At 40.8% G+C, this 72089-nt stretch overlaps 1 protein-coding gene across 2 annotated transcripts; it reads right to left on the reverse strand.

The window, feature by feature from the left end:
- Positions 1-17241: 17241 nt before the first annotated feature.
- On the reverse strand, positions 17242-37427 carry LOC147608655 (transcription initiation factor IIA large subunit-like). 2 transcript variants are annotated; one of them, XM_086788764.1, is made up of 12 exons: positions 37153-37427; positions 36870-37028; positions 36498-36617; positions 36307-36376; positions 36067-36122; positions 35375-35521; positions 35092-35289; positions 23163-23202; positions 22867-23039; positions 22685-22768; positions 17621-17679; positions 17242-17472 (listed from the first exon to the last, which is right to left on the reverse strand). In XM_086788764.1, exons 1-11 carry the CDS (start codon positions 37267-37269, stop codon positions 17656-17658), a joined length of 1188 nt encoding a protein of 395 aa, XP_086644890.1. In that variant the 5' UTR covers positions 37270-37427; the 3' UTR covers positions 17242-17472; positions 17621-17655. The 2 variants fall into 2 exon arrangements, with proteins under 2 accessions (XP_086644890.1, XP_086644889.1); XM_086788763.1 differs by having other exon boundaries at positions 17242-17679.
- Positions 37428-72089: the final 34662 nt, after the last annotated feature.

The raw sequence follows: 72089 nt of genomic DNA on the forward strand, positions 1-72089 counted from the left end.
TTAATATTGCTCATAGTTTTTTACTAATAAACCTTGTACATTTTCAACTCTTCATCTTATGTGAAATATGCACCTCCTTTAAAGAACTCCCCTTCCTTACATATGTCATACTTTTAATATTGCTCATAATTTTTTTACTAATAAACCTTGTACATTTTCAACTCTTCATCTTATGTGAAATATGCACCTCCTTTAAAGAACTCCTCTTCCTTACATATGTCATACTTTTAATATTGCTCATAATTTTTTACTAATAAACCTTGTACATTTTCAACTCTTCATCTTATGTGAAATATGCACCTCCTTTAAAGAATTCCCCTTTCTTACATATGTCATATTTTTAATATTGCTCATAGTTTTTTACTAATAAACCTTGTACATTTTCAACTCTTCACCTCATGTGAGCATTTACTCATTTTTGGGTATTTTCTTTTTACAAGATGGATTTATCTCCTCCCTACACATGGATTGATGCTATTGGTCCATAAGAACCTTAATTGGACCATAGTCTAAAGATTTCTGAAAATCTAGACCCTTAGACTAAGGTTCTTTATAGCTATTTTCAATTAATTCCAATTGCACATTGGAAAATTCTTTTTGAATTTCTGTTTCAGGGAAACTCGTCTGAATTAGAAGAGATATTTTTCTATCCAAAAATATTCAAAATCTGAATATTCTCTCTCTAGAATATTTTTCTCTCTCTAGGCTAAAACAGATAGAAACAAGGTCTTTATATTTCTGAAGAGGGATTGATTACAGGGAAAGATACTAGACATCAAAAAGGGGGTGGGGGAGGAATCTTACAAACGCTATCGAGCTAATGTACGAACTGCAATAAACAAGGAAAGATCCACTGCAGAATGGCTTAGTTATGTAGGAGCCATTGATGCTCATCGGAAGATAGCGGATAATTGGGGACAATACCTCCAAAGTGTCATGTGGTGTATTCCGCAACCTCATGACGTCGCCCAATTAGAAATCGAAGAGAAGCCGAAACTAAGTCGTACTGCAAGAAGGCGGCAAAACCAAGAGTTGGCTCAACAACAAAAGGAAGCGGAATTGAAAGAAAAAAGTCTAGCACAACAAGAACCAGTAGACTTACACCCCGCACCCGAGCATTTCAAATCATTCACCACAGGGGAACGTAAAGTAGTCTACACAAAAGCCCAACGAACGCCTACCAATGGGAGTAGCGGTGTCTACGATGGCCCTGCGGTAGTTAAGGAGATAGACTTAGCAGATCCGGGTGAGGAGTCTAAACCAGTTTATATTGCTCAAGACCTCACCAAGGCGGAAGAAGCTGCACTTACGAAGCTTCTTAAAGAATTCAAGGACATATTTGCTTGGACATATCATGATATGAAGGGTGTTCCACCCTCGGTGGTGCAACACACGATTCCAATGATTAGCACTGCTAAACCAGTCCAGCAACGTCCCTACCCAATGAATCCTAAGTACGCAAAGATTGTACAAGAGGAAATTGAAAAGCTGGTAAAATGTGGATTCATATACCCAATTGAGCACTCAGAATGGGTTTCTCCGATAGTCATCGTGCCAAAGAAGAATGGGAAACTCAGAGTGTGCGTTGATCTCAAAAAGGTTAATGCAGCCACCAGAAGGGATCATTACCCCTTGCCATATTCTGAACATGTGCTTGAAAGAGTGGCAGGCAAGGAGGCATATAGCTTTTTAGATGGGTACTCGGGTTACAATCAGATCACAATTGCAGACGAGGACCAAGCTAAAACAGCATTTATCACGGAGTTTGGAGTGTTTGCCTTTCGCGTCATGGCTTTTGGCCTGACCAATGCACCTGCAACATTCCAACGATTGATAAACACGGCCTTTAAGGAATATCTAAGGGACTTCTGTGAAGCTTTCTTAGATGATCTTTGTGTTCATTCCTCTTGGGACGAGCACTTGATGTGTTTACGAAAAATATTTGAAAGGTGTAGATTATATCGCATCTCCTTGAATCCTTTCAAATGCCAATTCTGGGTTAAACACGGAGTTATCTTAGGGCATATAGTGTCCAAAAATGGGATTTCCACTGATGAGAGTAAAATCAAGGTCATTCTGGAATTACCCCCACCCACCAACTACAAGGGAGTCCAACGCTTTATGGGCCACGTTGGTTATTATCGAAGGTTTATTCTCTTCTTCGCCGAGATAGCTCGACCATTGTATAAGCTTCTCATCGAGTTTATTTGGACCGAAGAATGTGACCGTGCCTATGAGCTATTAAAGAAGGCCTTGGCGAGTGCTCCAATCTTGAGAATGCCTAACTGGGATTTACTCTTCCATGTGCATATTGATGCATCAAACTTTGCTATTGGGTGTGTGTTAACTCAACCTGGAGAACACAAGCTAGACTACCCCATTAGCTTTGCCAGTCGCCAGTTGAACGATGCTGAGATGAACTACACCACTACGGAGCGAGAAGGGTTGGCAATGATATATGCAGTAAGGAAATTTCGTTATTACCTCCTTGCCACCAAGTTTGTTTTCTATGTGGATCATCAAGCATTGTTGTATCTGGTAAACAAACCATGCTCCACAGGAAGAATCACACGATGGCTATTGATTCTTCTTGAGTTTGATTTCACGGTTGTTGTGAGACCTGGCAAGAAACATGTTATGGCTGATCATTTGTCTCGCATACCCAATGGTGAGGCTCCTACAGGGGTTGATGATGACTTACCTGACACTTCCCTGTTCATGGTGGAGACAATGCCTGAATGGAGTGAGAAGATTGTTAACTTTTTGGTTAATGGCTTTCCACCCAAGGAGCTTCGTAAAGATCTAGCTCGAAAGCTGATCAAAGAATGCGAACCCTATTGCCTGATAGCTGGGACTCTTTATAAAAGAGGAAAGGATGACGTTCTTAGGCGTTGTGCCCGAGAGGATGAGTATCTATACATTTTACAAGAGGCACATATGGGCGTAGCCGGTGGTCACTTCTCAGGAGACTTAACTGCGCGAAAGATCTTACAATCAGGGTATTGGTGGCCCACTATGTTCCAAGATGCATCACTCTTTGTGAAGGGTTGCGATGAATGCCAACGATACAAGAAACCCCAGAGGAAAGATCAGATGCCCCTACATCCAATCAAAGTAAACCAACCATTTGAAAAGTGGGGTTTAGACTTTGTAGGTCCGATTAGCCCAGCGGCCCGAAACACACAATCTCGCTATATTATTGTGGCCACTGACTATATGACCAAATGGGCTGAAGCGAAAGCGACACGTAAGGCAGATGCAAGGACAACAGCCAAGTTCCTCTTTGAAAATATAATCACACGATTCGGTTGTCCTTTTGAACTTGTGAGCGACAATGGTACGCATTTTATAAATGAAGTGATTAAGGAGCTCACAACAAATTTCATGATATCCCATCATAAATCTACTCCTTACTATCCGCAAGTGAATGGCCAAGCCGAGATTACCAACAAGACCTTAATCTCTATTTTGACAAAGACAGTTGAAGCTCATCGCACGGATTGGGATCTAAAGCTTACGACAGCTTTATGGGCCTATCGTACTGCGTACAAAGTGGCTATTAATTGCACACCATTCAAAATGGTATATGGCCAAGAAGCAGTCATGCCGTGGGAATTTGTCATTCCAAGTCTTCGTGTTGCTACTCAAGAGGGTTGGGATGGTAATCCCTTAGCAGAACGTCTGTATATCCTTGAGCGGCTAAATGAAGAAAGACAATTGGCTGTATACAATGCCCTTGTGGAGAAGGATAGGAGGAAAAAATGGTTTGATCGCCATCTAAAGGACAAGGACATCAAGGTTGGGGATAAAGTTCTGATGTATGGAGTGCGAAACGAAAAGAAGAAGCTCAAATATGCTGGTAAGGGACCATATAGAGTATGTGAAATTACCCCGCAAGGTACCATCAGAGTGGAGACTCTCGACGGAGTTGAAACCATTGGATTCCTTAATGGGAGTAAATTCAAAAGATACTATGACCCCCTAAGCCAGGAGGAGTTACATGCAATCCATCAAAAGAAGGCAGCTAAAGAACAAGCTGAGCTTAAAAAGATACAAGCGAGAGTCGAAGCCAAAGAACGTCAACAGCGTGCTAGGCGACAACGAGAAGCCAACTTGGGAATTACGCAAGTATTTTTCGAGAAAGCAGAGGAGGATGCACTAGAATCTGACCCACCTCTAAGATACCCAATTGAGTTACAGAGTCCTTACGGGGAGGTGCTGTATAATGCATTATTGGATACAGGAGCTCAACATAATTTGCTATCATATGGCGTGTGGTGTCAACTGGGAAAACCACCTTTAACCAAGAGTTCTATCCAAGTTCAAGGAATCAACAAGAAGAAAACCCCTGTATCAGGAATTCTGCACACTCCGGTTGCCTATGACAAGGGAACCATAATTCAAAGCTTTTTGGTTATGCCTACTGGTACCATGGGAGGGACTGTAATCTTAGGGCGCAAATGGATGATGGCCACCAAGTGCAATATCGATTGGGCAACCAGACAAGTCACAACGCAAGAACCAACACTAGGTCTGACCGCTCAAAATCCCACACCTAAGTCATCCGCTCAAATATTAGATAACGAAAAATCACAAAGTCCAGTGGCAAAACCATCTTCGATTGTTGGCCACCCCTCTAACGCTTCAATGCCAAGAGTGGAAATAGGCAAGGTGGTCCCTAAAGCTTCACTTACTATGCCAAAGAGTATATACAAATGGGTTCCCAAAGCTTCGTTAACAGCTACTTTCCCTGCTCAATCTCGTTCAGCCACCAAGAAGCCTCGTAAAAGGAAAGCAGCTACCCACCCGAGAAAGGACAATGTAACATCGTGATGGATCCCTAAAAAATTATTAGTAGCCCAAGGGTACTACGAGGGGAATGACCAGATTTGGGTCCCTAAACATAAGGTGAATCCCTCTACATCACCTGTAAAACCTTGCAAACCAATTGTTGCCACCCCAATGACAATTCAAGACCGTGGTAAGGGAAAGGTAACAGAGTGCTCCGCACCACTTCCAGAGTTAGTTTGGATTCCCAAACGATATCGATCATTACCACCTAGCTCAGGAAGGGGAGAGCCACATGAAGCTTCTAGCTCCTCATGCCAGGCACACACTCGTATAGAAGTTTCTACATGCTCTACACCTACTCTTGTCAACACCCAACAAAAAACCGATGAGCCTACATCTCCCCTTGTAATAGTATCGATGGAAACCATTTCCTCCATTCGTCAATGGGAGCGTACACTACCATCTTTGCAATTGGATGTGGCCACAAGGGTCATAAAAAGCTATCTGCCCACATCACAACCTATGACCCGCTGGACAAATTGGTTCCAAGAGGCTGCAACATCATTGCAAATAATATGATCTACCCAAGGAAAGGGGGAGCATGTACTCACGCTCGACATTCTAATGCTTCCTCCTTAACCTTCTCCCCTGACCATGTAATTGCCAAATTCAAGGGGATGTATATATATAGCTTCATACATTATAAAAAACAAAAAAAAACAAAACAAAGAAAAGAAAAACAAAAAATAGTAAAAAGAGCAAGAGCACAAAAAGAGGATAAATATCCGTATACAATCAAGAACTAGATTGACCTGTCTCACAAACCTACTGATGCTATATCTGTGTTTGCAGATATGGCAAATGCACGATCATCATACACTTCATCCACTCCCGCCTTTGATGAGAGGTATCATCTGTACCTTTCTCAGATATTTCACATGTGCTATCCTGTAATTGAAACTGAATGGGATCATATAGATGTATTAGCCAGAGAGGAAAATGTTGAGGAATTAGAATGGCTAATTCGCCTATTAACCATGACTGACCCCTACTCCGTAGAGGACATATCCCCGATAGCCCAATGCTTTCCTTTTCCACAAGATGACTATCCTCGCATCGTTACATTCTTAATGAGTCTATGTGGATGGGAAAATGAAAAGGAAATATCTGACAATGATGAATGGACGGATGAAACTCATGGCACTACTGAGGTTGATTTTATTTATTTGGATGAGGCGGATAGAGGCTTAGCCTTAGGGCTAGAGCCAGGACTCTACAACATCCTCTTACCGTATCCTCAGTAGTAGTGTGGTGACTGGTAGGTAGGTTAGTGTTTTCAAGTTTTTTCTAGTTTAGATTCTTTAAACGAGTCTTGAATTTTCACACTCATGTGCCTCTCGAGGTATAGTGCTTGTTAGTTGATTGTACAGGTTAAAAAGTTTGAGATGGGTTCGCTTCCAAGTCCAGAGACTGCCGCAACGTTCATCAAAATATATCTACATCAAATTGCAAGCTGTCTCGTCAAATCAAGGAGATCTCCAATTACAGGTGTAATTCTTCCATACCCACTCTCTTTCGTTTTTACTGTTCAATCAATTGCATAAACTATAATGCATGACCACATGGAAATTATCAATGTACTACTTATTTTTTGAAGTTGCTTGCATGCTAGTGTAAATCATTAATGAGCTTAACTTTATTGGAAATATTCCTAGGCAGCATGACGTCTTTAGTAAACCTTGGAATACGATTGTCTTAGGTCTAGGGTCAAACCATCTTAATGTTTGAACACCTGGCTGTGTGTGTGTTGACCTCTAGGACATAGATTTTACCCCTTGTCGAAAAGATGTAAGAACACATTTTAGTTCAGGAGCGAAGATCAAAACAAACTTTTTTTTTAAAAAAAGAAAGCCTACAATAAATGGCAATACAAGTCTATGATGCGCTTTAATGTTGGCCTATCGCCTTATTGATACTTGGTAGGCGAGGAGTATTCTACTCCAGACCGATGCCTTGGTTGGTAGGGGGTAGCCTTGCCTAAAGTGAGCTAATAGATTCCTGGATAATGCCTTGTGTTAAACATGGTACCAGGATCGATGTTAGTTTTGCCTTAGGAAGGTCGCCATTGTGTATAAAAATTGTCATGTGCAAAAAAAAAAAAAAAGGCAAAAGACTCCTGTAACTCTGATGTTTCTTGTGTCCCTAGGCTCGTGGTAACTACTTGTTCTTAGAGTAGACACAGTATGGTCATCTGTTTATTTATTAAGCTTGGTTATTTTCCTTGACTTAGGCCAGTTATAAACCTTGGTTAACCTTTGACACCTTGCTAACTCTTGAATTCCTTTCAATAATTTTAAACTCCTATTAATTTGCTACACTAGCTCACTCATGTACCCTTAAACTAAGTTCTAATAGCAACATCCATTGTGGTCTCACACGCTTGAATTTATACACTTTATATCTTTTGAATTCCAGCATACCTTCACTCTACTTCCCTGTTTTGCAGACGGTCTACCACAACAACCCTCTCGAGCTTACCATACCATAGCTTCCGAGGATGGAATCTACATCAGGAAGGGGGGCATGTTAACCCATGGCGGACATTGCGACATACTATATTTTACGTCATTAATTTAAATATTCTGAGTCATGGGCCGGGCTTGTCGGCACCATATGTTAAGGATGAAGGGATTGGGTGATCGCCGATGAGAGGCGCACCTTGGATATCAGTAGGATAAGGGTTAGGGTCGGCCGGCCATGTATGGGCGCCCAAGTGTGAACCGCCAAGTCACCTATATGAGTCAAATGTAACCCTAAAATCCTCATTCTCATGTGTTGTGAATAGAAGAGTGCTCTTGCCTTATCTCCTTGTTTTCCTTCTCCTGCGTGTGAGAGAGAGAGAGAGAGAGAGAGAGTGAGAGAGCGATCGAGCGCACTGTGTAGCGGCACGGCGAGGCGGCGGAGAGGTGGTAGAGCGGCGACGGCGGCTCCTCCTTCACGGCTGCGACGCGGGAATCCTTCAAGGCGGCAGTTAAGCGGTGAGTGACACACCTTTTGCATTCTGTTTTGAGCTTGCCTTCCTGGTTGTATGCTTGCAGCCATTCGTGGCTCGCATACGGTGTTCGGTAAGTCCCCAGCTACGACCTGTGCGGCAAAAGCGCACACTAGCTCATAGTACCCGAAAATATAATCACATAAGAAAACCCAGATGGACTCTCCATTGAAGATCAGCAAGATCAACCAACAGATCCATATAAAAGAGTCATGGACTCATCCGTTTTGAGGACCAGCAAGGCCAACCAACCGGATCCATGCCGCCAAGTTCAGAAAACAACTCTCACTCCTTATTTCATTTTCTTCCCCGACGCACACGTGGGTATCTTCAGCGACCCAAAGCCCGAGCACCGTATGGTCAGCACCCTCTAGGCTCCTTCGCAGGTCACCTAGCGCTTCACTCATAGGCCGCTTCCTTGGTCCCTCATCCACCGTACCGGAAGCTCAGGCTGGTCAAGACCTTGGCCGACCTTGCTATGCGAGACGTCATCCATTCCCAGTTGTTGTAACTTTATCACTTAGGTCTCCACGACATCATTCACAAGATGGTCAAAATGCTTCCCCAACATTCTTGACATAAAACAGTCATTTAAAAAGGTTTTATAAATACAGTTTCTAACAAACTCTCAGATTTCCACATTGTTCCACATCATTTCCCGTTATTCCACATTCTTCTACATCAATTCACATTGCTTATTCCACATCCAGTCATATGTATTCCCATCGTCTTCATCCATTCTCATCCAATCACATCATATTACATCTCATCACATCTATCCTCATCACATCACGTCATAACATATCCACATCACATCTCATCCATTCATATCACAATCACATCCATCTACATTCATTCACATCCACATCACATCTCATCCATTCATATCACATCACATCCATGTACATTCATTCACATCCACATATCATCACATCGCGTTCACATCTATTTACATCACTTCACATCCATTCACATCTACCCAAGTCCACATCACCTCACATCTCATCTATCCACATCATATCTCATCCATTCATCTGATCCACATCACATCACATCCATTCACATCTCATTACATCACATTCACATCTCACCACATCTCACCACATCCACTCACATCTCATCACATCCATCACACCCATTCACATCCCACATTCATTCACATCTCGTCACATCCATCCTCGTCTTATCACATCTCGTTCACATCCATCCACATCACATCACATTCATTCCATCCACATTACATCACATCCACATCTATCCATATCACATCTCATTCATTCCATCCACATATATCCATATCACACCACATCCATTCACAGCTCATCACATTCATCCACATCCATTCATTCATTCACCTTCACATCTATCCACATCCATCCATTCATTCATTCACCTTCACATCTATCCACATCCATCCATTCACACACATGCACATCTATCACATCACATCTCATTCTCATCCATTTACATCACATCTCATTCTCATCCATTTACATCACATCACATCCTTTCACATATCATCACATTCACATCACATCACATCCTTTCACATATCATCACATTCACATCCACATCCATTACATCACATCACATCACATCACATCCTTTCACATATCATCACATTCACATCCACATCCATTTACATCACATCACATCACATCTCATCCACATCTCGTCACATTCACATCCACATCCATTTACATCACATCACATATCACATCCACTCACATCTCATCACATCACATTCACATCACATTCACATCACATCACATTTACATCTCTCCTTATCACATTCACATCTCATCTAATCACATCGCATCCATTTACATCCCATCACATTCATTTACATTCATTCAGATCCACATCACATCTTATCACATCCACTTTTAGTACCCTTTTCTACTTTCGATATTGATAGGACTTTTCTAAGTTTCTGCCAATTGCTTGGCCTAGTTAAAGGTATTTTTTTTCGATTCCATTGAATCTACGTATCAGAGTATTGTTAAAGGCTTAAAAAGGAAAATAAACATTATCAAAATTGAATAGTAAAAACTCAGAAAAAGAGCATTACATATTGTATTTTCATTCCTTAAGCTTCATTAATGAGAATTAATTCTAAACTTCCGTTTACTCATTGGATCCTCGATCCTCCCCGGGATTCCAGATTTTCTTTTCGGAATAAGAATTATCCAAGTTTTCTCGATGGATATTTTCATATTCTTTCTCAAATTTCTAAAGTAAGATATATTCAATATTCTTATTTTTGAGTAAAAGATTCATGGGATTTACAAAAATCAATTCTACCCATATTTCCCAATAAATTAAATAATACTCAAATTTTCACTTTTGATAAATACTCATAATTTGAATTATGCCAAAAAATCATCTTTTACCATTTGATTACTTGGATCTCAAATATCATGGGAATTCCTTTTTTTGCATAAAAATAAATTTACCAATGATCGATGATGAGGACGAGAAGAAAATGACAAACAGAGAGAGAGAGAGAGAGAGAGAGAGAGAGAGAGAGAGAGCGAGAAGAGTGATAGAGCTCCAAGAGAGATGCAACAGGAGGGCTCTGAGAGAGATGCAACAGGAGGGCTCTGAGAGAGATGATGGAAGCTTCGAGAGACGACATGTAGGACAGCGGGAATCCAAAATCAAAAATGTGTGTGTGTGTGTGTGTGTGTGTGTGTGTGTGTGTGTGTGTGTGTGTGTGTGTGTGTGTATCATACACAGTGTGCATGATGCATGGATTTCATACTAAATCCATACGAAATCTTAAAAATGCACTAAATGTCTATTTTTCTTATGAAAAAGGCACTATATTACATATGCATAGTACTAAAGCATTTTGTCAATAGTATATACAGCGTACCATATTTTCACCCCCCAGGCTGATATGATGGGGTCTCGCGGAGGCCCTTTCTCTCTGATAGGATATCTCGGGCCCTTGGAGAGCTGGTTCTGGCCGCCCTAGGTTTAGTATTGGTCTATGGGCTCAGTATGAATCAGCCACCCCTGAGGCAGGCATGGCCCTCCAGACTAGTGGATGCGTGGGTTTGATTACTCTCACTTTACTCTATTTTTGCTCTAGGGTCTAGAGGCGGCGTGGGCTCCCTTTCCTGTTGGTTTTCCATACCTCTCTCTCCGGGATGTGGCTCGTCTGATTGTGCGTTTCCAGGATATAATTACGGATCCTCGAAGCAAGGCTTTTTTGAATGGGTAGGAGAGGTAGGGTCTTGCTCCAGGCCAGGTGGTCAGTCCATGCACTGAGCCTCTAGTCCTCCTGTCTCAAGGGCGGGAGTAACTCGTCTTGTGCTGGGATGATCTTCACTTTCGCTGGTGCTGTCAAATACTAGCACCATTTTGGCTCCAAGCTGTGTTGATCGATGGATCTAACCTTATTAGAGCGAGGGAGCATTGGGAGAGTTTATATCGTTAAATAGAGGGTTGTTTCGCACCAATTCTCCCGAGCGTAGGTGCATGAATATGTGGAATAGCAGTGCTAGACACCCTGTGAACAGTCTGTTTTTTTATGTTTTTTTCCCTTTTTTGGGAATGGTACAGTCGTACACTTTCAAAATGGTACGGGCGTACTCTTTGCAAAAGTGAGGACACAGGCGTATGCTTCCTTGAAGACACGGACGTGGCTACAAGAAGGAACGGGCATACGCTTCCCGAGAGACACGGACGTGGCTACAAGAAGGAACAGGCGTGCGCTTGTGAAAGATGAAGGAACGGGCATATGCTCTAGAAGGTACAAGCGTACACTTTAGAAGGAACGGGCGTGGCAGAGATGACATGGGTGTACGCTTCTCGGAAGACATGGACGTGGCTACAGAAAGGAACGAACATGCACTTGTGAAAGATGAAGGAACGGGTGTATGCTCTAGAAGGTATGGGCGTGGTGAAGTTGGCACATGTATGCCTGAGAGCAGATGGTAAGGGTATACACTTTCTGTGTGGCAAAAAAGAAGGAATGAGTGTGGCAAAGTTACCACAGGCGTGGCTTCGGAGAAGGAACGGATGTACACTCCTGATGGTACTAGCATATGATTTAAATGGTAAAGCCGTATGCTTCCAGTTTGCTGAGATTTTTAATGGTGCATGTTCTACAGCCACCTACAAAGATTCCCTGATAGTGCAGTTGTACCCACTTTGTGCTCAATTAATACAAATTATTTGTTTTTAAATGCCCTGTGCCAAATTTGAATGCTGGAGATATCAAAAGATTGCACTAGAGAAAGGTATGGGCATGGCAAAATTGCCACGGTCGTGGCACTGAGAAGGATACGGCCGTACGCTTCTTAGAAACCCTTCCACAGTGAAAATTTCGCCTACTCTCCTCCTCATATTTCTGTTGATTCAAATGCTTTCCAAAAAAAAAAGAGTTTTGTTGTTATGGGAGACTAGAGCTAGTTCCTAGCTACCTAGTGATACCTAGAATGCCTAATGAAACCTAATTAATTGAGATTAAGTATATGATTAAGCTATTTGTGCAAACTTAACAAATGTTGAACAAAAATCAGAAATTGCATGAATCTCAAGAGCAAAATCAAGCACCTACTTGTGTCTCCCGTATCCGGATGAAGATTTTGATGCTCCAATGCTCCATTGATCTCCATAGCTCCGTAAACAAAATCAACAAATAAGTAACAAGCTCATATAACATGCAACAACCGGTGGATGTGCACTCCAAACGGATAATGTGAAGGCTCTAGCAAATAAAATGTATGGAGGACCCTAAGCTAAATGCTTATCCCCGGCAAACGACGCCAAAGATGTTAACCTAAACATACTACCTTGCACAAGAGAAGGAGAGAAGAAGAGAATGAAACCATGCAAGGGTCGATTCAGAGAATAGCATTTAGCCAACCTCAATAAGCAGTACACAATCATTCCCTTGCAAACAATGATATACTGATGAGCTCCCCTTCTTCTCTACTCTTGCTTGCTTGTGCTCTATTGAAACTCGTATACTTACTGGAGGCTTGCTAAATAGGATTGTTTGTAGTTTTTCTGCTTGCATTAGCTTCCTTTCCCTGTCTTTTGTGAGCGAGAACCATCGCAAACGACCATCTTTACTGGTCTCTTCCCAACCATGCACCTATGCCCAAGCCTACTCACATGCACCTCATGAATGAACCTAGGCCACGACTTGCTTGAGCCAAAGAAAAGAAATATGTTTTTATACATTTTTTAAATTTTGCTTTAGACTTATTATGAATCTTTTTTTTTTGGTGTTCTAGTGGATAATAAGCCTAGAGCGTAGTTCTAATTTTTTGTTTGATTTCTATTGTTTGTCTTGCAATAGAGTGGTTGCGCGAAACTCTTTTTTTGGGTGTTCTAAGTGCATGACAATGGAAGAATGTAGGACACCTAGTATGGCATGTACATTGGTAAACTAGAGCTATGGGTCCCATGTCCCCTCTTTTGGAGCCTCTTTTTGAAGTTCTGGTGGACCTTGGTCTTGTGTGCTTGAAGCATGGAAATGTTGGCAAAAAGAAGTGAAGCATTACAAAGCGGTTTGGGGGTGAAATTTTGGAATGCCAGATAATGTTGACCTTGGCGTGTGACTTTGCATTGACACTTGGTCATCTCTACCTCGTTTGATTCACATGGTTTTGTGCCTTCGAGAGAGTGAAACAGATCTTTACTCCAAGTCAATTTCCATATAATTTAATTCAACAAATACCTTTCAATTACCAATTGCCATATCATATGAAAGATAATTAAAACACATGCAAATAAGAGAGATAGGAAAATCCAAAAGAATACGACACAAGATTGGGTTCAATCCCTCCCCAACCCCCCCTCCCCCCCTCGTGTGTGAAGCTCTCTCCACGACATGGGTATTTTGATCATATTCCAAAATTTAGCCCTTGATCCAATAATAAAGTGCACGTACATAATTGGGCTTTGTTTTTACTAAAATTGGCAAGACACTTATCCTATTTACATCTTTGTGCCTTCCACCATAAACTTTGTTCACATGCACTTACAATTTAAATGTCTATGCCCATACACACAAGGGGTGGATAAAATATATACATCAAAATCACGGTGTATAGCAATAAAATAACCATTGTTAATAACCACTCCGGTTAACATCATTTTTTAAGCGTGGTCAGGAGGCTATAATACAACAAGGACATTCTTTATATGGTCATGTTATATGTTTGTTCAAAAATTGGAAGATCTTAATTGCACTCAACACAGGTACTAATTAAGCTCTTAATGTTTAAGCTCTTAATGTTTCTCCAATTTTAAGAACAGTGTTCACAACTCATTTTCAACTCATTCTTTTTTTTTTAGGTGAAGGATTCACAACATAGTGCACTTAAAAAGAGTAGGAATTAAGCAGTTGCTGCTCTCACAGCCTTTCTCTGATTATAGGATGGGCTAGGTGAAGATATTGAAAAAACCACCTATTCTAACATGGCAATAAGAGATATGGTGGTAGTAATTGTGGGGTAGAAATCAAAAGGGAAACAAGTCAAAATCCAATGGAAAACATGGTAGTATCAACTTAAAAGGTTTTGATAATAAGGCATATTCTTTTGGGAACTTCCAACTAAAGCATTGAATTGGTGTACAAAGCCACCACACTTTCACTTACAACTTGTCACCTTACAAGAGAGCTAGGATACGTTAGCTTGGCAAAAAGTTTGTATCACAAAACAACAAGACCTTATCAATGTTGACCACAAAGTATCTGAATTCAAGGCATGTTATTATTCTTTGGTTGGATGATTATATGCTAAAGTGCAATAGAAAACAGAGTCACCATGTTGTGTTCAAATAATGGTCCTATAAATAATTAAGTGTTGTACTTAGTCTTGCACATGTGCGTATAATCTAAGCTTTTTGAGTGAGTTATCGTAGTCTTGCACGTGTAAGATTAGCTTCATCCTGAGCCATGCCAAGACTTATCTATTCACTAAATCCAATTGCATAAAAAAAAAGCCCACTGCATTACAAACCAGTGGGCTAAGAAACTCGTGGTTGAAGTCCCTCTTGTTCTAGGCTATAGTGTTGATAGTTGGTGGGGCGGGGCTCTAGTTCAACCATTTTATGTACATTGCCTCATTTTGTTACTATTGGTGTACGACCACTCCTTGCAACTAAGTACGACATGACCAACCATCCCACACTAAGGTTCTTTCCTCTAGCTCAGTTCTATTATTCTTTGGTGAGCTCCATAATACTTCCCTCTCGTTGACCTCCTCCCATCCTCTTCCTCTGAGGCATCCAATTGTTCTCATCAATTTCACCCTCCAAAAAAGTTTGTCTTTCTTCTGCTTCTTGTCTTTTCTTCTCCTAGCTCACTCTCTCCTTGATGTGGAGTTGACTACCTACCACATTATTCCTTGATGTAATCATGAACTCCATCATTTGATATAGTCTTCATTTCTTCCCCAAGCTCAGAAACTTTGGACTAAATTACACTTCACTAGCTTACTACCATGGAAAGATAATCAACCCCCTCTTCTTTATTCATCTTCTTCAGACTTGGCCTTTTTTTTTTATGTGAATTTCTAGATTTACCTTCTGCTGCCAAGAATAGTAAGGGATATGTAGCTTCACCTTGACTATGAGGCTTGGGCTTTTTGCCAGCTAGTTCCTTGCTCCAAGCACCAGCTCCTTGGTGACCCTGGATTTTTATCTTGATTCCTTGGCCTTCTCAGCTGCAGCTAGCTTGCGCCTTATTTAACTACTTTCTTGATATTGGGCTCTTACATCAAGCAGGAGAGTACACTTGGGACCAAGATTGCTAGATAGCTTGCGTCTGTCACTTAAAAAAATCTAAATATATACCATAGTAATTTTGGTATCAAACAAGGCTGATGGTTCTCACACACACTACCCAAGATTCATGAACATGCGCATCTCATAGATACCTTGGAATTAAAAGTATCTATGCATGTAACATTGTAAAGGAATTAAAGGGAAGAGCTTGCAAAGAAACTCAGATGTGTTACCCTTTTATCCTTAGCTGTACCTGAGCTTGAAAACTTCTTTTTTTTTCATATAATTACCTTAGGGTGGACTTTTTAGATACAAATTCGTGACAGCTACAGCGCGCCTACTAGCTTGAGGATATAATTTAAGCACATTCCTATCAAGTCAGTACCAAGACTCCTCTCTTAACTCTCTAGGTTAACAGCCATGCCTAGTTTGAGACTTCAAATTATGATGTCCTTTCTCATGCACAAGCCCTCCAATATACATCACGATATACTAGTTAATTTACACCTTGTCCTCTCCATACAAGTGATAATACATCAAGAGGGAGCACACCATGGGAAAGAAAATGTCTGGCACATGCTTACAATAGCTGGCCTTATTCTCCTACATGCAGGAATGAGTGAGTTAACAACGCATGTGCTCTACTAAAACACTCTTGCCACTTGCCCAATATACAAGCACCTACTTTGACTAGGCACCAAAGCATTTACCACGTTCTTCTTGGACTATTTATTGCTCTTCCCAAGTTTTGCTTCATTAGTCCAAAAAGTCTTTTGTAAAGGATTCTACGTGAAACTAGAGAGCTATCCCTAGTGCAAATCCTCATAGCCTACGTTCTCTATTCTGACTTTCATTTGTGAGCCCAATTTTTACTCATCGCATCCACCAGTGCAGCCAGCAGGAATTGCACCCACGATACAGCACTCGGGATTTCAACCCTTAAACCATCCGAGCGACATTTTGCTATTTTCAACTTTCGATGTCAACCAGGTAGATTAGACAACACATCTTCCTAGAAACCCTCCTCTTAAAAATGACATATAGGATGCTTTATTACACATCGTTTACAAGTAGCAAGAAGCAATACTACTACCTTTTGAGTGCTTTAAATTGGGTATTTATGACTAGCAGCAAGATGTATGAGATGTATGTTATTCCACCGACATTGGTTTGATCAGAGGACTACCTCAAAGCATGAATCTTTGCACTCCCTTCAAATCACAAGCCCTTTGCCTACTCATCAGACCATTCAAAAGCTTTCCCAACCGCTTCTTTTGTGCAGACTGCAACATATCTTAGACATCCACAAAAAGGCCAACAGCAATGAGGCTCTGACTGCTTACACCAAAGCAAACAGCAATAAACGGATTCTCTTTCTATACTGGAAACCACCATCATTACAAACTTCTTAGACTTGGATTGCAAGAGCTAAGAAGGCCATTCACAATTGTGCTCTTATTACTTACGTTTCAATCATACAGAGATCAATTACAGAGCCTTAAGAAAAGGGAGATGCAAGTCCACAGTAGAAGACCAACATGCTTGCAACAGATCCTACACAAGCTATTCAAGACCGCAGTGTATTAAAACTCGCCAATCTGAGCCTACCACCATCATCACTTGCCCATCACAAAGCTTCGGCCTGATTTCCCAAATAGGTTGTTATTAGCTCTTCAAAAAACAAGAATGTGAACAAAGAGCTTTCATGCAAGCTTTACAACATCTGGCTAGCAATTGCATTAGGCAAATCATAGCTGAAAGTGCGTTGCATTTTTCAAGAATTATTTACATTGTTCAACAGAACAACATCTGCATAAAATTTGAAAACTAGGGTCTTTGCTTTTCTGGGCAACGTTGCGTTCCTGCGTGCACAATCTCTGCAAAGAACAGCCCGAGTTAAGGCTTGATACCCTGAATGATGATCTTACTGGCAGCTGATACAGCTGTTCTTTGAACCACCAAGTACAGCCTTACATCGAGTAGTTGGTGTTAATAAAAGGGGCACAGGCTGCCTTAGACCCTGACCTCTTGATGACATATTGATATAGTTGGTGAGCATCTTAAAATTCAAACTCTCCATTCGCCTGTCAAATTGAAAATTCTGGCTTAGACTTCCACCTGCATTTTCAAGTCTACACAAAACACTTTTGAACAATTTGTTATGCAGAAAAGAAAACCCCCCAACAACCCCCCCCCCCCCCCCCCCCCCCCCCCGGCGCAAAAAAAAACAAAAAACAAAAAACAAAAAAGCTTTAAGAAAGTGAACAACTTTTCCGTTGTTTCCCTCTTCTCTCTCCTTCGAACTTTACCCCTTCTCTTTTGCCCCTCCCTTCTCTTCCCCTTTGGTCTCCTCTGTGTGTTTTCTCTCCACATCCTTACCTTTCTCCTGTTATATTCCACCGGTATCACACCTTCAAAATAGTGGTCTGTGTTTATTTCCAGGAATTTTGGGTAGTCCATAATAAGTTTCAGCTTTTAAATACGACCTGGAATTTTATCGAGTCTCAACAGGCTCTTTGTGACATGCACTTGTAAGTTGCCATCCACCCAGTCCGTAAGGTCTCTCCATAATGTCTCAAAAATCTATCACTAGCCGGACACTTGAAAAGCAAACATCAGCAGTATAAGACACTAATGCTTAAGTGATGTGTATAGATTAATCAAATGGCCAAGTTTTTTGACCTCTTAGGTGAGGTGGGTTCCCACGTTGGACTTGAAAATCGATCTGCATCTTGCTTCATTGACATATTACGTCAACCACTTTGTTTGATATTGCCAACTAGTCCAGTTGGTAATTGCCAGAGATTTTTGGCGGGCGTTGAATACCTGGTTATGAGAGTGTTCACGGATACATGGATTTGAACATTCAGGTCAACATTAGCTTATCAAATCATAGTTTGAATCCCAAAGAGCAAGCCTAAAACTGCACACCTAAATTGGTAAACCTTTGTGGTATGTAACACAAAGGTATTGACTGGGGCATAGCTTAGTTGAAGAGAAACTTCCTGATTTATGTTTGGACTTCAACCATGAGGATCTAAGACCAACAGTAGGCAAGCTTTGAGATGTCGTTGACTTTTCTTATGCAATTGGATGTTGTGAAAAGATAAAGACTTGGCATGACTCACAACTAAGCTAAGCTTGATCAATTGGTTTAGTTTTGAATCCCCAATGTTTCTCCTTGGATACACGGATTATTGGAGATAATTTTGTTGTTGTTGAGCTGGGGATCTTGCAAGATGGATTTTGGAATTTCGTGAGCACTTAGGAGAGTTGCTAGCCGTGTAAATAATTCATATTGATAATGATCACTCTTAGTAGATTGTAGAATCTCTTGGAGGTAGCTCCTTGACATTTTTGCTAGTTACTACTCCAACCAATTAGTGGGGGCCTACTTTAAAGGAGGGCAGGGGGGCCATGTGTGAAAGGTCACTAACAATGGTTACTTTTGGAGCCATGGTGCTGTGGACAACCCATGGGCACCCGGATCAAAAAGAAGAATGTGGACAGTGGCCCAACAGTGGGCACCCATCTAAATGGGGAATGGGAACTGGAACTTAGAAAAGTGTGCCATTCTCAGCCAAACCTAGCCCACCAAAGACTCCTATTTATGGGACTGCCTTGGGGAATCTTCCAGCCATAGCCAAGAGCTCTTGAGCAAGTTCTACCTCAGCTCATCAAGCAAGAGTTGTACCCTCGGCCAAGGGGCAGCCTTGGGAGAAAAATGCACATAAGCAAGGTGGCCAGAAGGCATCCAGTTTCAGCCAGCAGCATCAAGCATTAACGCATATCCATAGGCAACCTGTGGGCAGCAAAACACAGCTCGTACAAGGCAGCCACGTGCAGGGCAGCAGGGGTGGCTCCAGGACAGCAAACACACCTCAAAGGGGCGGCCTAAATCAGGTCATATTTTGGTCCTGCATTTCAGTGGACAACAGTTTTCAGCATTGTACTTCGTCATTCTCTTGCAATTATCAAGCAAATACACTGGCCAGCCGTGGGGGCCCTTGAGAGGGTAGTTGGGACCCAACATTGTGTCCTTGCATACCTTCTAAACCCTAATCTCTGTGCTTTCAGTTTTCAGTAAGTGTTAAGCACCAATATCTTATCATAAATGTGCTTCTGCAAGCAAATGCATGTTACAATGCTGGCCATTGAAATCGCCTCTGCTGGACAGCTTCTATGTGCTATGTTTTTGCTCCTAAGTACCCCTTCAGAAAATTGAAAAGTACTGTGATCTTGTGTTTTGGTATCCACCGGAGTGCGACTTTCAACCAATCATGTAGGTGACAAAAGTGTTCGTGGCCCATGGAGAGGGCAGAATGTCCCCAAAGCTCAACCATTGGTCTTCTTTCTTCTTTTACCTCTGTGATACTTACGTGGTACAGCCCGTGCATGATCCTGAGAAAACTCATTCACGTGGTTAGTCCTAGCTACCTAATAGATTGCAAAGCTCTGCCAGGTTCTCCTTGGATGGTGACCGACTTTGGTAATATCTTTGTGAACCACAAAAATTTATCTCCCATTCGACAGAGGGTTTATATTGTCTACACCATTTTACACCCAAGAATACATATGCACCAATCAATTGTGTGACTAAGTAAACACATGTAAACTCCACCAATGGGAATAGTAAACGCATGTAAAGTCCACCAATGGGAATACCAGTGTTGCACTCTGTGCAATGCACGTAAACCTGTAGACTCATTCCATCCTTGAATCCAATGATAATGTCCTCACTGCTGCTGCAATCAAATAAGACTGACACGATGTCTTACTAAAGTGTCGCGGCACTTGAGGAGCTGTTCTTCTTTATATTGGAGTCCCCTCATGCGGAGCTTCAAGCTCGGGGGTAGTTCCCGACGACTTAACCAATGATTGGCTCGGACTAGGGAGCCTCTTCAAGGTCAGCCTTGACAAGTAGTGCCTGGGTTGATGCCAGGATGGAAGGAGTGGGCTTCTTGGGGATTACCTGACAGGATGCCACAATATGTGGCACGAGAAACAATGGATTTCACCTTGATATTCTACCCTTCCTGTTTGGTTCAAGTGACCACCAATGATGCTCTCTTTGGCCTTCTCATCTAGAGTAGACTTGGGTGCAGGTGTGGCAATGGTGGAGGTGGAAGCTTCGACTGATTGCCCTATGGGCGCCCCCGAGGTTGAGTCGTCTTGGACTTTTAATTGGTGTCCTTCATTTCTACATTCTATGCAAGCGAGATCACGTGGTCATATGAAGTGGGCTCAAACATCTGTACATTCCAAGCGGATCTTAGCATCAATCCCATACAAGAATACCTTTTTGTCATCATCAATGAGGCGTGACCTTATTGATAAACTCGACGACGCACTATGAATTTTGTCCGCAAGCCTCGAGACTCATCATTGAGTGTATGACGATAGTATGGCAGTAGGAGCCACCTTTTCAAGTTGGCTTTTACCATCATACTTATTGAAGGTAAGAAAGGGTTCAGTGGACGCAAAGCTATCCTATGGTTGAGAACCATGAGGAAGGCCTCATGCTCTTCACGTCTTCATCATTCATCGTCTTTTTTGGTCTCTTCACCACTTCTCTTCCGCCACCTCAAGATATTTCGCCGTGTCTCCTCTTCAAGTTCAATTCGCTCAAGATTAGCCTTGAGAGTGCTCTGTAGTTGAAGCTCAAGGTCGCGCTGCAGAACTTGCTCATGAGATGAAACAGAAGGTTGGAGTTGTGAAGGGGTGGGTTAAGGTTGTGCAAGGTAGTGACTGTGAAGAAGTAGGTTGGGGTTGTGAAGAAGATTGTGGTTGTGAGAATAAAAAGTGGAGCTGATGGAGCTGGTGGTCGTTAAACCACTTATTTGGTTGCCAAGGGCCTCCAGTATGTGAAGATCAAACTTTGCTTCTTGTTAATCATCACAAGGTGTGGCGGTGTAGTAGTAGCCACCGTCGGAGTTGTAGTAGTGTAACTTGATGTAGAGGGCACTTCAGGTTCGCTAATCTCAATCTCTCTCATCTCCTCTTGCTTGTCTAAAGTGGATGTGTTGAGGATTTTTCCAAAACGCAAAGATCTCTCATCTCCTCTTGCTTGTCTAAAGTGGATGTGTTAAGGATTTTTCCAAAACACAAAGAAATCATCTAGTATGTGTGCGGGATTGCTGTACTTACAGGTTGCCTTTGAGCAAAAATAAACCATCCACACACAAAAATTCTTCCTCTCAAAGCTCTAATACCAATGTTACATGCAGAAGCTTAAGGAACCTTTTACTCGATAAGAGGAGATCTTCAAAAGTGAATTATGCAAGAGGGGAAGAGAGACAGAGAGAGAGCATGATCCCTCCTAAAAGCCAGATGCTCCGGCATCCGAGGATTCAAACCTTCCACCTATCAGCTGTAGATCAAGGACATACTTTGATACCATGAAGAGGCCACTCCATGTGTAACGGATGTTATTGCAGCTCTAGCTCATTATGAAGGATGCTGGTACTTTCATTAGATGAGGAGATCCAGGACAAATTACCCAAGTATCTTTGGCCATCTTGCTCCGGGAGTCCAGGTTTTCCAGTACCACAAGTACGTGAGAGGCCACCCAGTACATGGATCTTCTTTTCATTTAATTTCATTTTCATGGTTTATTATACCAGGCCGACAAACAATAAGGTGGCCAGAAAATTTGGTGATTATTTATACGCAGTAGCAAATTCGTCACAATCATTTGCTCTTTCTCAGCACGAGAGCATTCTCAACAAGTGGGCTAGCCAGGAGATCTTCAGCACTGCTTTGGGCTATGAATTGACATCTTCAGTTGTATTATAATACAGAACAGTAGTTTAGGACTCCTATGTGTGTTGTATGTGTTTGATTCCATAGCTCTTCTTTCTATCTTTGAAAACCCTAGCACGTAGGCACAAGAGTTCTATGAGTTGTTTCCATGTTCACAGTCTACACATGGAACTTTTGTAACGCATGTTTGTCTCATAGACCCATTGGGTCTTTTGTAGACGTTAAAAAAATATTCATTTCTTTCTTCTCACACAGCCAAGCGGCAGTCTAGAGGAAATCTTCTCTTAGGTATCCAATGGACACACTAGCTGTGAAAAGTATAATTACCCTTGAAAAGAGAAAATCACGATTATTCAGATGCATTATTCCATCTTTCAGAATGCACTTCCATTTGTTTTTCGATCTTGTCACCTGCACAGGTCAAGCTAGGTCAACAATCTCTCTAGGGAGAAATGCATCTCCCACTCGCTTCAGCATCCAAACAGCAAATTTAAGAACAATAAACAAACCTTCTCAAACTGTGCGAGCACTAAATGCTCAGTTTTTGATTCTTCATCCCCTTTGTCAATGTCATCAGGGTCATCAAGATCATCGTCTTCATTCAAAGGGGGCTCTGACCCATCTGACTCGACTCCCTCTGATTTCGAGGATTTTAGGTTCCCATCATCAGCAGCCAGTTGTTCTATCAAAACATTGACAACAAAAGCTTGGAAAATGCATAAGCATAATCACCTACAGCTTAAACAAAACTATAGCTTGCTGCACATTCAACCATGCCAATTATGCCATGGTGCATTGTTCATACCTTCCTCCCCAGGCTCGTTGTAATCTTCTTCCGCTACACCCTTCATGCAATAACAATAGTTTGGTCACCGAAAAGGTAGCAATCAGTCAAACATTGCTGCCTTACTCATGCAAAAAAAGGGTAGCTGTCCTTTGAAGGTCAAAAAACATCATGCTCTTTCAAAAACATCACATCTTCTTGAACCAGACTTACAGCTACAAAGTGCATTTAAGTTACAGGTACTACGTCCATGATGAGGATGACAAGATTTTTTACCTTGAAATCTCAAAATACAACAAATACATATGTATTTGCATGTCATTGATAAGACCATATCCAAGAACTAAAGATTTGCTTCACATTAAATACTTCGATGCTTCACAGACATATCATGAAGATGATCATATTTGGTCTAAATCTTTGGCTAATCCCAGAGCACAATAAGGACTGTTACGGAGGCTGCCGAAACTTGAACAGCCAACAGATGCTTACATGGGAATGAACACTTTAACAAATATGATGCTGGATCACAGACTGGAAGTGAAGCAAGATAGCAAGCTGAAAGGATTGACATGTGAGAGTTTGAGAGTCTGAAACTCAAGTCATCCAATTAAGTGCCGGGAGACACATGTCTCACTCAAGTCATCCAAAATCCCTCAAAAAAAAGGGCTGCAGGCAGAAAATAAGAGCATAAAAGACACTGTTTTGCAGTGGTGTAATGAAGACACATCAAAGTGCAGATCTCAAGCATAAGTGAAAGGCATTGACATGAGGCTCTTTAATCCATCGTCTCAAGACCTCTCAAGCATAAGTGAAAGGCATTGACATGAGGCTCTTTAATCCATCCTCTCAAGACCTTAGAATGAATAGGCATTGACATGAGGCTCATTAATCCATCCTCTCAAGACCTTAGAATGAATAGGCTACCACCATTTTAACATGAACTCTAGACAATCTGAAGACATGATTAACGTTCATGCTTAATTAGACCACCTTATTATAAGATTACCCTTTCAATTGTGCTACCTTGGCCAATCAAGGTAGCACATTGCTACATGCGGAAGCTACTAGGAACCTTTTTACTTGACTAACAAAGAACAATCACAAACTGAAATTATGCAAGAAAGATGGAATGAAGGCAGAATGAAAGAAATAAATAAAGTTATATTGACGTCTTCAAAAGACCCAACGGGTCTATGAGACCAAAATGATGTATACAGTGTCCATGAAATCTCATCATGCATGAAAAAAGAAAAAGCAACAGTAAACTAAAACTGAAAACTGAAAGCTAAGATATCCGTACAAGATGAAAAATCTAAATCCTACCATGCCAAGTATAGGGTACAATAAGTGATGGGATATCAGAGAGCTGAATAAAAATAGTCAATCAACCCTATATGTCGGGCAAGGGCCCATCCAAGATGTCCATCATGGGTGATACAAGAAGGCTAGAGATGTTGATAGACTGCTGTGAGGATGAGGCCGCTCAATGGTGGGCCAAGATCTCCTGAATCTGGGGCTGATGAGCGGGGGGTGGCAAGGGTCCAACGGGAGGAGGGAGTCTAGCTCTTTGGAGTGTGCGTGCCCAATCTAAGGTGACTCCCAAAACGGGCCTACTACAAGGGGGCACTGTGGTATAGGTTCCCATATCCACTATAGTGGGCTTTGGTGCCTCCCTATCCACCCCTCTAGGCTGGAAAAATCTAGTGATGGTAAGCTGAGAGGAGTTAGAAAGGGGTGGGAGATTTTTTAGTGATTCACTGTATCGGCTGAGCTCCACTAGGAAGAGTCCAAGGCACCTTTGATATGGGTACTCCATGATCTGGGATAAGGGTCCGACTAAAACCCAACCATCCTACAAGGGACAGGAGTCACACCGAAAGGGAGTGGTCCTCCGGAGTCTACAAACCAACCCACAAGCGAAAAAATTTCTGGTTTTCTGGGTGAATCTTCACACTTGAAGAAGGCGGCTCTAATACCAATGTAACATGCGGAAGCTTAATGAATAGAATCGGTTCTTCAATGGACAAAATTCAGCAATCTTTCGTGTGACGAAAGTAACGCACAAGACAGAATGTGCAGAAAAAGAGAGAGATAGAGAATGAGTTGAACACAGTATTGGGTCCCGAAGGGGCCCCACCACAGATGGTGTATTTGCTTTATTAGAATGATGAGAAAATAACGCAAATATGTAGATCTCCTCGTGGCTGTAGACTTTCAGCCTGTAGACGATCTAACTCTTGACCTTCAACCTTCACCTTTGCTTTAGGCACCTTTTTGTTGCTGTTGACTGGCTGTCTTTTCCTACTGCTGTCCAGGCTGCTTGGCAGCCATTGAGGCTCAACCAGCAGCCTAGGCTGCCTGTGAGGCTGGTCGACAGGCTGTCTAGACCATCTAGGCCTGGTCGATAGGCGGTCTAGGCCATCTAGGCCTGGCCGACAGCCTGTCCAGGCTGTCTAGGCCTGGCCAACTTGCTGCCTGGGCCCTCCAATGTCATCAGTGTGTATCTACCATGTGCTACACGCACACAAGACTAGCTTCGAGGTTTGGGGAAGCTTGGAGCTAGGCAGGCTGATTGGCGAGCTGAGTTAGGGATAGACTAACGAGCGGGCACCCAAGTATGGACGGGCAGGTGCCCAAGTGTGGACGCCCGATGTCCGGCCAAGAGCCTATAAAAGGGTGGCCAAGGTTAGTCATTAGTCATATAGAGTCTCGCGTGATTTGTGAGAGCTCTATGGTCTGGAGCCTGGGTCTAGAGCAGACGTGCACCTGCTTTACGTAGCCGAGGCCGGCAGCAATCTCGAGGCCCGCGAGGGTAGCTTCGTGGCGGTATGGGACGTCGCGAGGTAGAGATTGATCGGTACGTCAACCTAGTTAGCTCAGCTCGTGGCTTGGTGGGAACAGCCAAGATTGTGGGCTTGCCCACGGCTGTCATGGTTGGGTGGTGAGTCAGGCCTGCACCCCCTTCTTGTTTATTTGTTTGTTTGCAAGTTTGGAGTCTCGAACCAGGAGCATTCTACGAGGAGATCCGATGGGGTTTTGACAGTGGTATCAGAGCGTGCCTCGTGAACGAGCAAGTCGATAGGTAGAGAAGATGACATCGAAGAAAAGGTATGACTTCGAGAAGCTTGCTGTTTTTTCTATGCATGCTGCTGTTTTTTCAGTTAGTATGTGCTTTTTCATCAAAGAAACCCGTGATGAGGGTGTAGATAGATGGTAGGGTTGTTCTGCTTTGCAAGAAGAAGGCTGAAGATTCGTGTTTGTGCAGTCGCATGAACTGTTGAGAGAAAGTAGAAAAAAGCACGTTTGCTTTTGGTTGAACACGAGAGGGAGAGCGAGTGAGAGATGCGCAGATGGGATCGTTGGCAGTTGCGTAAGGTTGTGGGCTACCAGCTATTGAAGTCGGCCAGGCCTACGTAGGCAAGCGCCCAGGCCATGTTGGCTGGCGCCCAGGCCTACGAAGGCATGCGCCCAGGCCACGCCTACACAGGCAGGCTGGCGCAGGCGCAGGCAGACATGACAGCGCCGGCAACCACGGTCAATTGACAGCAGGCGGCGCCATTGGCAGCACAGTTGGCGACGGCAGCAACGGGGGTGACGCCAGCAGACAGGCCGACAGCGCTAAATCCAGGAGGAAAGCAAAAAAAATCCAAGAAAGCCTTCGCCGATTTGAGGCGTTTTTTATTTTTTTTAGATTAAACTTTCTTTTTTTAAGTTTAAAGGTCCCCTAAGGTTTAAAGGTGTTTTTTTAAAGAAAGAAAAATATATATCTCCATATATATATATATATATATATATATTCAACACACAAAAGCAAAAGCTCAAGTAGCTTTTGGGGACAGTTATATAAACCCCTTAAGTGGGCTTCTTGCCACACATCTCTCGAGTTTTCAAGCTCTCAAGCTCCCTCGCACTTTTATTGTGCAACGATCGAATTTTCTCTCCACTTGCCCTCTTCACGATGTCGACCCAAGAATCGGAGTTGGAGCCCCTTGTTGAACGCGAAGGCTTGCCGGCTACGGAAGATACCAATGTCGATCTTTTTGACGATTATGTGTCAAAATCAGATTTCCAAGAGTTCAAAGTAGCTCTCGAAGCTTCTTCTTCGGAACGTCAGGCACAAATCGCCGCCCAGATGGAAGCTTTGCAGAATTCCATCTCTCTCTTGACCACTACCCTCTCTACTCTTTCGGGTATGGATACCTTGGCCTCTGCTTTAGGCCCCAATATTACTCCGGAACCGTTCGGGGGCGAGCAAAAGCAGCATACCAAGGAGATCGTGGACACATGGCTACATAAGTGGCAGGTCCATTTTCAGTTTCATCCATATGCAGTTAACAGCAGGTTTCCTCTCAGGCAAAGCTTTGCTTTGGTGGAAGGAACTCAATCCTAAGCCAACAACTTGGGCACAATTCGACGACGTCTTCAAGAAGGAATTCCTCAAGAAAGAGGATGATTATGATGTTGTTGCCCGGTTTACAGCTTTGACCATAACCTCGCAGCACCTCACTTATGAGGTCTACCACCAGAAGTTTAGGGACTTACAAATGAAAGCTATAAAGATGGATCCCACTACTCTTTTGGGGTTCTTCGTAGCTGGTTTACCAGACTCATACCGTTTACAAGTTAAAAATAACAAATGCAAAACTTTGGACGAAGCCATTCATTCAGCTCGTATCTATGATGATACAATGGTCTCTTCCAAGTCTAAACCCATTACCGAGCAAGGGAACAAGCATAAAAGAAAGTTCTCCGCACCTATGGCTAACACAACTGAAGGAAAGTCTTCGGACCAGTCTTCGAAGAATTCAAGTTCAACACCAGCGAAGAAGAAACGACTCCTTAAGGCTTTAAAGCTCAAGAAGGAGAAACATTGTTTTATCTGCAAAGAAAAAGGACACATGCGTAACGAGTGCCCGAAGCAAAAGGGTGCAAAGACCAACGCAAGACCCAAGCCAAAGGCAGCTAATCAGTTGTCTTTGACAGGTACGTCAGTTACTGTACTTTCTCGCCCTAGTACATGTTCTGATTGTCGGTTCAACTCTAAAGTATTTGGCTTGCATGATCTTCTCCAAGTTTATGTAGAAGTGAATGGCCATAGAATTCACATTCTTCTAGACCCTGGCAACTCACACAATTTTATTAACTACAAACTTGTGCAGAAATTGAGTCTTGATACGACACCCAGCGATCATACCTATGAGGTGCGCCTACCTGCGGGACGGCAAGTATGGGATCGAAAGGTGGAGATGCTACCAATCCGGATTCAGGACTACAAAGATACTCTGGAATGCTATGTTATACGCCTAGAAAATGTAGACTTGTTATTAGGGATTGCGTGGTTTAAGACTCTTCAAGTCCAGATAGATTGGTGTCATATTTTTTCTTTTCAGCATGGGAATACCCAGTATAGTATCTAAGGTGATTGTATACATCCCTCTCAGTGACCTTTTGTAAATACAGTTGATTTTGAAAATATAATGGTTTCTTCTTTGTATACCGCTTTTTTCATTGTATATTGATTCCACTTTCTTCATTTCTCATACCTTCCATGGATGTCAATGAATTAAGTGTATTGGAAAACAAAGAATTACAAAAGATACTTGACTCGTTTCAAGATGTATTTCCTAAGGAACTGCCATCGGGTTTACCACCTGAAAGGACAGTAGATCATCGTATTGACTTGATCCCTGGTTCTCATCCTGTCAGTATTCCACCTTACAGGATGAGCCAAGCTGAGGAAGATGAGTTGGCTAAACAACTCGAAGATTATTTGAGGATAGGCCAGATCCGTCCAAGTAAATCACCTTGGAATGCACCTGTGTTGCTTAGGAGAAAGAAGGACAACACCTGGAGTGTCATGGCCCTGTGAAAATGGAACAGTACAAGTGTGGGCATGGTGGTTGCAGAGTCAGAATATTTTATGATTCACATGGGGGGTGCCCGGACAGAGTTTAAGATGTGTGGACATCCCTAGGTGTGAAGGGGGGTACTAGAAACATTAAGTTTTAATGTTTATTGAAGTTTGCCCCTAGGCCTTAGTGGCCCTAGGAACTTATTAAAGTTTGGGGCCCTAGGGATTAATTTGGGGGAGAGTCACTCCACTTTTGGAGTAAGTGTATCTCTCTCTTCTCTCTCTCTCTCTAGCTTTTGGACAAGAGGGAATCGTGGAGTTTCTTGAAGCGCATGTACTCAAGCGTGGAGAAGTGGAAGGAGAAGGGCGACTGCTGAAGACTCTTTGCTGCAGTTTTCCCTGTGCAAACCAGCCGTACAGCCTGTACGGACAGGCTGCAGGCACTTCCTTGGTCCACGCTACACACAGGCGGCTGTTAATTGCTGCTGGATTCTCTGCGCACAGGTCTGGTCAGGCTGTACCAGCAGGTACAACAGCAGTACAGTACTGTACGGCTGCCGTACAGTGTACGGACAGCCAGGTACAGCAAGTACAGTTGCTGCAGGCTGCTGCAGGTGGCGTAAACTGGCTGGACAGGACTGTAAACTCAGATACAGGCAGGTAGAAGAGTGGACAGTGGACTGTTTGTGCAAGTACAACTCCTAGCACGTATCCCGAGGCGGTACAGACGGGTACTGTGCTGATTTTCAGATCTGTATTTTCAAGGACAGCATAAGAGTGAACATCAGGAGGAGGATACAGGCAAGTACAAGCACACGTGTGAAGCAGGGTTGTGGATACAAGTGCCTGCAAGTACAGATTGGTGCTGTTGCTTCCTCCAGTGTTGTTTCACGAGCTGAACTTGGTAAGCTCTGTTTCTGTTCATCTATCTCTCTTTCTACTGCTTGATGTCTGTTGCAGATATGTGTTATCTCGCCCCTTGTGAGAGGAGGGGTATGGCAGATTGACAAGGGTTGAGACAGAGACTGGACAGCACATGTATGTTTGAGCTGAGAAGATGTATCATGCACTTGAGTTATGCCAGATGTATGCCCATGGCTGGCCTGCTTAGTGATCTTGGCTGATCAGAGGGAGGCACAGTGTGTTGTTTGAAGACACAGATCTGTGTGCATAGATCCTCTGTGCTGAGAAGGATTTGTGGGCCGTCAGATTGGACTTACAGGTGTAAACTCTTGGCTGGTCTTTGTGTTGTACTCAGCCATTATAATTGAATAAAGAAATACCGCAAGGGGCGCCAAGCTTTGGGGCCAACAGGTGTCGCTGTGTTTTCAGATTTGGGCACTCTAGCTCCAATCTGTGTTTTGTTTCTCATCTAGACTACAAGTGGACGGGTGATTGCTTCTACCGCACTCTGGTTTTCTATCAGAGGCCGGTTTCATGGAGAATGTGTAGAACCGTTATCCTCTCCCTAGATCAGATGACCTGATTGACCAGTTAGCAAGAGCGAAATATTTCACGAAGATAGATTTACGTACTGGCTATCACCAAATACGTATTCATGAAAGGCATGTCGAAAGAACCGCCTTTCGGACTAGGTATGGCCATTACGAGTTTCTCGTATTACCTTTTGGGTTAACCAATGCTCCAGCCACTTTTCAACAAATGATGAACGATCTTTTTCGTGAACATTTGGAAAAATTTGTGGTGGTGTTCCTGGATGATATTTAGATATATAGTCGTACTCTTGAGGATCATGTTAGACACCTCACGATTGTCTTATCTATTTAAAGAGAGAATCGACTATATGCTAAATTAAGTAAATGTGAGTTTTTTATGACAGACATCATTTACTTGGGACACGAGATCACTAGAGATGGATTGAGTATTGACTATGACCGAGTTCATAAGGTTCAGGATTGGCCTACACCGCGAACACTGAAACAACTTCGTTCTTTTCTCGGTTTTGTTGTTTTTCTTCGAAAATGTGTGCGAGAGTACTCTCAGCTCACACTACCGATGACTGACTTGTTGAAAGGTCGTGGACGTAAGTCAAATCAGCCTATCACTTGGAATAACGATTTGGATATGGCCTTCAGACTTTTGAAAGATAAAATCAAGGAAGCACCTATCTTAGCATTACCCGATTTTAGTCGGCCTTATGTTCTTGAAACTGATGCTAGTGACTATGCCATCGGGGCTACTCTATTTCAAGATGGTAGACCGGTTGCCTTTGAAAGTAAAAAGTTAGACGACACTCAATCTCGTTGGCCAACCCTTAAGAAGGAGCTTTATACTGTGACTCATGCTCTCAAGGTTTGGAGACATTATTTATATGGCTCCAAGTTTGTGGTGTTGACTGATCATCGGTCAATCAAGTATGTGTGTGATGCAAATGATTTGAGAGGAAGGAAAGCTCGTTGGGCTAAGTTAATGCAAGATTTTGATTTTGAGATCCGTTATCGGAAAGGGTTCATGAATAGTGTTGCACATGCGCTTAGTCGAATTAGAGAGGTGAATACTTTGTCGTTCACCGAGATTTCTACTGACTTATTTCAGTCATTGAGAGGACTTTGCAGGACTGATAGTTATTTTGGTCCATTTTGGCAGAAGATCCAAGACGGGAGCTCATTAATTGACCAAGACTCAATGACTGAGCAGTCTACTATTCAGGCTGCAGGAGGCGAGTGGATGATTCGGAATGGTTTACTATTCCGTAATGACAAAATTTGTGTACCACAGATCCCAGACATTAGGTCCAAGATTCTTAAGGAGTGTCACGACGCCCCTTCTGCTGGACACCCTGGGATACACAGGACGCTATCGTTAGTGAAACACACTTTTTATTGGCCAAAGATGAAAGGGTATGTAGAAGATTATGTTCTCAAGTGTCAAATTTGTCAGGCAAATAAAGCTGAACGCTTTAGACAGGCTGGGTTATTGCATCCTTTGCAAATCCCAGGCAATAAATGGGAAAGTATTTCCATGGATTTTATTACCGGATTGCCAAGAACACATCAAGGCCACAATTCTATTTGGGTTGTGATAGATCGCTTGACAAAAATGGCTAGATTTTTACCGACCCGGAAGACTATTACAGTTTCGCAATTAGCACGGCAGTTTATCGAGCAATTGTTTAGACTGTACGGGTTACCACAGGACATAGTCAGTGATAGGGACTCTAAGTTTACGAGTGATTTTTGAAAACTTGTTTTTGAGAAGTTGGAAACAACTTTGAATTTGAGTTCCTCAGATCATCTTCAATCTGATGGCCAGACTGAAAGAGTGAATCAGATTTTAGAGGATATGCTTCGAGCATATGTATCCAAAAGACACAGTTCATGGGAGGATTATCTTCCTATGTTAGAATTTGCATATAACAGTACTAAGCATTCGAGTACAGGTTTTAGTCCTTTCATGCTTATGTATGGTTTTCAACCTAGATCTCCTGTTACAGTAGGATTATCAGGACTTCAACATGATGCAGCACGTAATTTTTTGCAAGATATGCAAGAAATGTTACAAGTTGCGAAGGAATCTATTAGAAGTGCTCAAGACCGAGACAGATTTTATTCTAATAGACATCGTTCACCCAGAGAGTTCTCTGAAGGAACGATGGTGTATTTGCGAGTTTCGAAAGATTCCGAGACTTTACGAACAGGTCGATCTCCGAAATTATCCCCTAGATACTGTGGACCATTTCGTATTACGCGAAGAATTGGTTCAGTTGCATATGAATTGGATTTGCCTTCTCATGTGAAAGTTCATCCTGTATTTCATGTCAGTAGACTTAAGGAAATACTGGGTGGAACAAACCAGTTAGTTACTCCTCAAGAAATCATAGATATCGAGGACATGACATTTGTTCCACACGAACCTGAAAAGATTCTTGGATTTCGTAAAAGAAGATTGCGTAATACGCTTATCACGGAATACAAGATCAAGTGGAAGGATCGTGTTGAGGAGGACGCTACATGGGAGACATTGACTACTCTTCAGAGAGATTACCCTGGCTTTTTAGTGAGCTCAAGAGTGAGCTCTTAGAAGAAGGGAAGTATGTCATGTGCACAGTGTGTATCTACCATGTGCTACACGCACGCAAGACTAGCTTCGAGGTTTGGGGAAGCTTGGAGCTAGGCAAGCTGATTCGTGAGCTGAGTTAGGGATAGACTAACGGGCGGGCATCCAAGTATGGACGGGCGGGCGTCCAAGTGTGGACGCCCGATGTCCGGCCAAGAGCCTATAAAAGGGTAGCCAAGGTTGGTCATTAGTCATATAGAGTCTCGCGTGATTTGTGAGAGCTCTATGGTCTGGAGCCTGGGTCTAGTGCAGACGTGCACCTACTTTACGCAGCCGAGGCCGGCAACAATCTCGAGGCCCGCGAGGGTAGCTTCGTGGCGATATGGGACATCGCGAGGTAGAGATTGGTCGGTACGTCAACCTAGTTAGCTCAGCTCGTGGCTCGGTGGGGACAGCCAAGATTGTGGGCTTGCCCACGGCAATCATGGTTGGGTGGTGAGTCACGCCTACACCCCCTTCTTGTTTATTTGTTTGTTTGCGGGTTTCGAGTCTTGAACCAGGAGCGTTCTACAAGGAGATCCGATGGGGTTTTGACATCCATGCTTGGCCATGGGCCTCCTTGGCCCTAAGGATGGCTCACAAGGGTTACCCCCTTGGTAGGCAAGAGTATCAAACCCTTTTCTGGGATAGCCCAAAGGGCTGTCCCTTTCTTCTACATGCAACTTCTCAGATGCCTAGTATCTAGCTACAAACACCTGAAACACTTGTCATCATTCCAGAGGGTGACTCACAGTATGGATTGACACTGCTTCATGTGCGGGACTTGCACACCTCACCAAGACCATGTACGAGACTTGTACACCAGACCTTGGATGCTTAGAGTGGAATGCTTGCCTGGCTCGTCCCAAATTGGGACTCTCAAGGGACCAATTTCCACTCCGGATCATACACCTACTTGTCCAGATATGTCCACGTGGCATCCAAGTGCAAGATGAACATGACATATTCACTCTCCCACACACTCCCAATGGCTCAAATTCAACAAAACAACCCTTCTATTTGCTGTAATTTTTACTCTTTTGACTGAAAACCCTAATTTTTGCGGTTCTTTCTCAAGTTGAACCATAGAGGAGCCTTTCCCAGGATTCTCTGCAAACCACTTAGAGATTTTTGTCAAGAAGGATCACGACAAATGAAGATTTTAACATTCCAGACACTTCCATTACGAAGACTTCCACTGACATCGACTCTACTTACAATCAGTAAGCTTTAATGATCAACTATGGAAGCAAGTAGCAAGAGGGAGGATGAGGACTCCGTGTTCACATACCTTGTGTAGTGTTCTCTTGTCCTACATGCTCTCCTAAAGATTGTTTCTACCATGTGGGTAGAAAAATAGACAGAGCATAGGGTAGGGAACATGGTCACTTGAGAGGGTGATGTGAATTGAAGATCTTTGACAACAATATTGTTTGCAAGATTTGGTCAAAAATGCCCATGACACTATGTGCTTGATTCTCCCAAGATCAATAAACATTATTTGAGGGGGGGGAGGGGCGTTCTAGCTCATTGAGCAGCTCTTGTCAATTCAACAAATTACATTTTGTATTATGCTTGTTGTCCATTAAATCTTAGTGTATTTAAGTGTATTGATTAGCATTGTGTACAACCAAACAGACGGTGGAATAATGGGCATCGCCGCAAGAGTTCGATATCATCACCTGGTACTCCATCCACCATGAGAAGGATGACACATGACGAGTTTTGAACTTTTGGCACATGATGTTTTCTACATACTCCATTGTATACACATGGTCTACATAGTAAGTGGACCCTAATTTTTCTTTAGGGAACTAATTTTCTTTTTCACCTTGTCTTGGCTTGACATCTATTCATAAGTTATATGTTACATCTTTTTTGGTCTCATAGATCCTATGGGTCTTTTGTAGACACTCTCTCTCTCTCGCGCACACACACACATGTTTGGGCATGCTTTAAAAATCTACTATGCATTCATTTTGCTATGTAGTGCAACCCCTTCTTAGTACTTACACAATTCATTTTTTAAAGCATACTTACATCATCGTAGTTGTCACCAATGCCATCAAATTGTGGAATTGAAGAATGTGTTGCTGTGTGATGAGAGTTCACAACAGCATGTATGGGGGTGTCAGCCAAGATTCTCTTCTCGGTGTGTTTGCACTGATCTATACCCAATCTCAAGTTTCTCTTTGCAGCCAAAGCTGTTGAATCCTCCATGTGCAAGGGTTTCTTTGCCTGTTGGAAAAAGCACATGAGTATGTTTTGACAGTCAAAGCAAAACTAAAATAATCATATCATTATGCCGTCAAGACAAGCTTGCCTCAACACCGCTTGAAGCTTGTCCTAGTGACACAAGCGTCGTGATTATATCTCCGGCACCATCATGTTGGGGAAAATAGTTCCCCGATTGATAGTTGGGTGTGATATCCTCTCTCTTTCTCTTACCAGTAGCGGGAGGCAAAAATTCCTGCCAGGTAAGTGACAAATTAGTAACACATGAAAGACCCTTTGGTGGAAAAGCATCTCTGCAAAACATGGAATAAGCCGAGGAAGGTTGCACAAGGCTAAATTTCATGAACATCAAATTCCTGCCAAGGAAGTGACAAATTAGTAACAAATGCAAGACCCTTTGGTGGAAAAGGCATCTCTGCAAAACATGGAATAAGCCAAGGAAGGTTGCACAAGGCTAAATTTCATGAACATCAAAAAATCCAGTTGAAATTGATAGACTGAAAAGATCATCCGCATAATGGAGTTACTAGAAACACCCAGTAACACTCTTCCCCAATTACAACTTAATCCAACAGCCACTGCAGACATCAGCATGGTGGAGGCACTTAACCTGTATTGTTGACGGAAAGAAACATAATTTTCCATCTACGAACAATTCTTTAAGAAGGTGACTGTGAAAAGAAAGATGGAAATTTGCAATTTCCATGCAAAGGAAGAGACACTGCAAAATAAGAAATTGTAAAAACAACCTGCCTAAAGTACTGCACTCTTAAGTATTACCTTTGTCACTGGGAACTGTCCACTATGAACTTCTTCATCGTCTCCACCTTCATAGGCTGTATTGTGGAGATTTTTGTCAACATCCACGTACAGTTAATGATTGCAATACAAAGGCTATAAGTGCACATGTAACAATGAGGTTGACAATCTTAATCATACAGGAGCAACTTTCACAAGATCTGTGTGTGTGTCCAAAATCTAAATTGATAATCCAGAACGAGATAGTAAGCTGCAACTCACCTACGTTCATATCTAGCTTCGGGTTCACCCCTAGATTCATATCTAGCTTCTGATTCATCCATGGAGCAGGCTGATGCATGCAAAGGCAAGAAATACACTTTTAAACCCATGCAATTTTTACTAATATAGTGAAGAAAAAAATCATCCTCTTGACATGGAAGTAGATGAGAAGGATAGAAGCTTCGGCTTACCATGAATGGGGCCGGCCTGCCAATTGCAACATCCATTGCAATGCCTGTATCAGGATGCTCGTTTGGACTGGGACTGGGACCAGGAGCCAGAAAGGTTGGCAATGGAGTATGCACTGGTGTCTGCACCACACAATCTCCCCCTCAGAAGAAACCCTTGACATAGGAAAACAACGTCAAAGTCTCCAGTTCAAGACTTGGAAACATTGGATTCAGTTCAAGACCCTCATGTGCACATAAGAAACATTGGATACAGTTCAACACTTGGAGAGAAACATTGGATACAGTTCAACACTTGGAGAGAAATTGCATACTGCAGAGACAATGGCCAGCAGCAGCATATGACAATAGCTTTAATTTTTTCATTTTTCTTACAGGTGGAAAGAGGAGCTCGGCAGTGGGGGTCTCCCCCTCATACGGCATGTTGAGATCATGGACAGGAGTGATGAGGCCGCCTCCACTTCCTCTTGCAAATTGCATGTCAGCTGGAACACCTTGAATTGTTCCTGCTTGCATCATGTTGAGCTCCCACAACTGCTCATGTAAATTAACAAAGCATTTTCGCCTCTCAGCTCTCTACAAGCACCGAATGCCCTAAACAGTGCACAGAATCAGAAACAGAAGAAGGCGGAGGGAGAGTGTTGTGAGGGGAACCTACCGACTGGAGCTCGTGGAGAACTGTTTCGTCGACTCCCTCGCTCAGGAAGTCTGATCGGACGTTGTTGATGACATCCGCCACAACGTGGAGGTAGATGCCGGTGAGGTTAACGGCCATGGCTACCCCTGCCCCTTCCGCTTTCTGTTTAACAATCCGGAGGAGGACGGACCAACTGTTGCCTCGATGAGAAAACAGCTTCCAGCGAGCTCTGCAAGACAGGACAGCTTTTTGAGAGGTTATAAATACGTTTGCCCTTTTCTTAACCGTGCTCGTTAACCCTGCCCTGGTAACCCAAGCCCTAACATTATTGGACGCTCGGTGTGAACAACTCCGAAGCACACACAATGCGCATGATCCATCGATCCATAAATATCTTTTCAATTCCGCAAATTTTAAAAATTATTTTACTCGGGTTCCCTGGCCATAAAAGGGGTGAAGAGTGTGTGTTCCTTCCTCGTAATTAATTATTATTATTATTTTTACTCTTTAAATTTTCAAAAACAAAATATTGATGTCATAAGTTTTATGGGCCTTTCGAGGAAAATGTTTTCTGTGAACATCAAGCCCAAACTACATCTCATTACTAGTTCAGGCCCACTCCAAGCATCAACGCATATGTTTGATCCCCCCTTTGGGATTTCTACTAGAAAAAGCGTCTGAGTCAAGCTTTGAAAACCATGGTGATCGTTTGGTTGATTGAGAAATTGCTTTTTGGAAACCATAGCTTTCCTTATTACTTGCAGATTAAAAGTTTCTGTGTAAGTATAATGTGGTCGAGGTTGCAAAATTGAAGGCATTGTTTTAGCCCACCAAAAAAAAAGTACGTCATTATGAGAAACTTTTTGAGATTGACAAGGAGGGAGACAAGAAGGGATTAAATTGTGTTCGGTCTTCACGTGGAGAGAATAAGGTAGGGTTTAGAATAGGCATGAACCTATTCTAAACCTATACATGTTTAAAGAGTCAAGAGGGAGGCTTTACCTTACAAGGTTTGAGATTGACAAGGAGGGAGCCAAGAAGGGATGAAATTGTGTTCGGTCTTCACGTGGAGAGAATAAGGTAGGGTTTAGAATAGGCATGAACCTTTTCTAAACCTATACAAGTTTAAAGAGTCAAGAGGGAAGCTTTACCTTACAAGGTTTGAGATTGACAAGGAGGGAGCCAAGAAGGGATGAAATTGTGTTCGGTCTTCACGTGGAGAGAATAAGGTAGGGTTTAGAATAGGCATGAACCTTTTCTAAACCTATACAAGTCTTTACCTTACAAGGTGAGTGCTTGATGTAGTATATATGGGGTGAGTGTTAAGAACAATGGAGCCACAAAAAATCGGCTTGTATAAACTGAGGCCCAATGCCTTTATATACAACTCCATATAAGAAACAAAACCATTCCCAAAATTGAGCAACACATGCCTATGATGCTACAAAACTCCTACCTAATTTGCATCATTGTAGGTTTAAACTCATCTTCACACCACTAGTGAAGTCCATGATTCATTGTGTCTTTGGCATTTCTCAAGATTCTCCTCACTGAATCCACTTGAGACTTTCTCGAGCTTTGCAAAAATAGGCTTACCACTCCAACTACATGAGCAATATGTAGCATTGTACTTGTGCAATATATTTGTTTTTCCACAAGTTGTCAATACATGGTTTCATCTTCAAATATTGATCCTTTGTCTACTTCATGTAGCTATAGGTTTGTAATTTATCAAACCATATTGTTCCAACGTGTCTGAGACATATTTTATTTGCGAAAGCACGAATGCTTTCTCACCTTTATCAAGCCATATTGTTCCAATATGTTGTCCCAAACATATTTTCTTTGCAAATGCACAAATGCTTTCTCATCTTTAATCATTTCCACTCCAAGGAAATATCTAAGTTCTCCCCTACCTTTTCATATTGAACTTTGTATAAAGTTGTGCTTTGTGCTTTTGCTTTAGCATTATCTTCTTCATCATTACCTACCAAAATAAGATCATCCACATAATGCACCAAAAGTATAACATTGCTTCCTTGTATCTCCACAAAGAGTGAAGGATATGCATAACTATTGTTGAAGCTAATGTTTCTCAAATAATTTGAGAATCTATCAAACCATGCTTGCTTTAATCCATACTAGTTGGGAACCTGTGCTTTGCACGTCTTTTGAGGCTTCCAAAATCAAATTCTACCCAAACTTCCTCAAACCTTCTCCTCCCCTTCCCAAACCTCCAAATTCTTGCCACGTGGCAGCTTTGTGAAACTCTTCTTTAAGATAATATAGAGATAAAGCTTTTTTTAACTTGCACACATATGTTGGATGATGTAGATCTTCATATCCACGTGGTTGTTACAAGTAAACCTCTTCCTTCAAGTAACCATTGAAAAAGGCATTTTTCACATCCATTTGATCAAACACCCATCCTTGATTTGCTCCTAAAGCACTAATGGTTCTTACCATGAGAACGTTTCTTCATAGTCTACTCCATATGTTTATGCATATCCCTTTACAACAAGTCTTACCTTGAACCTGCTTAGACTTCCATTCGAGAGGTATTTAATCCTATAAACCCATTTACATTCAATGACTTTCATGTCATCCTTGTGTGGGATAAGATCTTGAAGAGCATCAATCTCTTCATTTATAGCCACTCATGGCTTTATACAGCATCCTCAAACCTCTTTGGTTCTTCCAACTCTATCACCTTTATCATGTAAATGTAATGTTTGACCATAGAAGAGTCAGGTCTATCTTTGAACTAGATGCTTTACCCTTGTGGATCTTCTAGGTTGAATTTCTTCCACATCTTTATTTCCCTGATTGATTTGAGGATTCACTTCTTGAGTATCACATGTGCTTGGTTCACTTGTGATAGTGCAAAGTCCTCCTCCTTTCCATGGAGACATCTTCTCCTCCTTTGCCACTGTGCAGTGGTTGATATACACTTGTTTGATGACAACTTCTTCATGCTTGTCATACCATCCATGCATCTCATCAAAGTGTTATGGGAGGTTGGCATGAACCCATAATAGCGAGACGATTGTAATAAATAAAATCTTGAAGATAAATAGAACAAACAAAATACTCAATACACAATGTTGGGTCCAATTTGCCTCCCCACAAGAGTGAGCCCACGCTTCCTCTTGGTGTACTTAAATATATTTCATGGGGTAGATTTTGGGGCTCAAAAATAGTATGCTTTACAAATATGTCTACTTCTTCAAGAATAGTATTCTTCAAAAGTAGCTTGCTTCAAAAATTGGTTTCTTAAGTGTGCAAGCTAGGCTTCTTTAAAAATAGGTGTGAGCCTTGAACCTTAAAAAAGTGTACATCTTGAAAAATAAAATATACACGAGGGAGCGTTCACATGTCCCAAATAACATATACACATTGCTAATAAATATGAATAGCGTCCAAGTATATTAATGGCTATTTCTGTTACAAAATAAAATATTATTTATCGTCGACACTCAAAATTGGTCATCTCAAGATATTTCCTGACTAACACCAATTCGCCTCCATTATCCGGTCCAATGATTTGCACTTGCATATCAACTAAGACAATCAATTAATAAATTAATTGACTAAAAATAAACATCCATATGAAACTTTATATTGATAAGACGATGCAACCAATACTTCCACGCATGTATGGATTCACCCGTTTACGCATAAAGTAAGCTATCATCACCCAAATTTAGAAAGACATCCCAATTTAAACTTGTCCAGAAAAACTCATAACATCAAAACCTAGAAATAAAAATATTCCATGAATTCTTTTAAGAATCCATAAATTACAAAACATGGGAATATATAAAATATTATATGAATTCATCCTCATAACATGCTCCAAGGGTGATAAGCAACTATCCTCAACTGTCACAAAATCCATAAATTACAAAACATGGGAATATATAAAATATTATATGAAGTCATCCTCATAACATGCTCCAAGGGTGATAAGCAACTATTCTCAACTGTCACAAAATCATTAATAATAATCATGAGCTAGTATCCTTGTAAGATGCAATCAAGGATGGATAGGTGGCGAAGGCATGATCAAGTAACCATTAAGAATCTTAGATGGGGTTTCCTTTATAGTTGACTAGATATCGATGATAAACATTGGCTTTCCTTTATAGTTAACTAGATATTGATGATAAACATTGGCTTTCCTTTATAGTTAACTAGATATCGATGATAAACATTGGCTTTCCTTGTGGTTGTTTACTCACATTCCAAAATAATTCCTAGTTCTATGATTTTAGAATCTTCATCCAATATTGGTGGGTCATCATTTTCTAGATAGGTAGGAAGAGGTCCTCTAAATGGTTTTAGTAGACTAATGTGAAAAGAGTTATGAATATGCTAATGTGATGGAATATCCAGATGATAAGCATTGTCATTTATTTTTGTTAGAACCTTGAATGAGCCGTAAAATCTAGGGGCTAATTTGATTGTTAGAACCTTGAATGACACTTTTGAGTCTTCTTTTTTCAACATGAAGCCATAAATAATCACCTAGGTGAAAGAAAGTGGCTTGTGTTTCTTATTTGCTTGAGAAGTGTATTTTATTTGGGATTTAGCTAATCAACCGGGCAAGAACAGTGTGTGAAAGTCGAGAAGTAGGTGTCGGTGATTTCTTACCATACACGACTTCAAAAGGAGATTTTCCTGTAGTTGAGTGTGGTGTATTGTTGTAAGAAAATTGTAGTAAATGAAGATATCGGTCCCAATTAGCTGGTGTGGAGATTGTGTAAGATCTTAATGAATCTAAGACTGTACTATTAATAGTTGGGTCTAGCATTGCTTTCAGGATGGAAAGCAGATATGAAATCAATTTTAGATCATAGATTTGAAAATAAAGCAATCTAAAATTGATTACAAAACCTAGAATCATGATCGGATACAATAACTTTAGGTAGACTGTGGTATGTGAAAACATGTTTGATGAAAAGATGTGCAGCTTGCAAAAAGCAGTCAATGTCTTTTTAAATGAAATGAAATATTCTTGCTTACTAAATCTATCAAGAATAGCCCAAAGCATATCATTTCATGCGTAAGTAACAAATAAACCAGCAAATGAAATCCATGAAATGAAATATGCTTGCTTACTAAATCTATCAATAGTAGCCCAAAGCATATCATTTCGTGCGTAAATAACAAATAAACCAGCAAATGAAATCCATAGATATTTCTTGCAAGGACCTTCAAGAATAGGCAAAGGCATTAGTAAGCCATGTTGTTTTCCATGATGTTGCTTGACTTGGCAAATAAGACACTCAGAAATAAAGTTGGAAATTCTTTATGTTAGGCCAATAAAAATAATATAGCATAGCTTTGAGAGTAGTAATGATTCCTCTATGGCCAATGTAAGGGGGATTATGAAATTCTTATAGAAGAAGTTGTCTAAATGGAAGAGTTATGCATAAACACTTTTAAAAAAAAAAGAAATCCATCATGATATGAATAATTATCAGTAGGCAAGTAATTGTTAGAGTGCAGTTTCAACCATACATGATAAAAGTCAAGGTCATTCTCATAAGTGTCACGCATAGTATCAAAAGACTACATATCAAGAACAAAAATGTTTGTACTTGAAGGATGTGTACTTAGTGCATTAGCTACAATATTTTCTTTTCCTAGTTGATATTGAATAAGAGGATGAAAACTTTGAATAAATGATTACCATTTAATGTGACGGTCAGATATCAATGGTTGGGTGAGTAGATGTTGTATACTCTGTTGGCCTTTTTTAATGAGGAATTCAAAACCCATTAAATAATGTTTCCAGGTGTACGGAGAGCATGAATAACATATGTGTTATATTTAGTTTTGGATGGTTTTAAGTTTATCATATGTGTTATATTTAGTTTCGGATGGTTTTAAGTTTATGACTTTCATATGCAAGAGGATAACCATCCTTCATAAGGATTGCACCAATACTGGATCCACTGGCATCAGTGACCACAAGGAAGAAAGGTCTAGAAAAATTAGGTAATTGAAGTATAGGAGCATGTGTAAGAATATGCTTAAGCATGTTGAAGGATTTTTGTTGGGACTCTCCCCAACAAAAAACATTATGTTTTTGAAGAAGAATAGTCAAAGGTAATGCAATCAAAGAAAAATTGCAAACAAATTTTCTATAATAACTGCATAACGCTAGAAAAGAACAAACTTCAGTAACATTCTTTGGAGTAGGTCAAGTCTTAATAGTGTGGATCTTTTTGGGATTTACTCTAATTCCTTCAGTTGAGACAATATGACCTAAATATTTAATTTCTTTTTTAAAGAAATAACTTTTCTCTAGATTAGCACATAGTTGATTTTCTTTCACAACAAAAAGTTTGAAGATTAGCACATAGTTGATTTTCTTTCAAAAGTTTGAAGACAAAAGCAAGATGTTGTTTATGCTCTTCTTTATTTTTACTAAAAACAAGAATGTCATCAAAGAAAACAATGACAAAGTGTTAATGTCTCAAGAAGAAAATATGATTCATCATTTGACTAAATGTGGCAACTGCATTAGTAAGACTGAAAGGCATGACAAGAAATTCATAATATCCGAATAGAGTATGAAAAGCAGTCTTAATTATGTCAAATGTGTGCATATAAATTGGTGACATCCAGATTTTAAATCTATCTTACTAAATAAAAATGCACCACGAAGTTTATCTAGTAAGTCGTCAACATGAGAAATAAGATATCTGTTTTTAACAATTATCTTATTCAAAGCTCTATATAGTCAATGCACCTACGGTAGGTCTGGTTCTTTTTCTAAACTAGAAGTACTAGGGCACCAAAAGGAGAACTCCTAGGTCATACGAGTCCATGATCTAAAAGTTATTCTATTTGTTGTTAAATCTCTTTTTGTTAAATTTGATTTTGTCTATAAGCCTTTTGAGGTGGTTGACTACCAAGGATAATCTCAATTGTGAGGTCTTTTGGACGAGATGTAGGTCATCAGCAAAGGAATCTTTGAATTGATCTAGAAAAAAGTTATTAACTAGGTGATAAACTATGGTAAGTTGCTTCAATTTCATTTACATATATCATGCAACCTTTATCTCATTTGCGTAAAGCATGTTTAGCTTGTGTGTGTGATAGTAGCGGCAAAACTTCATCGGTGGCATCACTATGAAGAGCTAAAGTTTTGTTTTGGTGTGTGATCCACATCGTATATGTGTTATAATCAATTTGAGGATTGAATTGATGACGAAAGAGCATACCTAGAATGATATCACTACTGTGTAGTGGTGCAATTAAGAAATCTCTTTTCTTTTATAAGGACCAATGACAATCTCTAGTTGCCTAATCTTCTTAGCACCATTGTAACATGTACCTTATAATGTAGATTTAACCTTATAAAGTGATGGGTGTGTTTCTAATTACAACTTCGTGACAACACATTCTACAATAAAATCATGCATACTACCATCATCATGCAACACAATAATATAATGACCATTGATTTTACCCTTCATTTTAAGCAAATAAGAAAATGAAATAGGGTTACTTGGCATCACTTTGTTTGGGATTACCATCATCATGTAGCGTATCTTCGAAAACCAATCCAGAGCGTAATCACCATCATTGTTGGGCACCTCTTCGATGTCGTGAAGTTGAGCGCAAAGTGGCTTGGTTGGTTGCACTTGTAGCATATAGAGCGAGGCTTCTTTGCAGTAATAATAGGCTTGGGTTGAGATACATTTCTTTGATCATTAATAGTCTTTACATTCTAAGCGGGATTTGTGTGTGTATTGCTAGGTTCTACCTAAGACTTTCTAATTATATTAAAATTGTTAAAAGAACGTGGCCCAGTAGGAGTACCATAATGACGACGCATTGGTTGTCAATTGTTAGTGAAACCTGAAGTTTATCAATTGTTGGATGAAAAGGAATTGAATTGTCAAGAGGTTTTGTGCAAACCTCTTTTGCGTTCTACATCACAGGCTAAAGAAATAGCTTCATCAAGTGTAGAAGGTTTAAACATGTTTACCTCAGCTTGAATAGTCTTTTCGACTCCTGATTCATAATGACATTGAATTGTATTTTCAGGTATTTCTTCAAGCATACGCAGCTGAAGTAGAGTTTGCCAAAATTTCTCCGTGTATTGTGATATCACATCTCACAATCAAACATAGTCAATTATCTCATGCACGACGTGCTTTGAGAGTAAACTAGGGTGACAAAAAGCTGGACTTCACTTTACGTTGGAATTCTACCCAAGTAGTTGGTTTGTCAGTGCTTTTATGAAGAACATTCCACCATAACGATGCACGGTCAACCATGTGGTCAGTAGCACATTTGATCTTATCTCTTTTTGAAAAGTCTCTATTAAGCCACCGATGAGGGGCATTCGTGGGTCGATGGAATACCCATGGGAGGCTTTCCAAGAGCTTGTCTCTCACCCAAACCCTTGGACAAAGAATGAATGAATGAAAGAATAAAAGAATGGGAGGGGTAAGGGTAAGGGTAAGAAGAAGGAAGGAAAACCTAATATAAGGGGATAAGGGTAACAAGAAGTAAAAGGAAACTCAACATACACAACAAACTCTCCATTCTCTCACATCCACTCATGCCAAGCAACTCAATGGTCCTCTTGTCCACATACTCCACTCAACACAAGGGTAACAAGAAGTAAAAGGAAACTCAACATACACCACAAACTCTCCATTCTCTCACATCCACTCAACACAAGGGACAAGCTCACATATAAGCTTAGAGGTCCTCCCTCCCAAACTAACAAGAAGCACACAAGAGAAGAGATAATGGCTAACTCAAACACTAGGGCTCAACCACATGCCTCTCACACAAGGGGAACTCTTGTGCAAGCAAGCCATGCCCAAAACAACACATCATAGTTCACCTCAAAAGAATAGATGCCTACACTCAACCCTAAACAAACCCTAAAATGAGCATAAGCTCAACCTCTAAGAAGAGAGGGGAGCACAAGACTAACACTCCTCAATCCTAGAGAGAACATAAGATGGAATCCACAACTTGGGCTAGAGGGGAATGAGCTCTCCCTCGCCCATGCTCTATATATATAGCAAATGGGATATCCCACATACAAAGAAATCCCAACCCATGTGCCATATGGCAAGCATAGGTGAGTCCAACAAAGTAGCACAATGTGTGCACACTACTACAAATGTATACAATGTCAAAAAGGATGCGTGCATGTCAAAGCTATGTGGGAATGGAGCAAGGCCAATGTGTAAAAGGAGGTTAACATGGCCCCACCTCTAAATCACATCGGGTCCCATGGATGTCGGGAACCAAAAGGCATGAAGAGCGAAGAGGGAGGGGATGTGTACACGAAGATAGGGCAATGAGGTATAATATAAGGCCTGGGGTATGTGGAGGGATATATGGTGAAAACAAAATGACTAAAATGAAATGACAAAAAGCTGAAAAGGTGGTGGGGTGGATCCATGAGGAAGATCCATGGTTAATGCTGAGTGGTGAGGAGGGCGCCTCTCCCCAACAATGGAGCAAGCCATGAGTGTCAATGAAGTGCCAGATCCAGATGATCATGAAGTACGGCCCCACCTTTAGAGGAAAGCTGGGGTATGGGCCCACCTCTAGATGGAATTATGTCCACCAGGATCCTATAAGGGTCCCCAAGTAGGTATGCCACGATCCCACGTATAATGGCCCAAGCATGGAGCTTGAGCAAATGCCAAGGATGTGGTCGATGATGTGTAAGGTGGCAAGGCTATGTCGATGTAGAATGGGAGGGTTTGAGATGGCGTCGATGGCGAGGATATATCAATGAAGCATGATCCCGAAGCCCAAATGTAGTTGCTCAAGCTAGGAGCAAGAGTAAAGGCCCAAGAGTGTATACCAAGTGAATGGATGGGGCCGAGATCTCAAATGTGAGAGGCTAGAGAGGGGTCTCTAGCAAAAGCCAATGATGTGATCATAGGGGTACAAGTCAATGGCGAGGGTAAGATCCGTGGGCAAAATAAATGGTCAAGTGTGGCTCCAAGATCCCATACAAATGTGTGGAGAGCACATGCTCTCGTGAAAGCCCATGATGAGTAATAACCATGGAGTGTGGGGCTCAATGTGTACAAGGGGATGTATGGAGCTGAGGCCTCCGAATGTGGCATGAAGTGCACATAATGGAGAAGCTTCCCCTCAAAGCATGTATCGATGGAGAAGGGAGAGGCGACTCCGCCATGGGGTATGGATACATCAATTGATGAGTGACGAAGCTAGGCAAGAGGTGTACACATCAATAGTGGGAGTGCAGATGGGGGCCAAGTCACCATGGAAATGAGATACAATAGTCGATGATGACGAGGCTAGGGATGGTGTATGGGGCTCATCCGCATGTGGAGTGGACTACGATACAATACTTGATTGCAAGGATGGTGGTGGAGATATTGGGGATCCCAATAGGACTCATGAGGGGTGGAGGTGGTGATAATGATACATGAGAATGTGCCTCCACAATGGGCACAAGATGATCGGGATAGCACACCGGGGTGTGCTATCCCGATCATTGCACACCGGGGTGTGCAATGACGCTCACACAACATCACTAGATGATGTGAGATAAGTGGCAAAATGCAACACTTCAATGCGCAGGTGCGTGTACCACGTATCTACATGATCCTGTAGACGTAATAAAAAATAGGGAAACTCGTGCATGGCCATGGTCACTAAGGTGCGAAAGAATAGATCATCATGATAGGCCGCCCAATGGAACGTAACCAAACAATACATCCTCGAAATCATCATATGGCTCCTCAAGAAAGGGGAAAAAACTCCACCAATCTTGGTACGAACTAATGATGTGCATGATGCCCATGATAGTGCGATCATCATGTGGGGAGGGGATAGAATTAAGTATTAAAATAAATCCCCGCAACCCCGCTTGTGAAAGTGCCCCAATCGAATATGCCATGCGAAGCAATTAGTAAAAAGGGAAGTTAGTGACAAGTTAGTTAGGTTTTTTTTAAAATAAATTTAGTGTTAAAAGGTTAGTAGGTTAATTATATGTACAAAAAGTCAAGGACTTAAAGAGGGTGTAAGGGAGTGAAATGTAAGAGGAGGGTGTGGAAGGAAATGTAAGTGTATTAAAGTGAATGGGGGTGGAGTGTGTAAGAGGGCATAAATGATGGGGGATAAGGGTGTGTAAGATTTTAAATTTGGGGGATGGGGTATGTGTAAGAAGAATTAAATGGGGGTGGGTGGATTTAAAGAGAGGTAGGGGGAATCCAAGGGGAGAGGTAGGGGGAATCCAGGGGGAGAGGGGTTTTTGGGGACTTGGGTGCACAGGTAGGGATAAGGTTGGGGATGGGAGTGAGTGGAGGAAAGGGGTGGGGACTGGGGTAGGGATTAAGGTTTATTATTATTATTTTAAATATTTCTTCATGAGTGCGCTCTATGTGGCTTCACCCTCGATAGCACGTAGCCAACGACCAGCATCCATGGGAACCTTGGAGTTTGTACTGCCTGCGTGAAAACACCCACACCCACACCTTGTGCTCAGATGCTGCCTCATGCTTCTATTTCCCGTCAGCACAACACTAGTGCTCTCCCTCTCGACAGCGCGAAACCTACGGCCGTTTGCTACTAATTGTGCTTCTCAACTGAGAAGACACAAGGTGCAGCCACTCTTTCTCTATGAGGCGGCTTTGCTGCCGCCGCCGCTGCCCCCTTTCTCCTTATGCTCTGCCAAAGACACCATCGCCAATCAGCTCCTTCGTGTGTGGATGTTTATGTGTGGACCTTAATGGCCCAGTCCTGAGTAAAGTTAGTGGCCGATAAAGCTGCCCAGGGCTATTGTTTCCAAGCCCCGTCTGATGCAGGCGGTGTTTCTCTTCTGCTCAGCCTCTAGACCTTGACCTTTTAGTTACTTTATTGCATAGTGGTGGAAGGTGACATTGTTATAGTGTGCTTCTTGATCCAGTCGGCCCTTCTTTTGCTTTCTACCCCTCCTCAACACTGCTACCCTCGCCCTCTTGTCTTTACACAGGTAGACCACTAGGTGGAAGATAAAAGCATAAGCTTCACTTTTGGGATTTCTGGAGATGGCTACTCATCAAGCTCCACTGTGTGAGGTGACTTGCAGTGCCCTCACTTCCTCCCTTCTCTGCAGGCTCTCAAAGAGTCCCGACTCCCCAACACTCGATGCTATGCCTTTTGTCCCCTTATTGCATGATGCTGCGGCCCTTTTTGTGTGCCCCCCTGCTCCATATTTGAGTTGTGTGTGCTGCCACGAGCTGCTGGCTTTCTGTCAGAAGAAAGCCACGGATGCACCTTTGTAGTTTGACGGGCTTTGACTTGATGGATTTGATTATTGGCCGCAAGACTTCCCAACTGTATGGTTTTGGGTAGTAGGAAGCTATTAATGGGCTGAGCGTTTTCAGTTCCTACACTTATAGCCAGTGATGTAAGTGCTGCAGCTTGAAGGGGCTGCCAAGGTTCTTGTGTAATGCTAAGAGCTAGAAAACCTTATTTTACTTGCCACAAGAACCTTAACATTTTGGGTACAAAATCCTCTGTCAAACAGCAACAGCTTACCTCCTTAAAAAAACTTTTTAGTGAATAAATCACTTTTTTTCTTGTTTTTTTAGTGTGATAATAATCACTTTTAAAGAAAAAATAACAAAGACGATCAATCACCCCTCTTAAGGTGAAGTCATTTCCCTTGAAATCTACCTCCTCTTCGCTTGCTAGTGTTGATGAAGCATTTCGGTGGTGATGAAGGCACTTTCATGTGAATAGTCCCTTCTTGATGTTGCCTCCTTGCGAACTAGTCCCAGCAAAAACAGAACCATTGTTAAGCCACCGGTGAGGGGCTAGCTACTCTGGGCATTTGCAGGTCGATGGAATACCCATGGGAGGCTTCCCAAGAGCTTGTCTCTCACCCAAACCCTTGGACAAAGAATGAATGAAAGAATAAAAGAATGGGAGGGGTAAGGGTAAGAAGAAGGAAGGAAAACCTAATATAAGGGGATAAGGGTAACAAGAAGTAAAAGGAAACTCAACATACACCACAAACTCTCCATTCTCTCAGATCCACTCATGCCAAGCAACTCAACGGTCCTCTTGTCCACATACTCCTCTCAACACAAGGGACAAGCTCACTCATAAGCTTAGAGGTCCTCCCTCCCAAACTAACAAGGAGCACACAAGAGAAGAGATAATGGCTAACTCAAACACTAGGGCTCAACCACATGCCTCTCACACAAAGGGATAGATGCCATGCCCAAAACAACACATCATAGTTCACCTCAAGAGAATAGATGCCTACACTCAACCCTAAACAAACCCTAAAAGGAGCATAAGCTCAACCTCTAAGAGGGGAGCACAAGACTAACACTACTCAATCCTAAAGAGAACATAAGATGGAATCCACAACTTGGGCTAGAGCGGAATGAGCTCTCCCTCATCCATGCTCCATATATATAGCAAATGGGATATCCCACATACAAAGAAATCCCAACCCATGTGCCACACATGGCGAGCATAGGTGAGTGCAACAAAGTAGCACAATGTGTGCACACTACTACAAATGTATACAATGTCAAAAAGGATGTGTGCATGCCAAAGCTATGTGGGAATGGAACAAGGCCAATGTGTAAAAGGAGGTTAACATTCTCCTCATAAAAATAATCATCCAATTGACTTAATCATGAAAGTACAAGATGAGCATCCTTTTTCCATCAAAATTTGATAAAATAAAAATTACAACGGCTAATCTTAGTGTCCTTTGTTGTTTGTTGTGCGTCGAAGGTAGCCTTAATGATTTTGGCAATGTGGGCATCTTTAGATTGTGGAGTAGTAAGTTCATTACCATCAAATCGTTGTTCAAGGGCGAGGTGCTTTTGTTTGTTAGCTGCTCGAGAAGTTGAACACGATCTTCAGAAGTTGGTGGTGGTGGAAGTGGTGAGTTTGTAAATCCACCATCTCGGGCGTTGGCATCTTTATTGGTAGGAATGTCGTTGATGGGTTAGTTGAAATCGACTCTCAAATCCATGGGTTTGTAATGAAGAAGCTTAAATTGATTGGGTTAATTTCATTTAGGTGCTTAGAAAAATTGTCAAAAATTTTTAAAGATTTTTTGGGCTCAAAAATGGTATTTGGGATATAATGGGGTATGGGAGAATAAAAATGATTTTTGGAATTCTAAAAATTTTATAGGCATTGGGAGAAATTTTGCAGAGGCTAAATTGGGCTATGAGCAAAAAAAATGAGAATTTCGAATGGGTTTGGAAGTTATGAGAGAGGGTTTTGTAAGCTTATGAGAGAGGGTTTTGTAAGCTTATATTATTTAAGCTTTTAATAGCTTTATATCTTTATTAGTCAAATCTTAAAAGAAAGCCCTATGGCGGGTAACGTGTAGTGCGTAGGCAGATTTGATAAAGTAACTTAGTATAAAAAATGTGTGCTGTGCATCGTTGAGAGGAAGGGGAAGATGAATTGAAGCTAGAACATATGTTGAGAGTGGTTTCGGGGCCTCTTGGGTGGGACAAATCCATCGATCGTAGGGCAGATCGGGAAGAGGGTTTGAAAACAGAAGAACCACTTTTGGATTTTAGGTGGCTTTCGCAAGTGGTTTTCAAATTGGAAAAGTGTTATTCCACCTTGGAAGGACCATGGAAGGACCATTGGGTAAAAGATTTATGGGTTTTTGTTACCCATTGGACAAAAATATGCCTTTCTTGTAAACCTTAATCTTTCTATGCTTTGTATTGAAAATTTTACCTTTGGCTAAGAATTTTCACTTCTTCACTAGCGCTTCACCACTTCAATCAATTGCAACAACTCTTGGATCTGATATCACCATTGTGGGAGGTTGACATGTGTTATAAAATATGTGATCTAGCATCCATCCTTAGCGTGAGATCCTAAGTGGTACCTTAGAATGCCTTGTTCTAAGGTTAGAAGGTTCATTTTACTAGAATAACTAGGTGTAAGTCTAATAAATACTTTCCCTTGATTTAGGCATCACCTTTTAGGTGAATGAGGTGAGAAATCTAAGGGAGGTGGAGAGATTCAAGGACTCTAGGCGCCCCCCTCTCACGAGTCACAATTTTACTCATTCACTAGAGAGCTAAGTGGAGAGTGTAGAGTCCATACTTTGTGTACTTGCTTAGTGGTTAATATACTAAGGGGTTATTTATGGAAATACTCTCTTCTTTGGCATTTCATTAGCATGTGTTTATGGTTATGCCTAAGTGGTGACTCTTGAGTACATTCAATTGCTCATTGGTCATATCTCATCTTTATTTAAGTGTTTGCATGTGTTGCTTTATTGGTGTGAGTTTGCTTATGTGATAATCATCTCCATTATGTGATTCATTTAATCATTGCCAAGCTCAAGCTCACACCATGTCTTTTAACATGGTATCAGAGCTACCCTTCTTGGGAGCTTCCTCTATGTGAGAAGTGTGTGCATTTTCTCTTATTATTAAGTGGCATTTTTTGATGAGAGACTCATTAGTTGCATTTGTTGCATTTAAGGGTTTGTTAACCAGTGTGGTTAACATAGGGGCTCACTCCACCTCCACTTGTGTCACCAAAATGGAGATCCACAAGCTAGGTGTAGGTAGAGCTATGGAAAGCTCTACCTCTACTCAATGCCAATGTGCATGCAAGAGGGATTTTAAGAGGGAGATAAGAGAAGGGAGAAGAGAAGAGAAGATTAGACTAACACCATCCACTCCATGCATACACCACAATCAAGCAAGCAAGCATTCACAAACACAAGCTTACAACCATTAACATAAGAGAGTGAGAGAGGGAGAGAAGTTAAGACTCAATTGTGACAAATGGGATTGTCCCTTTTCATATTTCATAAATCATTTATATATATGAGCTCACTTTTTGGCTGGCACCCATTTACAATTCGGGGCCCAAAATTGGCTTCCTAGCTCTATGTACGTCTAGCTCATTCCTACGATCGACATTATACAAGCCGTAAGCTTAGTCATCCCATATATCTTTTCTCAATAAGTGCTTAGCACAATTACATAATAACGAATTACTAAAAGCGTAACCACGCTTGAAAATGATGTTAACCAGTGTGGTTAACATACCCCCCTCCCTAATTCAGGTCTGTCCTTGAAGCTGGCAAGGGATCTAGTGGTGGTAGATCGAGTAAGTGCGGATGAAGTCTCTCTACTATGTGGGATGTGGGGTACCCAATGGAAGACTTTGTGGGATGTTGGGGGAGGGGGAGCGATGGAAGACTTTGTAACTCATCTAGAAGGTGGTCTCTATGATATCTTCAAATGTCTATAGGCTCCAGGCAGGCATCCACTAGATGCGCTCGTAGTAGCCAAAAAGTTGCATTAGAGTGGGGCCTTTGTTGAGGTCAAAGGCTAGGCCTTGACTGCCCTCATGGTAGTGCTGCCAATCCGAGAAGGTCTCCAAGAGAGTGACGATGAGGTTAAAGAACCGGATGGTGGCCACCACTACTGCTAGATCTAGCACCTTCTTATATCTATGGATGAAGTCATGGATGTGTTTGAGCATGGTGTCCTTTGTGCAAGGGTTCTACGGCATCAGAGGAGTGAACCACGGGAAGTTGTAGAGAAGCTTTGGTTTCTTTGCTTGCTCCTAATGGAAAAGGTTCCAGGCCTAGGTGGATTGGTATATATTCTGGGTTAATGCAGAGCTAGCACGACGCCTTGCAGTAGTGGTCCCAAATGAAGGGCTTGAGGAGGAAAGGATGTCGCTAGGTTGGTTGCTCATCCATGAGTTCAAACATGATGAGGTGAGCAGCGGAGAAGGCCCTTAAAGAGAATGTGGGGGGGGGAAGAGAGAGAGAGAGAGAGAGAGAGAGGTTGAGTTCCTTGTAAAAGCAAACACACACACACACACACACACACACACACACACACACACACACACATTGTAAGATTCCTCCCCAGCCTTTCAGGATGTCCAGTATCTTCCCTTGTAGTCAAATCCCTCTTCAAAAATATAAAAGATCTTGTTTCTACCAGTTTTGGCCTAGAGAGAGAAAACCTTCTAGAGAGTGGTAATTCAGTTTTTAAATATTTTTGGATGGAAAAATATATCTTCTTATTAAAATAAGTTTCCTCGAAATAGAAGTTCAAAAAGATTTTCAGAAGGTGCATTAGAAATCAAGTATAATCTGTTCAAGTGCCCTTATCTTGAGGGTCAAGATTTTTTCGAAATTTTAAATTAAGGTTCCTATGGGCCAATAAGATCAATCCATGTGTGGGGAGGAGATAAATCCAATTTGTAAAAGAAAAATACCCAAAAAATGAGATATTTTGAGTATAATGATTCCATTTTGACACATGTGTAAGGAAGGGGAGTCAATTCAAAGAGGCGCCTACTTCACATGCTTGAATGAGTTTTAAACTAAAAAATAATGTGATATTTTTATCTCTCCTCTCTCTTGGATTAAACCGAATAAAAAAGGAACCAAACTAGGTCCAAATCTAGTCTAAATTCAACCAAACTGAATCTGAAAAATTCTAGAAATCAGTTGGTCTTGGTTAGAGCCTCCCTCTCCTATAAGTAGAACCTGAGTCCTTTGTAAAAAAATAGGAGAATTATACTATGCGCGAGAATTATGCTGAAATAATGATAATTTTTACTATTCTCTAAAATTCTCTCCAAATTGAAGAAATTGGAGCTTCCCTCCTCCTTCAATCTCCATTGGTGGCTCCATCAACATACCAAACCAATGGATTGGTTGGGGGTCTCTATCATGATCAAAGAATCAAGCAATTTGTAAGGTAAAGTGTGAATTTTGATCTTTTTCCATAATTTCTCAATGTTTCTCTCTTCTCAATCCCTCTCAAGCTTGAGAAGCTTAATTGGAATGGCTTTTTAATGCTATTGAAGTTAATTGATGAATCGTAGTAAGGAAATACATAAATTCTCATTTATGCTTAATTTTAATGGTTTTATTATTTTTGTCTTCTCTAAAATGATTATGATGATATACCTCATTGAAAAAAGGTATTCCCCTCTCTTCTTTAGTAAATCCAACCATTCTTTATCCTAGATGAATGATTAATGGATAAAATCAAGTTTTTCATAATGTTTCTCTTTGATGAATGAATTAAATACTCTTGGTGAACTTCTAATGAATTTTAGAGAATTAAAAATTGAAAAATGGTCAACCATACAAAGGAAGTTATGGCAAAATTATCTAAAATTATGTAAAACAAGTTTTACTTTTTTTATTCAAAAAGAGTAATTCCCATTGTATATGTATTCTTAAAGTGTTAATTTTCATCCTAGGTATAAGAAAATGCATACTAAAAATATTTTATTAAAAAAGTGTTACTTTCATTAGAATTAAATTCTATACATAGAAGGTAGCATATTGAAATTGTTATTTTGATTATAAAAGTGTTATTTTCATCATAAATGATTTTTATGTATAAATTAGATACATAAAAGAAATTCTTTTATATTAAAAGAGTGATTTTCATCATAAATGATTTGTATGAATAAACATATGCATAAAATATAAATTTTTATATTAAAAGTGTGATTTTCATCACAAATGATTTTATGCATAAATTAGATGCATAAAAGAAATTCTTTTATATTAAAAGAGTGATTTTCATCATAAATGATTTGTATGCATAAACATATGCATAAAAGATATTTTTATATTAAAAGTGTGATTTTCATCATAAATGATTTTATGCATAAATTAGATGTATAAAAGAAATTCTTTTATATTAAAAGAGTGATTTTCATCATAAATGATTTGTATGCATAAACATATGTATAAAAGATTTTTTATATTAAAAGCGTGATTTTCATCATAAATGGATTTTATGCATAAATTAGATGCATAAGAGAAATTCTTTTATTGGATTTATGCATGGAAAGGTACATAAAGAATTTATTTTAATCCAAAAGTGTTATTCTCATCAATTTTGATTTTATGCATAGAATGATGCATAAAGAAATCTATTTTTATTTCAAAAAGAGTTATTTTCATCAATTTGGATGTTATACCTAGAATGATGCATAAAGAAATCTATTTTTATTTCCAAAAGAGTTATTTTCATCAATTTTGATTTTATACCTAGAATGATGCATAAAGAAATCTATTTTTGTTCAAGAGAGTTATTTTCATCAATTTTGATTTTATGCATAGAAAGATGCATAAAAGATTTATTTTTATTTCGAAAGTATTATTTTCATTAAAATTAAATTTATGCATAGATAGATGCATAAAAGATTTATTTTTATTTTGAAAGTGTTATTCTCATTAAAATGGAATTTATGCATAGAAGGTTTATTTTTAATTCGAAAGTGTTATTTTCCTTAAAATTGAATTTATGCCTAAATAGATGCAAAAAATGATTTTTTATAAAAAGTGTTATTCCTACTAAAGTTGTCGTTATGCCTAATTAGATGCGTAAAGAATCTTTATATCAAAAATTAGAATTCTCTTACATTCTATAAATAGATGTGATGAGATGTGATAGGAATCAGATTGATGTAGTTGGATGTATGGATGTAGATGTGAATGTGGATGTATGGATGTGGATATGGATGTGTATGTATGAATGTAGATGTGGATGTGGATGTATGAATGTAGATGTGGATGTATGGATGTGGATATGGATGTGTATGTATGAATGTAGATGTGGATATGGATGTATAGATGTGGATATGGATGTGTATGTATGAATGTAGATGTGGATGTGTATGTATGAATGTAGATGTGGATGTATGGATGTGGATATGAATGTGTATGTATGAATGTAGATGTGGATGTGAATGTATGAATGTGGATGTAGAAATGGATGTATGGATGTGGATATAGATGTGTATGTATGAATGTAGATGTGGATGTGGATGTGGATGTGAAAATGGATGTATGGATGTGGATATGGATGTGTATGTATGAGTGTAGATGTGGATGTGGATGTGGAAATAGACGTATGGATGTGGATGTGAATGTGGATGTGGATGTATGAATGTGGATGTGAAAATGGATGTATGGATGTAGATGTGAATGTGGATGTGGATGTATGAATATGGATGTGAAAATGGATGTGGATGTGGATGTGGATGTGGATGTATGGATGTGAATGTGGATGTGGATGTATGAATGTGAATGTGGATGTGGATGTGAAAATGGATGTATGGATGCAGATGTGGATGTGGATGTGGATGTATGGATGTGGATGAGGATGTGGATGTATGAATATGGATGTGGAAATGGATGTATGGATGTGGATGTGAAAATGGATGTATGGATGTAGATGTGGATGTGGATGTACGAATGTGAATGAGAATGTGTATGTGGAATAATGAATGCGAATATGTATGTGAATGGATATGACGTTGAGATGAGCGAATGGATAAAATGAGATGTCATGTGAACCAGTATGTGAATGAATAATATAAGATGTGAATGAATGAGATGTAATGAGAAATGAATGTGATGAGACGTAACGTAATTTAAGAAAGATAGGAATGGATGTTATGTGAAGTGAATGAATCTGATGTGATGGGAGGGAAAATGATGTATCTGGTTAAGAATGGATACACATATGATTTGGTTTTGGGTTAAGTAATATGGATTGATGTGGAACAATCTGATTTAAAGACGAGAGTTCATAGAAATTGTATTTGTGAATTGTTTGTAAACTGTTTGTTGTAAATGACTGTTTTATGTCAAGAATGCTGGGGAAGCACTTTGACTGTCTTGAGAATAAGGTCGTGGAGATCGGGTGCGTCAATAAAGCGAGCCGAGAGCAGCGAGCCGAGAGCAAAAAATCACACAGAATACAAAAATAAGAGCAAAAATCACACAGAATACAAAAATAGATTATCCCCTTCAAGCGAGCAGATTTGTGCTTGTGCTGCTCTCTAAAACATTGACATAACACTGAACTTAATTATTAAATGACTGAAAACATTGACATAACACTGAACTTAATTATTAAATGACTGAAAACATTGACATAACACTGAACTTAATTAAATCAATCAATATAAGTGTGTTATTTATATAGCGCACAGAGTACAAAAAGTTTAATTGATATTCTCAAAATATTCTCAAAACATTATAAGTATATCCTATAATTGTTGTGGGTGGCTCCTCTGAGATCTTGTGAGCATCTCTTTCAAAATATAATTAGGAATCTTTGGCTGATGGATATGCATATTATTGTTCACATCCTGTCCAAGAATCATCAGGAAAACAAAGTAGATATGTTTGCAGGCAAGATATGGTTTTCTTTTGACCAACCTATCATTGAATTCTGCACACGAACATATTGGGTGGTTCTGAATGGTTACTTCAATGGGTAGGGCTTCTTTGTTCTGGATTTCCCTCACTTTAAATATTTCCTTCTGCCCTTCCATTTGAACATGTCCTCCCATAATTTCTATATTCATATCTAACGCAGCACTGATCTGTGCATATGCAGCTTTAGATATACCTTTTCGATAGGGGTATTTTTGCTTATCTTCCTCAAGAATTTTTTGCTTGTTTTGTTCACTCTCTTGAAGCAAACTATTTGGAATCTGTACACCAATCTCAAATCCAGCTTTTACTAAATCATGAGCTTCCCTGACTTTCAAGTGTGTACCTGTTGCTATTGGCCAAACATTAGGAACACTTGCAGGTGGATGTAAGATTGTCTTTGTAGGCTTCCAAGTGTGTCGAACATCATTATTACAGAAATAGCAGTACTTTTCTTTCCTCCAAGAAGATAATTGACAATCACTCCAAAAGCATGGTGCCACTTCTCCGCCTCGTAGCTTTCTGCTACATTTTTTTCCTCCTACCCAATGGTTACATTCTACTCTATTGAAGATCGGAATCCTGCGCAATGCCCACTTTGTCTGATGAATATCTTGCTCTAATGATTGAAGTGCTACGTCACCTTCTTCTGGATTTATTGATGCTTGCCCTTTTTCATGCTTATCCACTGTCACATAAACAAACTCTGGTCGGTGGCTAGAGCTCCCTACATTCCCCTCATGGACCTCATGAAGTGGACGTTTAGCTCGAATAGTCTTTTTCTCACCCTTGAAATTTATCCTGTTTGTAAACATTGGAGTGCCCATCACTGCATCATCAATTGCCCTTGAAGTAGCAGCTGGAGAAGGGCTTGAAGTTTGTTTGGAAAGAGCTCTCTCAATTAATATCTCTAGGTCAGGCCCTCCACCTATATATTTTCCTTCCATAAAAGCCATTTGACGAGCACACTGGAAGTAAGCATTGATGAGATCTGAAACACATGCATCGTACAAACTAATTTTATGTTTGTATCCTTCTCCTGCTAGCCAACTAGCATGCTTGGCTTCAGAGAGGTTCGTCCGTGGTACCAGAGCATTTACAATAGGCTCACCATCCTGTTCATTGAAAACCCATTGCACAAAGATAAACCCAAACCAGTAGGTTTTTTAATTACTGCTATTGAATTAAGTTCATAGAAAAAAAAAACATACATAACATACCTTAATAATAAAATGACCCCAACGACTTGCTCTATAGTGCCACCAACTAAGCCAACTATCTAGCTTGGGAATGTTTCTGTCTGCTGCCTTTCCTGTTGCCCACCATGCACGTATCTTACGGAATAGCACTAAAGCATCCTCTTTGGTTGGTGCAGTCCTCCACCTCTCACACATTTCATTGTGTTTTTCCATATGTTGAGCATATATATACTTTTGTGTATGCACTCGAAGATTGTCCTTCCAATGAAAAAGGCAAGATCTCTCCTTTCCTACCATCTCATCTCCATTGTTATATACTGACCTAATAGCATTCCAATTTGCACCTGCTTCGTCGGCCATGAAGCCAAAAAAGTTTGCTGATTTCCCAGTATGGTCGATCATAACTGCATTCAAATTTTCCCAAAACATTATCTGTGCTGTCTCATCCTCCTCTCTAAACTCACAAGTTGCAATTGTGAGTAGCTCTCCAATCCTGCAAGAAGAGTATTTGGAAGATTATTGTATTGTAACAACTCAGTCGAACAGTCATTTCATTTTGAAAAGAGAATAAAAATTAAAACATACGTGTGATCATACACATGTGCACCCATTGTGTGCCAATCATTCTCCACTCGGTGTACATGATCAAAACAAACCCATGAATGTCGAAGGTCTCGATCCCCCGCAGCATCCATTCTATTGACAATATCAACGCCAGAGCCAGGGCCAGTTGTGGACATCTTGAAAAGATAGCACCTCTCATCACTTTTGGTTGCTTGCAAGGGAAACCTTGATCCGTGGAAGAACTGAAAGTGGCATTTTCTTTTTAACTCTAGGATAGCCTCAAATCCATCACCTAGTGCTCGACTTGTCTTTCGACTTTGCATTACCATCTGCTTCACCCTACATTTACCAAGTTGGTTAAGAAATTACATATATATATATATATATATATATATATATATATATATATATATATATATATATATATATATATATATATATATATTCAATAGAGAAGAACTTACTTTTTGAGATTTATTAAAGATATTAGCTCTTGAGACATCTCCTGGAGTTCCCTCTCTGACATAAACTCTCCAATCACTTTATCATCGTCAGTGAAAGCCTTCAAAACGAACTCCCTGGCAACAATCATTTGTACCTTTCGTGGACCCGCATTATGGTCCATCTGAACAACACGAGCTACTAAGGCTTTAATGTTTCGCATAGATGCTCGACACATGCCTCTAGCAATTGTGTGTGTATGTTTCCCATAGTGAAGGAACAATCTACTATGGGAGTGATCTTTAGGCATAAAATAGTAGGCAGACACTGAACATGTTTTTATGCACATTGGAACATGCTTACAAAAGAAACACTCTAAGTTTCCATAACTTCCCAAAGCCAAACATCCTTCATTTGGGGATTTCAATAATTGGCCATTCCAATGGAGCCTATTCGGTGATTTGTTTCGAAATCGATAAGTGCATCTTTCATTCATACACTGGAAGGTACCCCCACAAAAACTCTTTCTCAAAATAAAAGATTTATTAGTTCTTGTTTGTGTCTGGGGTTTTGTCCATGCATTTCCTTCATATTTGTGCTCCATACCCTCCATGCCCTTCCCATCTAAAAGCTCATAAATGCAATTTTCTTCATACTTCTTAGGGAGCTCCTTGACTTTTCCTTTGAATGTGCATTCATTTATAATATTATGGAATATGTCATTGGGCGGCAAAGTACGAACAATTTGGAAGGCAGATACTGCAGTGTCAAATGCAGGATCACCTTCCTCAATGTCAATTAAATTATCTGCATGCACCACCTTTTCCATGTCCTCTTCATCCAAGTCACTAGGAAAAAAATCAACAATCCAAAGTCAACAATTGAAACAAGAAAGATAACCTCACTATATTTTACCATGTTTCAAAAGTTGAAATCACTCACATAGGTGAGGTCTTGCTGCCAGATCCAGAAGGAATATCCCCAGGGGTAGGGAGTGGTGTTGATGTAATGGCTACTTTTGCAACATAAAATGATGACAGGGTATTATCTAAGATATAATACCCATGTTCACCAATCCCATGGTACAAGGGAATTGTCCCTATGCTCTCAAAACCATCATCAGTTTGCAATAGACCTTCAATAAAAATTTCATGTTCTGCACCTAGTTTTTCTTTCATTAATTCGGCTGATAATAAACATTTCCCATGTGAAAATGACAGTCTAAAAAGAGGGCCTCCAACTTTGTGTAGAAAAATATGAACATCTGACTCAGAATCCCTACATTTCAGGAATACATTCCAAAAGAAAGTATAATGTGAGCACACATATCCATTAATATTCAAAACAAAGTAATACTATATACATTACACGTGAGAAAAAGGCATAGGCTTCCTTTGGAATGAAAGTCTAATGAAAGGACAAGCTGGAAAAGCTATTTTTTAGTATATTTACTCACTAGTTTGAAAGACTACTAAAACAGACTATTTCTAGATGTTGCAATCAATCAACTCGTGGTAAAACTCCTTCTTCTCTTTATATGTTATTTCTCATGCACTCTTTTGCCATTGCTTCTTATTAGGTTGCCATTGCTTCTTATTAGTTCACCCTCAAGCTGCTCTCAGACCACCCTCCTCTTAAGATACAATGGAGCTGCTCTGTCTTTCTATTTATATATTACTATCTCTAGTTTTCTCAACATTTTCAGAGGGTGATACCTCTGAAGAAGAAAATAGTGAAATTAGTGAAAATAGTGAAATGGCTCCAGAGGAGCCAGATACCCCACCCGCTGAATGGTATGAGAGCTGCCATGATGGAATCGCAGATAGCGATTCCACCACAGAATATTCTCGGGTGGACTGGTACAATTTTCCTTTCGAGGAAGAAGAAGAGGAAGAGGAAATACAAGAGGAGGAAGAGGAGGAAGAGGAGGAATATGAAGAAATGCCTGAAGAAATGCCCGAGCAGGAAGAGGAAGCAGAACATAAAGAAATGCCCATTGAAATGCCCGAGGCAGACACAGGCACAGGCTATGATGCAGATGCAGAGAACATCCCCGACTCCCACGGTGAGAAAGATGACAATAAGGAAGATAGGGATGACAGTGAAGAAGATGACAGTGAGGAAGATGGGGATGCATAAATTTCCCCACAATTTTGTCCTGCAATTTTTCTAGTAGGATTTTGCCGATTTTGCCCTGTAATTTTCCCAGTAGGACTCCAACTAAATTTGCCCAGTACGTTTTTGTTTTGTAATTTTCCCCAGTAGGATTTTGTTTTTGTAATTTTGTACTGCAATTTTCCCAGAAGGATTTTGTTTTGTAATTTTCCCAGTACGATTTTGAAGTATAATTTGCACATTTTTCCTTGTACTACAGTGGTTTAATTTTTAGTGGTTTAATGTTCAAGTAAGCACAATAATATATATTCACACGAATATTTACACGACTTTTAGAAGAAGTCCTTTTTAGAAATATTTACACGACTTTTAGAAATATTTACACGACTGTAATCTATTGGAAGACCACGACTGGAATATATCTGCACAGTAACGTTGTGAAGTACAACAACGTTGAAGATGAAGATGTCTGCTGCGCTCATGTTGCAACTCTCACCCTCACGACAAAGGGCATCACCTGCCCGAGCATCACCTGCCCGAAAGAGAGTATGTTCTTTTACGTTTTTTAAATGTGCGTTTTTTCCTTGCGTTTGTATTTTGTGTGTGGGGCCAAGACCATGAATGTCTACTGGCACAAGATGGTCATTGTAGAGCTTTAAGGATCAAGTGCGCTGAGCGCACTTGATCTAGGAGGCCCTACACAGGCATGTCTTGTCTATCCATGGAGGCATCCACATTAGCAAAAGATGTCTATGTTTTTGATGGGCATGTTGAGCCCTTGGCCACTGTAGAGCTAAACATTGGCTTATGCTTTATCTGCAGAGCTAACATGGTTATTGTAGAGCTTCCTGGATCAAGTGCGCTCAGCGCACTTGATCCTGGAGGCCCTACACAGGCATGTCTTGTCTATCCATGGAGGCATCCACATTAGCAAAAGATGTCTATGTTTTTATTAAAAATAAGGGCTCAACATGCCCATCAAAAAATTTAGACCTCAACATGGCCACTGTAGAGCTAAACATTGGCTTATGCTTTATCTACAGAGCTAACATGGTTATTGTAGAGCTTCCTGGATCAAGTGCGCTCAGCGCACTTGATCCTGGAGGCCCTACACAGGCATGTCTTGTCTATCCATGGAGGCATCCACATTAGCAAAAAATGTCTATGTTTTTATTAAAAATAAGTGCTCAACATGCCCATCAAAAAATTTAGACCTCAACATGGCCACTGTAGAGCTAAACATTGGCTCATGCTTTATCTGCAGAGCTAACATGGCTATTGTAGAGCTTCCTGGATCAAGTGCGCTCAGCGCACTTGATCCTGGAGGCCCTACATAGACATGTCTTGATCCAGTAAAAAAATTTACACCTTACATAGACACCTCAACATGGCTACTTACTGTAGAGCTAAACATGGCCACTGCAAAGCTATCTGGAGGCTTCATCTGCAGAGCCATTGTAGAGCTTCAAGGATCAAGTGCGCTCAGCGCACTTGATCCTAGAGGCCTTACATAGACAGACCTACATAAACATGGACCTACATAAACATGTCAACATGGACCTACATAAACATGTCTTGATCCAGCAGAAAATTTACACCTCAATATGGCCACTGTAGAGCTAAACATGGCCACTGCAAAGCTATCTCGAGACTTGCATGTGCAGAGCCATGACTATGCCATCATAGTCATTGTAGAGCTTCCAGGATCAAGTGCGCTCAGCGCACTTGATCCTGGAGGCCCTACATAGACATGTTTTGATCCTCAATATGGCCACTGTAGAGCTAAACATGGCCACTACAGAGCTATCTCGAGACTTCATCTGCAGAGCCATGACTATGCCATCATAGTCATTGTAGAGAATGAGTTTTTACATTGGCCATTAAAATCCAGATTGTAATCAATAGCAGTACATTATTACAAGCAGAGAGCTAAACATAGCCACTGCAAAGCTATCTCGAGACTTGCATGTGCAGAGCCATGACTATGCCATCCTTGTCATTGTAGAGCTTCCAGGATCAAGTGCGCTCAGCGCACTTGATCCTGGAAGCCCTACATAGACATGTTTTGATCCTCAATATGGCCACTGTAGAGCTAAACATGGCCACTACAGAGCTATCTCGAGACTTCATCTGCAGAGCCATGACTATGCCATCATAGTCATTGTAGAGGAGTTTTTACATTGGCCATTAAATAAAAAAATCCAGATTGTAATCAATAGCAGTACATTATTGCAAGCACAGAGAGATAGAGAGAGGGGGACTTACATGCTTGCAAACACGCAGAGGATATTTGCAGGTGATAATTGTAGAAGAGGATAGTTGTAGACGACAGCTGCAGAGAATAGAGTAGAAGATAGTTGTAGAAGACGATAGCTGCAGAGGATAGTCGTAGAAAATGGTCGTAGAAAATGCACGAGTGTACCTTTCCTTCCAGCCGTTGCAGAGGAATGAAATCCTTTTTGGGAAAAGGATTTTTCGAGCACTTTGTTATTAATGATTAGGAATTTACAGCCTTGAATAATCCGTATACTTTGTGCCAACCCGAGATTATTTTCAACCTTGAATAATCCGTATATTTTGCGCCAACCCTGCCAACCCATGATTATACAACCTTAAATAATCCGTATACTTTGTGCCAACCCATGCCAACCCATGATTATACTACCTAGAATAATTCGTGTAGTTTACTTTACTTTTTGTGAGAAGAGTTATATCTTTGAAAATGGACACCAACTCCCAACGTTATGTGACTAGATCTTCTTGTTCTCAAAAAGATTGTTGTTTTGCTGGTATGGATTCCTTACTACCTCCTACTAAACGCTCCAAAAAATTACAGGCAAGAACAACCGACAGGGTGTCTCGAGGATTGTTTGATGAGGAAGTTCAGAGTCAAGGCCAAGTGTTGATGGAGAATGATAGACATGAGAATGAGACAGACAGGGATGACAGACAAGAAGAGGATGAGAGACAGAATGATAGAGAGGATGAGAGACAAGAGGATGAGAGAGAGGATGATGATAGAGAGGAAGATAGACAGGAGGATGAGAGAGAGGATGATGACAGAGAGGATGATAGAGAGGAGGATGAGAGAGAGCATGATGATAGAGAGGATGATAGACAGGAGGATGAGAGAGAGGGTGATGATAGACAAGAAGATGGGAATGATAGAGAGGATGATAATGAAGAAGAAGAAGGTGGAGACACATTGACAACTGAGACAAGAAAAACAGAGAGCATCAAAGCAGAAATTTTCGGAAAGATCCTTAAAACCTCTACTCCAACTGCATTCATCGATCGAATTAGAGTTAGATTCAGCACCCCCCCCCCAAGATCCCCTTGTGTAGGCTTCTTCCAACAGAGGCCATAAAAGGAGACTATGCCCCAGTACTGATAAGAACCTTGGTCGAGCATTCAAGAACCTTGGTGGGTATCTTGAAAGCAAGGGGGCATTCACGGTGTCCATGTTTGATTTGGATGGAGAGGAGACTCCTCTGACTGAAGAAACAACATTGTCATGGAGTTCAACATGGAGGGATGTGAATGGAACTTTTGAAGAGTCTCTCAGAAATATGCCAGAATGGGGACCGTTCATCCAGGGTAAAATGATACATGTACTGGATGGAAACAACCGCTATAAATCTTGGATGGATTTGATTGCTCAAGGTGAGGGTGATTTGAAATGTTTTTATCTATTTATACAATTTTATGTATGCATCTAATATAATTTTATCATCTTCTTTCCTTTTACTCAGAATTTCCAAATGACATCTCTAAGCATTGTCTGGTGGCCTGTGACTTTCTACAATTCGAGAAGGCTGACGTTGGAGAGCTGATGTTTTCTCTTTCCAGATTGAATAAGTATATGTTTTATTATTTTTCTCTTTTTTGCTCTTGGCATTGATTGCATGATGTTGCTTCAACTCTCTGCATTGGTTGTACTAGGATGCATGACTATGCCTTTGTACCAACAACTTTTGGGGATAGGCTCTTCCAAATAAGGAGAATTGGTGAGTCCGATAAGACTACCCTCCTTGCAAAGCTCGATGATGAGGACAAGGCTTGGATGGAGAATGAAATGAAAAAGTGCCCCACTCGTGGCAAAAAAAGCTGGTTTTCTGTTCCAATAAATATATTGGCATGGCTTGTGTTTAAGGTATGCAAGATATTAAAGGTATGCAAGATCTACTTAATTATGCGAAATATGTTTAATGTATGCAAGAGTAATTTTGTAATTAAATGGACTCTGTAGGACGATATGGAGATGAAAATCGAGGTCAAGGCTAAGGGCATGGATGTAGACGGAAGGGCTAAGGTGATAAGAGAGGTAGAAATTCTGTATAAGAATAGGGTGGGAAAGTTTGCCCGCATAGCAGACCCTGCCAATGGAGAATACTTTTGGCGTGCTGTTTTGTCACTTCCTTGGCATGCAGCAGGGACCCATATTGCGACAGAAGAGAAACTGAACATGATTGGGGCTGCACAAGTTAGGGATGAAGATAAGGCATTCTTAGTTCGAATGTTGGATAATTCACAAGCTAGCATTCGAGAGATAGAGTACTTGCCTAAAGACAAAGCAAAAGCTAGAGAGTGGCTACATTCATTTGTGTTCTGGCTACAAATAAGTTCTTATGGCTCCAAGCTTCTGGAGGAGATTGAAAATTGTGATAGAATCTCCTTACCTTCCATTAATTCCTTTATAAACTATGTCGTCTTTCATCGACGAAAGTATTTCAAAAAAGCTTTCAGAGTTCATCAGGGGGATATAAAATTTAGCAATGATATTGACACACAAAAAGGGCTACGCTCTGCACCACATCGAGTTGTTTATAGGTAAAAAAAAAAAACTTGGTCAATTTTATTTCTTCTCCTTATGCTTCTTATATAGCCTATTGACTTTAGTTTTCCTTTCCATTTGGAATTTAGATGGCTGCTGAAAGAGGTGGATAGTGGTGTAGTACAGGCCATACCACCTCTTGTGTTGTTATGGATTTGCGAGGATACTCCACGATATATATATGCGGATCTGCACCTTGGGAGAGTAAGTGTTTTCTGTAATCATGGTCATGATGATAAAATGTATGTATGATGATAAAACGTTTCTCTTTTGAAATGCATGGTTAGCCTCTATCAAGTGTTGAAAAGACAAGATGCCCCTGGTGGCTAGACATGGAGAGGTTTGTTGTGCCAGATGAAGAAATTCAATTACATGATCAACACTTAGCTATATTGGCTAAGATGACCATAGTGGAGGGTTCTGATGAGGTAACCATAAGTTGTCTCTGATTTTTGCACGATGATAAAGTTTTTTGATGAGGTAATTTATAACCATAAGTTGTCTTTGTGCAGAGTATACCATTGACTGCAGTACGTGGCTGCTCTACGAGCTCTCATGCCACATCTATAGCCTCTACATCTAGAATGCACCCTCTACCAGTTAACCTAGGGAGGGATATAGTGAGTCAAGCATTGGATGCAAATAGGAGACAAAGAGAAGTACATCAAACAACAAGTACTTCGGGCAATGTACATGTAGCCTCGTCTATGATCCAACCAGCACCTTTGAAAGGTGATATCATGCCGTTAACAGTAGTGTATGTTTATTGGGGTGATAAATATTTTTCTCTTACCAATCAATCTTCTTCTGTGTTTCTTCTTGCATTGTGGGAATTCGCAGGCATGGTATATGCATTCAATACCTCCATCGAGAACCTTGCAAGGGACTGTAAGAACATAGAAGGGCCATCCCCTCTATTCAAACATGTTTTGGAAGCCATGAATGTGCTTTGTAATAAAGGAAAAGTCCATGGGAAAAGGACTGACTATTGTGTGGAGATGGTGTTTGTAGACTTCCCCTCAAACCTCGTTGTTGAGGGTTGTTTGGGACACAGAGTGCCACCTTGGAATGTGGTTAGCGAAAGTCTATATGAGGCAACTTTTCAATTTGTAGACTTTTGTCTTAATGATCATGGCTTCATAACATGCCTTTATACAATGGAAGAAGGAGTGAAGATAGAGCATGAGGCAACATCTAGAGGATTTGTGGTCTTTCATCGACAAGTGGTCAAATGCACTCCACCAGTGGGAAAGAAGATGGGACAACTTGTAACAAAGGTAGCTGCACACTTCTCTTCTACAAAAATTCTTATGTCTATGTCTATTTCAACTTATAGCCTAAGGAATTCACTACTATTTGAATGGATTTCATTACAGGTTGCATGTCTTATTCTATCTGTTTTTGTACGCTCAAGTACACCAAGGCAGTATTTACGGATGTATGGAGATAAGGTGGAAGAGCAAAATCTTGGGAGTGAATTAGATCTGGAACAAGACCTCATTCAAGATATGTAAGGGATCGACTCTGGATCTGTGATTAAAAACAATGTCTATGTATTTAGGGTTTAGGTTTTTGGGTCTCTCATCTCTGTGTTTATGTAGTGTTCCTGAAGAGGATATGGTAAAACGAAAGGGAAAGCCTTGGAGAGGTGGTTGCCAAAGAGGGCAGAGGCTATGCAAGTACATAGTATCTCTCTTTTCAAAGACAGGGGATACTATTGTTGACTTGTTTGCTGGGACTGGAACTCTTGGACTTATTGCAGCGGTCATGGAACGTAATGTTATTATCTTTGAAAAGGACCATCGCATATATAATAAGCTATTGGAGCCATATTCTACAAAGGTAATTCCCAAATTAATAAGACAAGGCACTGTTAATACCCCATAATCCTCTATAAATGCAATGTTCATTAATTTCTTACTTTTTTGCAGTTTGAAGAAGACTAAAGACATTTTGGATCTTAGCATTTTTTGTGAAGACAGAAGACATTTTGGATATTAGCATTTTTGGTGGATGTAGCGTGATATTTGAACTTTTTTTAAAGACATTTAAAGACAGTTTCGATGTAGCATTTTTGGTGGATACAGAAGACATTTTATATATTAGCATTTTTGGTGGATGTAGGGTGATATTTGAACTTTTATTTAAAGACAGTTTGGATGTAGCATTTTTGGTGGATGTAGTAAGCCTGCTTTTATTTTGTGTCTTGAATACATTGTCTTGAAGGTGGTATGTCTTGAAGGTGGTATGGCATGTCATGTAGTAAGCCTGCTTTTTTTTTTGGTATGTCATGTGTCATTCTTGCTCACTTTCAATGGATACATGACAAGAAACTGCTCGCATCTCGTATTGATTTGAAAATAATTTGCAAATTGGCTCGCTGCAATGGGCTCGCTCCGTGGCCACCCTCGTGGAGATCTATCTGATAAAGTTGCAACTGCTGAGACGAAGAGTCAATGGAGGACGTCTCGCGTAGCAAGGTCGGTTGAGGTCTTGACTAGCCTCGGTTCGATTTAAATGGTGAGCTTCCGGTACGGTGGATGAGGGACCAAGGAATCGGCCTATGAGTGAAGCGCTAGGTGACCTGCGAAGGATCCTAGGGGTGCTGACCATACGGTGCTCGGGCTCTGGGTTGTTGAAGATACCCACACGTGCGTCGTGGAAGATATTGGAACAAGGAGTAAGAGTTGTTTTCTGAAACCGAGTATGGATCTGGTTGATTGATCTTGCTGGTTCTCAACTGCTGAGTCCATAGCTCTCTTATATGGATCTGTTGGTTGATCTTGCTGATCTTCAACGAGGATTCCATCTTGATTTTTATAAGTGAATATTTGCCGGGTACTATGAGCTAGGAACTATCGAAAAGGTCCCTGAGTGAACAGGTGGTGAGCGTTTTGGTTGCCAATGATGCCATATATACTCCAATGAAGGAATGATTGGAAATAAGGATTCAACCAAAGATTTTGAGGATTGTGATCAGTGACACAATGGTTTCATTAAAGGATTGTTTTAAGATAGCTGATGCTGAGAAAAAGGCAATTTCATATTAGGTGTGTAAGTGGTGTGACTAGTTTTATGTTTGCATGAACATCCGGCTAGGGGGCCTGGGAACTCTTTTCCATGGTACCCGGGATAAAACCTAACTAAATTCCTAATTGGATCCCATCACTACAGTGGTTGGACGATTAGCTAACCCATGGGACTGGATGGGGTTAGGTTGGACTGATGGATTCGTAAAATGAGACTCAATTTCTATTGTAGTACACTAGATGAAGTAAATCCCGGATAGTAATTGTTCTATGGAAAAAGGAATCAACGGCTGTGCCTCTCGATGGGGAAAAAAGCGTTGATCTCTATGATCCAAGTGCAAGTTTCTTCCTTGATCTGACCAAGTGACTTTAGGTTCGGTTGGATCAGTTTGGTCAGTAAAATGACCCTGACTACGTTAGAGTAAAATTTTATACTGGAGGAATCACCTGTGCTTTCCGAGCAAGGGAAGTTTTTCTAAGTTTGGTTTTGGAAGAACCGAGGAATTAGTCACCTGTCCGGATATCCGTGGCGAGGCCCCGAGTGTAGGACCCTGTCTCGCGCAAGATGTGCTACTTCCGCTACTAGCACCCAGAATCCGTTGCGCGATGGGGACAGGGATCTTACACACACACACACACACACACACACACACAAGAGAGAGAGTGCAAGACACAAGAGAGAGATGGATGGCTAAATTTTCTTCTATCTTCTTCTCTTCTCTACAACCATATAACTAAAAGATAAGAGTACATACACAAAGTGAAAGTACTCTCCTACAACATACAAAATGGTCGGTCTATAGTGTGAACCCGACTATATGAACTGGCGTTATAACTATGTCATAACTTTAGTATTCCAAAGTGGCTGTCACGCAGCCTGTTATCTAGTGGCGGCATATCGACCATAATTTCACCAACCATGTTTAGTACTCCAAAGTGGCTGTCACACAGCGTGTTATCCAATGGCGACATATTGACCATAATTTCACCAACCATGTCAGTGGCATAAGTGCGGAAGCTGTCACCCAGGCGGATCATCAATGTCCACCGTACCACTAGTTGAGCTTGATATCTCAACACTCCCCCTCGATCTCAACTCTACACACTGCACTCTAAGTAAGCTCCTAAACCTGTGGAGCTTCTCTGTGCCCAATGCCTTCGTGTGAAGATGTCAGCCACTTGATTCTCTGTGCTAACATATACTAGATCTACATCACTTGCTAGAACCTTCTCCCTCACAAAGTGATAGTGCACCTCAATGTGCTTCGTTCTAGGTTGGTATACTAGGTTACTAGGCAACTGTATGCTACTTATGTTGTCACAATAAATGACAATTGCCCTATCCACAGGCTCGCCCATATCACCAAGTAGCTTCTAAAACCAAGCTACCTCACAAGCTGCCATAGCAGCACCCCTGGACTCTGCCTTTATACTCGACAAGGCAACTGTTGGCTCCTCCTTATTTACTGCTCCAACTCACAGCAACACTCCCACATGAGAACATACAACCACTGGTAGATCTCTTGTCTGTAACACTAGCC

This window comes from Cibotium barometz, chromosome 52 (assembly GCF_041138505.1).
Source record: "Cibotium barometz isolate CiBa-2024 chromosome 52, ASM4113850v1, whole genome shotgun sequence".
NCBI classification, from domain to species: Eukaryota; Viridiplantae; Streptophyta; class Polypodiopsida; order Cyatheales; family Cibotiaceae; genus Cibotium; species Cibotium barometz.

Coding starts and splice junctions, on each gene's coding strand:
- LOC147608655 (XM_086788764.1), bottom strand. CDS start 37,269: ATGGCCGTTAACCTCACCGGCATCTACCTCCACGTTGTGGCGGATGTC. Junction 36,618..36,869: donor CCGAGCTCCTCTTTCCACCT/GTAAGAAAAATG, acceptor TGTGTGGTGCAG/ACACCAGTGCATACTCCATT. Junction 23,040..23,162: donor CAACGAGCCTGGGGAGGAAG/GTATGAACAATG, acceptor ATGTTTTGATAG/AACAACTGGCTGCTGATGAT.